Genomic DNA, 72,089 nt, shown 5'->3' on the forward strand with positions numbered 1-72,089 from the left:
GTAACACTGTACTCCGTATGCTTCACCCCGTGACAATGTCTATGTATTTACATTGTGTATTTATCGTATGTTTTTGTACATGCGTGGAACGATCTGCCTGGACTGTATACAGAACAATACTTTTCAGTGTACCTTGGTAGATGGGACAATAAATCTAAATCTAAATCAGTTTAATTAGCAGATTGTACTCCTTTGTTTGGGGGTCCTGTCGCAAAGAAGGTGGCGTCCCTGCCTCTGAGCCAGAAGCTCTGAGTTCAAGTCCCACCCCAGGGCTTAATGGTCAAGGAAGGTATGTTCATAATACGGTCAATCAGGTTGAATAACAATCAGCAAAATCCTTCTAACAGGCCAATAACTGGTGACAAAGGTTGGAGAAACTCGTGGTCAGCCATGCTTGATGTCGATTGGCGCCTCTCAAGCTATAAGCCTCTGGTGGCAGACTTGCGATCTGTCCCAATAAAAACCTCGCAATGGGAATGGACAAGTATGCCTGGTACACCACTAGATGCAGGAAGAACATCATCTCCTGTGATTGTGCTGCACATCTGAAAAGTTCGTAGTGTCTGCTGAAATGGTTCACGTTGCTCACTTGATAGTGCTCCTAACGTATCCTCTTAACAGCCATTGATCATTTCGAAAAAGAATTAGTCTTTGGTTTAATTTGTTCATTATTTATTAGATTTCATTAACCTATCCCTCACAGCTTTTTTGACCTGCACTTGTAACTTGAATAGGAAGCAGTAACTTCAACAAAATTCTTTTCCTTGCCATGGTCAAACATGTTCACACTTAATGCTCTGAGCCGTTCTGTGCAAGCATCCTGACAACTGCACAGTAAACCTGGCATTTCCTATTAATACGCCGCTGCCTCTTTCTGTACCACGGCTGAGCTCAGTCCTGCAGTAAATGGCCAGCTGCCGCTCCCTATCTCCTCACCATGGTTCCTATACATTTCTGTCCAATGATTCACCATCTGAACACCCCCCTCCTCTAGCCTATCCTGTAGAAACAATGCTTGGCATTCGGCCCACAGCTGGTGATTTGAGGGTCAGATCACGCTGCATCTCCCGCAATACTGTCACTCACCACGGCTATGATGACTCATTCCCTGTCCATGATGGCGCTCATGTTTTCCTTCAGTACCAAAAGGTGTTGTGGTGGACTCCTCATTCTCTGCTCGCCAAGTCCTTCCTTGCATTCTATGCAACATTGTCCTGCAAGAATGAAAGGAGTTTATTGGAGAGCTTCAAATCATGGTGGAATTGTGTAGCTACTGTGTGCCAGGTGTCGGCTACTGAGAGTGGCGGTGGTCGTGTGAGTAGGGGATGCAGAGTATGTCAGTAGGGGAAGTAAGTGGGTGAAGTGTGGTGCGGAGATTGCAAGAGGATGAAGGGATGTGAGGAGTGTGGTTTCACCTTCAGAAGGATATACTGGCCTTGGAGGGAGCAATGTAGGTTTACAAAAAATAATACCTGGACTACAGGGGTTAAGATATGAGGAGAGATTACGCAAAGTATGCCTGTTTTCGCTAGAATTTAACAATAATAATAATCTGTATTATTGTCACAAGTAGGCTTACATTAACACTGCAATTAAGTTACTGTGAAAAGCCCCTCAAATAATATAATATATAATATATAATCGCCACACTCCGGTGCCTGTTCGGGTTCACAGAGGGAGAATTCAGTCTGTCCAATTCACCTAACAGCACGTCTTTCGGGACTTGTGGGAGGAAACCGGAGCACCCGGGGGAAACCCACGCAGACACTAGGAGAAAGTGCAAGCTCCACACAGACAGTGACCCAAGCGGGAATCGAACCTGGGACTCTAGCGCTGTGAAGCAACAATGCTAACCACTGTGCTTAGATGGTTAAGGGGTGATCTGATTGAAGTCTTCAAGATATTAACAGGAAAAGACAGGGTAGATAAAAAAATAAACCATTTCCACTGGTTGGAGATTCTAGAACCAGGGGGCATAGTCTAAAAATTAGGGCCAGGCCGTTCAGGAGAGATGTTAGGAAGACATTCTTCAGGCAAAGGATGGTAGAGGTTTGGAACTCTCTCCTGCAAACACCAGTTGAAGCGAGAACGGTTGGTAATTTTAAATCTGAGGCAGATAGATTTTTGTTTTGCAAAGATATTAAGGGCCATATATCAGCCATGACCTCTTTGAATGGCGTGGATAGGCTCGAGGGCTGAATGGCCTACTCCTGTTCCTATGTGCCTAGGTGGCATAGATGTGAGGGTAGAGGTAATATTCTTACCTTGACAACTTTTGCAAAGGATACTAAACATGTTCCAAAATTGAAGCTAAATCCTTTGACTTAAGCTTATGTATTGATCACCTTAACAATTTTTTCCCACTGCAGTTAGAAAGTCTCCCTTCTCCTGTTCACTGCCTGCACAGGGCTTTTAATGCTCCATCAGGGGAGTTGACTACCCTTTTTGGAACCCAAGCTACTAAATTTCCTCTTCCAAATTTGTCCTGACCTTTTCCTGCTGTCTGCAGTTACAGTGCATCTCCCTAAAACTGACACACAGTCAATAGAAGTGTGAAGAATGTTGTCTACTTGCTCATTATGGCCAGTTTCCAGCATCAATTTCACATAGGGCGGCATGGTATCACAGTGGTTAGCACTGTTGCTTCACAGCGCCAAGGCCCCTGGTTCGATTCCTGCTTGGATCACTGTCTGTGCGGAGTCTGCATGTTTTCCCTGTGTCTAGGTGGGTTTCCTCCAGGTGCTCTGATTCCTAGACCATTAATATATGTCAGGAAGAGTAGGTGTCCTAACAATGACTTCTGGGGAACTCGACTGTAATAACCATCCTCCATTCTAAAAAAAGCAACCAGTTGTCACAGCTCTTTATTTCCTGTCATTCAATCAATTTTGTATCCATGTTGTTACTTTCCCTTTTATTCCATGAGCTATAACTTTGCTCACTAGTCTGTTGTGTGGCACTCGAATAAATGCCTTTTAGAAGTTCAGGTACATTGCATCAACAGCATTACCCTCATCAACGCTCTGTCACCACTTGAAAAAGCCTCAGCAAGTTAGTTGAACATTATTTTCCCTAAGTATGCTGAATTTCGTTAATCAACCCGCATTTTCCCAAGTGACGATTACTTTTGGCTTGAATTATCGTTTTGAGAAGCTTCCCCGTCATCAAAGTTAAATTGAACAATGGTGTAACATTTGCAATTCCCCAATTCTCTAGCGCTATCCCTGAATCTAAAGGAAACAGAACAATTATGACCAGGGCCTCTGCAATTTCCACTCCCATTTCTTTCAGTATTCTTTGATGCATCTAATTTAATCTTTGTATCATGTTAAAGTACTTATTTAAGTGCAGTCATTGAAGTGTGCTGGGCAAGCCAGGAGCAGCACCAATTCTACCTAAAAATGAGGTATCAACCTAGTGAAGCTATGGCACAGGACCACTTGTATGTCAAACAGCATAAGCAGCAAGTGATAGACAAAGCTAAGCGATCCCACAACCAATGGATCAGATCTAAGTTCTGCAGTCCTGCCAAACCCAGCCGTGAATGGTGGTAAACAGTTAAACAACTGGCAGGTGATGGAGGCTTCACAATTATCCCCATATTCAAAGATGGAGGAGCCCAGCACATGAGTGCAAAATATAAGGCTGAAGCATTTGTTACAAACTTCAGGCAGAAGTGCCGATTGGATGATTCAACTCGGACTCCTCCAATACAAAAGAAGCTCAACACCATCCAGGGCAAAGCAGCCCACTTGGTTGGCATCTCTTCTACAAACATTCACTCCCTCCATCACTGACACACAGGAACAGCAGTTTATACCACCTACAACATGCACTGCAACAACTCACCAAGGCTCGCTAAACAGCACCTGCCAATACCACGACCGCTACCATCTTGAAGGACAAGGGCAGCAGGTACATTGGAATACCTAGAAGTACATAGAAGTAACCCTCCAAGTCACTCACCATCCTGACTTGGATATATATCACCCTTCCTTCACTGTCACTGGGTCAAAACTGTGGAACTCACTCCCTAACAGCACTGTAGGTATACCTACACCACATGGATTGCAGCATGGTTCAAGAAGGCAGCTCACCACCACCTTCACAAGGGCAATTAGGGATGGGCAATAAATGCTTGCCTAGCTAGCGACACCCTCATCATATATACAGATAGGAAACACATTCAAGCCAATATCTCCTCCTTAACAATTTAAAACCCTTTTAGTGTTTGAACGACTTCTTATTTCACCATGGCCTGGGTAGCATGGTAACAAATCTGAATCCTTCTGGGGATAGAATGTCTTTGACTATCATCATGCCCAGAGTAGCACTTACGCCCTTGGTAAAGACAGATGCTGAGTATTCATTTGATACCCTAGTTGTGCCTCCTACTTTCATGCGGAAACCCCCTTTTTAGGCTCGGAATCATCCCACCTTTTCCTCTTACCACCCTTTTACTATTTATGTACCTATGGAAGATTTTTAGCTTCCTTTCTTTGTTAGCTGCCAACCTTTTTTCATTCTCTCTCTTTTACATTTTCAAATCCTTTCTAAACCTTCTATATTCAGTCCTGTTCTCGGCTGTAATATTCACCTGTCCCCGGCCATAGACACACGTTTTCTAATTCAACTTAATCATCGCATCTAATAATAATAATCGCTTCTTGTCACGAGTAGGCTTCAATGAAGTTGCTGTGAAAAGCCCCTAGTCTCCACATTCCGGCGCCTTTTCGGAGAGGCTGGTGCGGGAATATAAACCCGCGCTGCTGGCCTTGTTCTGCATTACAGGCCAGCTGTTTAGCCCACTGTGTTAAACCAGCCCCTCCACCCATGAGACTAACAGATGGAGAAACAGAAGGATGATGAATCAGAGTGGGTGCAGTCAATGCCAATCAGGTACAGAAATCAAAATGACAGAAGAGGGGGGGGGGGGGGGGGGGAGAGGGTTGGATTAAGAGACAGAGGAGAATAAAGAGACAGAAAGGAAAAGTTATGTGGACACAATGACAAGATAAGGCAGATTCCTGAGGAGTAATACTTGTCATATTCTACAAATTAGAAATTAATCTTTTATCCCTGTGCTTTGTCTTCTGCCAAATATTAACCAATATCACAAGGTTACTCCAATTCTGTGTGCAGTCATGCCATTTCACAATGTACAGGATTACACAGGAACATTTCAATCACTTAGCTCAATTGCCTGCAATTAAATGCAAACATCCTTGCCTCACCGTATTACTGAGCTATAAATTAATCACCAGTCAGTATTTTCATACCTGCTGAGCAAATATTAGCATATATATATGTATTCAAATTCACCTTCCTTCTCTGTCCTTTTAAAATGAGTTAATGCCCCATTGAACACTGTACAAAGACATTTCGCAGGAACTCAGCAAGTACCTTCACAGAGTGCAACTTCAAGACCTTGATCTCTTCGCCCCATCCAAACACGGAAACTTTCTGAATTCAAAATCCAAATATTGCAAATATTGGAAATCTGAAAACAAACAGAAAATGCCTGAAACACACAACGGGGCAGTATCTGTGTGGAGAGCGGTGGCACGGCGACTGCTAGCGGAATTAAATGAGTCGAGTTCTGCAGACCGTATGAAACTTTAACAAAATAGCTTTATTTGCCACATGCATGCGGAAGAGCTAAAACTCAGCTGGCTTAACTACAGCTCAGCCCAAGTCGCTCTGGCCCATAAAGCTGTCTCACACATCTTATACAGCTATGGATAGTCCAGACTAATTCAAAGGAATACAAAGTGATTCCAAGTACTACAATACAATCGATTATCGATACCGGCAGTTTAATGAGGTTACAGTCACTTCCCTGATTAGATGACATGGACACATTGTCTGACATATGTTTTGTTATGCTCTTGACTTAGCATAAGCTGCTTCCTTGATGCACTCCGACAAAGGAAGGTTCAGACTTGGAGATAGCTTTAACACGTTTATTAAACTAATAATAATTCTCCTGCTTGGATTTAACGTTACTGTTAATCCTGCTATAGCTACTCAGACTGACTAGCCAGTCTGCTACAATCCATGTGGTGGGTGTGACATTCAATCAACCCTGTGTCTGTGCTCACTGAGAGTCTCCACTGGAAAGAGGAAGATCATGTGTGCAGTGTCCTTATATATGGGTTGGTGTAATGCCCTCCTCTGGTAGTGTCACCTCTGTGTATATCGTGACTGCCCATTGGTCGTGTCCTGTCTTACTGACCTATTGGTTGACTATCTGTGTGTCATGTCTCGGGTGTTCCCTCTAGCATCTAGCGAGGTGTAGTGTATGTACATTAACCCTTTGTGTACTTACAGTGATGTATATCACCACATCCCCCTTTTTTTCATGTTACATATTTTCTGTACATATTTTAAAGAAAATTGAACAAACTAGGTAGATGAGTGATACTCTGTACAAGTTATGATAACAGTGATCATTAAACAATAAGTCCAAATCATATGCCTGAGTCCAAAGTTCATTAATTATTATGGTCGAGTGGCTTTCTTGTTTGGTTGGTGAGTTGGTGATGTTGATAGTGACATTGCATTGTAAACACCATCAGTGTCCCTGTGCTGAAGGAACCAAGAAGTGGTCAAATCACTCGTTGATGGTTTTGGACTCTTTTTTTTTTCTTTCGATGCTTGTGGTGGTAATTCTTGATGGCATCTGTCCTGAAAGCCAGGTTGCCTGTTGGGAGTGCAACAAACGTGAATTGGTAAAATGCATCGTCCTGCCATGGTTTGCCATTGTACTGAGCTGAGCAGTAACAGTGTCCCTCATTTGCAGAGTTGTACCATGTCGTACCAGTCATAGTTCCATTGGTGTTGTTTTTTGTCGTGCTTGTTGTCGATGTTGTTGCCTTTGGTACGCTTCTTGTTATTGTCTTTGATGTTGTTGTTGTGGTGGTTGGTTTTGTTGCCGTGTTTGCTGCGCGCAAGGACCACACTCTGTGGATAATACGAGTCCTTCACACAGTTAATTGTGTTAGCATCCTTCGTGGCATCTACTGTCTCCTTGAGCATGCCGTCACTGAGTTTGCAGCGCTCCCCGTCTGGAGTCATGTCCGGCTTACATGAATCAGCTTTGGCTTATGGATGCTCCCCGTCTGGAGTCTGGGTTGTTTCACCTGAGTCAGTTTTGGCTTCTTGATGCTCCCCGTCCGGAGTCCTTTCAGGTTCACTTGCATCTTCTGAGGTCTCTTGATGCTCCATGTCCGGAATCATTTTAGGTTCACTTGAATCGTCTGAAGTTTCGTGATGCTCCGCGTCCGGGGTCAAAACAATCAGGAATGCATTTGCTTGCGGTGAGGCTTGAGCGAGTGAGGATTGAAGTAACGTGGTGTCACCGGAGTCACCAGTAGTCTCACTGTGATTGTCGAGTGCCTCTGTACATTCTAGCTGAGGTCTGTCACGTTGCACATCTGGTATGGGAAGTGGGATGCCGTTGTCACTGGTCGCACATACAGTGGGTAGAACCTCAGAGTCTTCTTGTCGTTCACTTGAGCTGGGTAGACCGTCAGAGTCTTCTTCTGATGGCTCAAATAATCTGGGTGGACTGTCATAGTCTGCTTGCTGTACACTTGAGCGTGGCAGACTTTCATTGTCTGCTGCTGGTTGCTTAGAAACCCTGAGAAAAGGTAGGTCCACTCCCAATACCGTGACACTCCTGCAATAATAGCTCCAGATCAGCATCAAAGCAGCCAGGTGACAGTGACTCCCTATGCTTCAAAAGAAAAATACAGTTTGTGAAGACATGGTTTTCCCAACAGTACGGATGATAGGAAGAGAATTGACACAAGGCGCGAAGCTGGCATTCCGCAGGAGGAAGTGAAGGAGTTAGTGCTTATATTCAGGTTAGAACTTTGGAATTGCATCCTGAATCAGTTCCACAAAACCAGCAAGGCCCTGTAGGATTCAAGATAGCCCTTAGCACACGTGCAAAACTTTACACAAAACTCACTCACTTCTTGAAATAAACCCCCGAAGATTTTGACGAGGTCAAAGCAAATGAAAACCGGCCTGATGTAGACTACAAGTGTAAATAAACAGAAAAGAATTATGAAAGAAAGAAGTCAATGATGGCGATGCACCTAATTCTGGCTTTCTCAAAGAGGCAGATTTCAGGTGAAATCCTTTATGTCTATAATGGATGCACACTGTTAGGGCACCAGACCAGACCCCGAAATATTGATTGGATACTGGACAAAAAACCCAAACAATTGTTCCACTTGTAAAACTGTGAGGAAAGGAGTGACGATTCTGACCAATTGATACCTTTTTATGTTAATACAAACTTTAATTTAAACACAGAATTAACCGCATCAACATCAACAAAATAACTTTACAATTCTTAAATAAAAGGGAAAACTTGAACTTACTACTGACACCTATTAATTCAAGATGAGCAACACAATACAGTTCAAATGCCACTTATAAATAAAGTTAACAAAACAGGTTAGTTGCTTATCTGTGCAGATACTTTTAGAGAGAGACCCTTTCAAGAGCAGGTTCAGTACACTTCTGCCTTGTCAGACTCAAATCTTATGGCAAACTGCTTTTCAACTTAAAAGCTTATAAAAACTACCAAAGTACTGACAAACCTGGCTCCTCTATTAATTACATTGTCTGTAACCCACTAAGTTCCATGATCTGCTTAGCTTGGAATAAATACAATCCCCATAAATTATCAACACTCCAGGGAACCATCCAAAATATAAACACTATTACATTCGTCCTTGATCTGTAATCAGGCAAGTGGCTGGAATGAATGATTATCTCACTCTTTTATGACACCTTAATTACAGCTTTAGCTGACAACTGCTTGTATGTATTTTTAACCAGGGTTTTAATAGAATTATTGCCACAAATATGAATTATAATATATATAAATTCCTCACATTCATCACAACAAGGAACCAACTTGAAGAAAAGAGCAAGCATATCTGAAAATGTTTCAGCAACTATTCATTTTTGGTTGAGTTACGTGCTTTGGAAAAACAACAATGTGAAAGTGTAAAACTTGTGAAGAAAGATTATCCAGAAATTATCATTGGTAAATAAAGCACTTCCCTTTTTATATTCCAGAACATTCTGCAGATAAAGGACATTTAAGCCAGCAGAACATATGTCAAGTCATCATCCAAGATAAGATTCAGTTGGTATTCCCAAAATTAGAATCAACATTGAGGCTATTTATGAGTCTAATGATAACAAATTGCTCAGGGGAAAGGTCATTTTCATGACTGACATCCATCAAGAATGAACTGCTATGATAACAATGCTGCAAGAAATTTTATCTGCCCTGAGCACGACGTGAATCGAAAGTGCGAAACTTTGTAGCTTACCATTTAAGGACATTATCGAGGACTTTACTCTCAAAAAGCATGGAAGAAAATGTCTTAAAATATTTTACTTAATGAGATGTGCAAACAGACAAAGTGCAGGTTGGATTGGATTGGATTTGTTTATGAAAGAAAGAAAGAATCGCTTATTGTCACGTGTACCGAGGTACAGTGAAAATTATTTGTGTTCCTGCTTCCAGTTCGAAAGCTGTTGCTCTGTGGAACAGCTTTCTCTTGGTGTTAATACAATAATTGTGAAATTACAAATTAATTTGAACGTATTGTATAATGCACACAGGTGCTTTGTAAGACATGTTTCAGTTAGATTATAATTTTTCTTCATTCCTTCATCTCCGTATATGTACTAATCTAAAGCTTTCATATCTTCTATTTTCAATGCCCTTTCTGTAAGAATAATGAAGGATTGTTTTTCTTGTACGGATCCCCGCTGGGGATAGGATGCATCTCTCCTGCTCTGCAACCCCTTGACCAAGTCCTCCAATGCAGCATTGGAAAATCTCAAAGCATGGCTGCTCCCGTGTTGTGCCATCCTTCTGTTGTTTCCCAGGCAGAATCAGATATGGACTGTCTTCCAGCCCCAGCTCCACCTCCGGAATGCACATCCCCTTTAAGTAACACAGGTTAACTTCAGCTGGTGCTAGCTTCTTATGATGTGGGCCCTCTGCTGAGGTGCGCAGCCACTCAACAATTCAATTAACGCCGGCTACACACTGCAATCATGTTAATTATGAGGCAGCATGAATTTGGCATGCTGCCTGCATTAGAAATGAGCGACACGAATTAATTTAATTTCTGGGGGGCTGGTTAGAACAGTTAGCTAGTCAGTTAGCATATGGTTCAGCACAACATCAAGATTGCTGGGTTCAATTCCAGTTCTGGTTGCATAGACGTGGGGCCAACCTCCTCACCCTGTGCTATAGCAAAACCATGGCATGAGCCCTGGTTTTGTGGCTCTTGAATAATCGACGATGCTACCTGGAGAAGGTGAAGAATCTGTTGTGGAAAGGTGGAAGCTAAAGATATGGGGAAAAAAATTATAATAGAAGCACTTACGGAGCAGGACCATAGATTGTTCTCTACATTTGGATGCCCATTCAACAGGATTCACTGGCAAAGATAGTCTTAACTTTCTCCGTGTGCTGGACACAATGGTGGCGCAGTGGTTAGCACTACTGGTCCGATGTTGGCCCTGGGTCACTGTCCGTGTGCAGTTTGCACATTCTCCGCGTGTCTACGTGCGTCTCATCCCCACAACCCAAAGAGGTGCAGAGTTGGTGAATTGGCCTTGCTAAATTAAGTTGAAAAAAAATAGTTGGAGCGGAATCCTCCGCTTTGCCGGTAGTGCACTCTTACCCGCGGATTTCCCGATGGCGTACGGGTGCTCACAATGGGAAACCCCATTGGCTGGCTGCCGGGACGGATGGTCCCACTGCCGGCGGGGGTGCGCCGCACCCGTTTTCGGGATGGAGAACCCCGCCCATGAATACTTTCAATTTGATTTTTAAAAAAAAAACTTTCTCCATGTGTGAATGCCTCCGAACGCTGTGTCTCCGCTGAGGTCTTACAATGTAATATCGTGTAAATCAGGACATTATTCACGAGGTAAACTGGTGCATTGTGATATTAATGCATTAACACATTATAATGAAGTGATGCATTATCCACTATATTAACAAAGGAATAAATCTGGTTATTTGAAATCAATTAGCATATTCTTTAGTACAATCGATAAATGATTGGCCTTCAAATAAGTTAAGATTCTTTGTATTTCTGTTATTGCAATTTAATTCTACCTATCAGTGTTGTAAAGTACAGAGAGGTACATGTAATTAAATGTCAGCTGGATTATGTATGTAAAAATTAGAATGGATTAAGAGTTATTATTCAGCATGGGTGAGGAAGTCAGATGAAAAAGAAAATAGGCTCCTCCAGGACATCAAGATGCAGTCAGGCTCTGTGACTAATTGACAGCAGGAAGCACACTTGCTGTGAGTAGACGCAGCCACATTTATGTCTCAAGACATAAATATCTGAAATTAGACCTTAAGATGCTGGATAAACTCAGCAGGCCTGGCAGCATCTGTGGAGAGAGAAAGAGAGTTTACGTTTCGAGTCCGTATGACTCTTGTTCAGAACTGAAGAGGGGGTAGAAGTGTGATTAATTATATCGTTTGACAGGGGAGTGGAAGAGGTGGGGCCGAATAGAAGGTCAGGGATAGGTCGGGGCTAAGGAGAGAATGACAAAAATGTCATGGACCCAAGACAAATGGTGGCATTAAGGAGAAAAAAGTGCTGAAAGTGTCATAAAGGTAAGGTGACAGAATGTGTGAATAGGAGAACAAAAATCAGTGCTCAGTGAAAGTAAACTGAAGAACAAGTAACAGATGGACCTGTGGAGGGGTGTGGGGATATTTGCATTGAAACAAACCAAGGGAACAAAAATAAAAGGTGGAGTTCAAAGTTGTTGAATTCAATGTTGAGTCCAGAAGGCTGCAATTTGCCTAATTAGAAGATCAGGGTGGAAACTTTCCGACCATTTCTGCCGGTCGGAGTTTCTGGTCAGGTTGACGGCAACCCCCTCTCCGGCATGGGTTCTGCGACAGCGGAGGGCGTGAACAATGGGGAAAACAGTTGACAGCATCGGGACTGAACGGTCCTGCCACCGGCCAATGGCGAGACGTCGCTGCCGCTGCCAAACAGTTCGCGTAGGGGGCAGAAAATCCCGCTCGAGGTGCTGTTCCTCCTAATTGCGTTGGGCTCCACTGGTACTGCCTCCCGGTACAAAGAGCCAAGGCACTTTCCCCCTCCCTGATGCATTGCAGCGTCCACAGCTCGGCCTCCAGCACAATACATTTGAGCCAAAGCTTCTAGAGCTGCAAGCACTTAATACGGACGCGTTTGCCCTGGATCACACTGGCATCAATGATCTCATCCATGCTGCAGATGTCACACATCACCTCTCCTGCCATTCCTGATGTGTTGTAATGGAAGAATTAATTATTTTATTCAGTTAATTATTTTTCCTTTTTTTCTACTATGTTTATCAACATTTCCACCAGTTTTATACTATTTTAAACATCAGGGGCAGGATTCTCTTCACTGCTGACAGAATCGGGAAGCTTGGTTCTGACGTCGAAATCGCAGCGGACACTGATTTCACGCCAAATAGCAATTCTCCATCGCCTCTGTAGGAGCGTTTTCAGGGACTGAGTATTGAGCTGGCTTTTACGTGGCGATGGGTCAGCTAAACACAAAGACCCGCGGAGACAGCAACTCTGGTTATGACGGCTTTATTTTCCAAGCTTGGTCAACGTACGAGGGACAGTGATTCGGGTAAACGCCAAAACCACGCTGTTTTACATTGCTTCATGTTCAACAGTTATACAATTTCCAAAAATCAGTAGCCCACCAGTTGGACTTGATCCAATCTCTGCAACTGTTGATTTTACCTTGACCAATGAATTTTACTTGAAGCAGCATGGCGTCTGCGTGATCCACTCATGATTTAGCCCTATCCTGATCCCTGGTCACCTGTTGTTTTTCACGAACCTTGCATCTGCTATCTCTTGCTTTCCCCTACTCCCATTTCTCTTATCACAGTTGGTTCCTGCCTGTACCATGGTCTGTCTGATACTGTCTGTCGTAGGAATGTGGTCAAGTTAGCTAGCTTAAATCCCATCATACATTACCGCCACTACTGTTAGCTAGAGTTTAAATACTTATTATTGCTTTGTTCTAAGAATACATTTTTAATGGTTAATAATGATTGCTGAGTACACTTTCTGTGATTGGTTTCAATCCTCAATAAACTAACTTATGTAGAGCAATTTTAGTGTTATCCTAGCTATCCAGTTTTAAGGGGCCTCATCTCAGGACCCCCCCCCCCCCCTCCCCTTCAGCCTCGACAGTGGCACCAATGCGGTTTGGAATGCACATACAGTAAATGCCATTTGCATATCATTGGCGGGCCTGACCTGGTATTCTCCAAGGCCTTAGCGATTCTCCGCCTCTAATGGGCTGAATTCCCGATGGCGCGGTTCACTTGTATTAAAAAATTTGTGAACCCAGTGTTGTGCACGATGGCTCCCGGGCTACTCCATGGGCTGCGAGCGGAGATATCCCCTGAGGATCCCCCACCACCTGGCGCTGCCAGTCCTGGAGGCCCGCTCTGGTCTCGACCAGGGTCTGCACACTCGCGGCCATGGAGTACATGGAGTGGACTATCACTGTCTGGGACTGCGCCACATCACCTATTGACTGTGACACCACCTTCTGGATCTGTGTCACGTCAGCCAGTGACTGTGCAACCTACATCTGGGACTAGGCCACCTCCTTCTGTGTCTGCGCCACGCGGCCAGCACCTGGGCAATGCTGCCACCGTTCTCCGCCATGGCCTGCAGTGACTGGGCCACACTCAGAAGTTCCACTGCAATTTACAGGTGGGCCTGCCTTGGGCTTCTGTCATCGTCTGCACAGAATGCCCCAGGCCTTAGACATGCTGATCCATAGCCAAAACCCTCGCGCCCAAGGCTTCCAACGTGGAAGCCACCCATGCGATGTTGACCTGGGTGGCATGCATGGTCGGCACCACTACCTGTTGGACCACTCCAACTACACCTGCAGGTACTGGATACTTGCTGATAACCCCTCATGTAGTCCCCGGCTCTGCAACTGGATCTCCACGATCAATGGGACTGTCAGTTCCAGAAGCCCAAAACCAATCTGGACGGCAACGAGTTCCTGGGGTCGGCCCACCCTCCAACCGACCGTCCCCTTGGGCATTCCTACCTCCACTGGTTGTACCGGAGCAGCTGTGTGGTGCGTGCCCGATAGTGTCCCAGGAGCTTCTTCACCAAAGTGCCCAACCGCGGTGAGTGTCTCTGGGATGGTGGAGGGTGTTGGAGACAGCTGTAACGATGAATCTGTGTGATCCCCAGACTTGAGCTCCGGGATATCCTGGGTCTCACATGGCAATCTGCCATCCAAGCTGCAAATCTCATTGCGGCTCGACTGCCCCCTTGGGTATTCCCGTACCAGCCTCCCCGAACAGGCGCCGAATGTGCCGACTGGGGGCTTTTCACAGTAACTTCATTTGAAGCCTACTTGTGACAATAAGCAATTTTCATTTAATTTCATGGGAGGGCTCCGGCTTTGGCAATGGGTGGGGGCAGGGGACCCGCCCCCTCACCAGCAGGTCCTACAAGGCACAAGCCATGACACATGATTAGATAGTGGGCCGGAGGGTAGTGGGGTTGAGGGTGATGGTGAGGGTAGGCTCAGGGTGGTGGTGAGGGTGGTGGTGAGGGGGTGTGAGGGTGGTGGTGGTGAGGGTGGGGATCGTGTTGGAGGGTTGTCACGGGGAACCGCAACTAAGCGGGGTGACAATTCCTTGCCCGTGGCCAACTTTCCCCCCCTCCCCGGCCAATTCCCTTTCTTCAGGCCCGTCAACCGCATTCAGGGCCCTCTGCTCAGCCACAGTGAGGGGCCGCAGGTCCAGTGGTCCCCCTCCTGTCTTCTTCCACTCTTGGCGGTTTGGGCAGCCTTCTCCAGAGGGGGGGGGGGGGGGGGGAGGAAAGAAAACAACAGTGCTAAACAGTCCAACGCATGCAGCCCAAGTAGCTGGTGGCCTCAGTGGCCAGGCACCCAGCCATGGCAGTCGGTATGGGTGCCGGCATGTAGTGAGGGTGGGTGTTCGGCTGTACTCCTGGTTGCTGGGGGGTGGGGTTACAGGTTTGTGGCACCGGGGTTGGTACCTGGGGCAAAATGCTGCCTCCTCATCCTGGCTGCCCTGAGGAGATCGTTCAGTCTTTTACGGCACTGCTGGCCGGTCCGGACGATGTTACTGGTGATGCTCACCTCCTCTGCCACCTGCGTCTAGGCACAGCCAAGGGCGGCATCTGGCAACCTTCTTCCCGGGCCGGGGTACAGGGCCGCCCACCTCTCCTTTGACATGTCCAGGAGGGTCTCCAGCTTGCCATTGATGAAGCTGGGGGCGGTTCTCCTCACTGCCATCTTGTTGACTGGTACGGTGTGTGTGGGCAATGAAATGTGTATGTTCGGCTGCAGCTTGTCAGCTTCCTGAGTGTCGATCAAAACCAGTGAATCCGGCGCCTTGTTTCATTAGAGTCGCTTGTGTTCCACATGGTGCAAGTGCTGGCCCCTGAGCAGTCGCTGAGTCAGTGCAGTTACGCGGTCAGTTTTGCTGTCGTGAAAGTCCATCCATCCTACCCTGATTCTGCGGTTACGTACGCAAGATCCAAACGGCTGCACTGCCCCCGCACTGATGCTCCACCCGTTGCAGCCGCACCACATAAAGCCCCCGGCTTTATCTGTCGATACGGATGCAGTATGGGCGGGTCCGTGGTCACGCATGTGCACGCTGGCGGCCTGTGGCGGCCGCGCCAAGTTATACATCGTGGCCGCCACAGGCCGCCGGCGTGCACATGCGTGCACGCGGACCTGGCCTGCCAAATACTGCCCCCTTGTAACCCCCCTCGCCACTCCCGGACCACCCCCCACCAGTCCCCCCAGCCCAGGCCAAAGGCCCCCCTGCCAGCTGAACAGCTCCCCGCCCCGTCTACGACGACGCTGGACACAGTCCGCAGCCGACATGCGAGGTCCCCAAAAGGTGACAGGATACGTGTCCCACGCGTTGGGGACTCGGCCCATCGGGGGCGGAGCATCGGGAAAGGGCCTCAGGATACGTCCTGAGGATGTCTTGAGGAGTATGCCGTTTTTGAGGGGGCGAAGCAGCGCAAAAACAGCGGCGCCCCCGATTTCGGCGTAAAAATGGATGCTCCGGCCGATCCGCGAACGTGATTTCGGGATAGCGGACCGTAGAATCCAGCCCTCAGTCTCAGGAACGGAGAAGCTAGTCGAAGGAAGAGAATATATCTTTATTTACCAGATGCTCACCACATACTCTGAGGGATTTTCCTGTTGATTCCCTCAGTTCCTATTTCCTTAACATTTTATGTCCATTGTCTACACCATGGTGTTGACACCCTCAGCGATCGTCCTTGGTGACTGAACCACACAATGTTTACCTATGTCCGCCAGTGACTGGGACATGCTGTCGAGGCCCTCAGCCATGGTCATCACAGACTGAGCAAGACCTTGGACATCATCACTAACTGCTCAGACATTGTTCTACAGATTTTCCACTGCGGTTACCACTCCAGCAGCGTTGGCACGCCATCTCCTGCACCCGAAGGCTTTGGGACGCCCATAATCCGCCTTGTAGTGACGGGAATGTTGCTGACACCCCCTCTTGAATCTGCATCGGCTCTGGTAAAACCTTGTCCAGAGGCTTGCCAACCGTCTGGACCCAGTGACGGCTTGAAATGTGTTTCCCCTTATTAGTGGCCAGAAGCTGAGGCTGGGAACTCAGACAAAGGTGAGTTTCATGTGGGGGCTTATTTTTGGCACTAAGTGTGGGTGAATACAGATTGCGATCGCGCTTTAACAGATGACGCATAACACCCTGCCAAACTCACCCAAAATTACACATTGCCATTTTTTGGTGAATAGCGGCCTCCATCACACACACAACTCCCAGTACTCTTTTGCAAAGTCGCACTCCAGTCAAACAATGCAAAAACAAACATTTTTGGATGAAATATTTCAAAAACGGCATGCACAGAATGATATCGTAACCGGCGATTGGGCGCAGAATCCCTTTTTGAGTTGGAATCGGGGGCGGTGCCTGTTTTCGGATGCTCCGCCCCCTCTAAAAAGCATCATCGAGGAGCGCGCCGCACGCCATTGGGTCGGCCTCAGGACATCACCTGAAGGCCTTCTCCCGATGCTCCGCCCCCGATGGGCTGAGTTCCTGACTGCGTGGGGGGGCGTGTGGTCTCAGCGGTCGGGAACACGGCATGGCGGCTGCGGACTGTTAGCAGCGCTGCCACAGTCGGGCGGGAGCCATTCTGCTGGCGGGGATTCCTTCGGCGAGGGCTTGGGGGACTGGTGGGGGATGGCCCGGGGGTGGCGAGGGGTGCCCTATCTGGCAGCTCGGGGCCGCGCACGGCCAGCGCCATGCCATACAGCGCGACCACTGCGCGTCGTCGCCATATGTATGCATGGCCACGGACCCGGCAGTTCACGACTTTTATATCGTGAAGGCCGGGCGGTTTACGTGGCGCGGCTGCCAGCCCCTTGCCGGTCAGACGATCGGTGCTGGGGCAGCGCCGGCTTTTCCCACATAAAACGCCATGGATCCTCTGGGCATAGCCTGAAAATCGGAGAATCTAGCCCATAGTTTCCCAAATGGAGAATTTTGGTCATTATTTAATTTGTCTAAGTTCAGAACTGGAAAAAAATATTTGGACGTGATCCATAATCTAATTCTGAAAATGTGTAAACCTTTATATATCTCTCTTGAGTTGGATTTTCAATAGAATTATCAAACGTTCTGAGTACTATGAACACCCAACTCAGTAAAATGGGACAGTGAGCCCTACAATCTGACTGAAAACCATACTGGAAAATTTCTCCGAAAGGTCTGTTCTTTTCCCATTCGCAGTGTGTGCATGACCAAAGTTCTCAATGCATTTTATTAAACCTCTGTCCCAAATCTGACACAAATTGATGTTGCTGCACTTCAAGTGGCGATGCTAACAGTGGTCGGGTAACAGGAGCAAGGTGACCATTTTTCTCATTGGTGCTGCAGGGCTTGTGTTATTTTGAATTAATTTTTGTTCTAACCATTTCATGTTCTGAACAGTCAGTCAATTCTTTGCCATATTTAGCTAGCTCTGTAGAAGGTACAGTTTAGGCTTTGGGGGAGTTCGGGGGTCGGGGGGGGGGGGGGGGGCGGTGGGGGCGGTGGCAGAGGGAGTCGCATTGATTTCCCTGTGGGAATCCTTACATTTCGAATGGTATGTGAGGAGTAGTATGACTTACAGGATTCTTGGACACCTTCCTGAGGTAAATTGCAACTTGTTACAGAGGGATTGACTTCCTGCAGCCTTTGTCTTGCAACGTCAAGAGGTGCCAGGACAATGTTTGAAGCTTTCTTGTGTGCAGGGCGTGGAGGTGACCTTGATGATACAAATCCATTCCCATTTGTAGGAAAGAGATCACCAGCGATCATTCTTTGTAGCCTATTGGAGCAGACCACAGGGTCAGACCACAAATAGTCAATGTTGTTACAGGCTATATGTACATATATATGTAAACACATATATTCAGGAATAGGCCATTTCATCCCCCCTCCCCGAGCTTGCTCTGCTACTCAGTAAGGTCATTGCAAATCTTGGGGGTGGATTCTCCATTGCCCGATGCCACGATCAGGATTCCAGATTGGCCGGAGAATCACATAATCACAAAATCACAGAATACTACAGCGCAGAAGAGGCCTTTCGGTCCATCGAGTCTGCATCGATGCATGAAAGGCCCTGACCTGTCTACCTAATCCCACTTGCCAGCACTTCACCCATAGCCTTGAATGTTAAGACGTGCCAAGTACTCATCCAGGAACTTTTTAAAGGATCTTGCCTCTACCACCCTCTCAGCAGTGCATTCCAGACGGTCACCACTCTCCGGGTAAAAATGTTTTTCCTCAAATCCCCCCTAAACCTACCAGCACTCACCTTGAACTTGTGTCACCCTCACAACTGCCCCTTCAACTAAGGTGAACAGCTGCTCCCTACCCACCCTGTCCATGCCCCTCATAATCTTGTCCACCTCAATCAGGTCACCCCCTCAGTCTTCTCTGCTCCAAACGAAACCAACCCAAGCCTATCCAATATCTCTTTATAACTTTAATGTTCCATCCCCGGCAACATCCTGGTGAACCTTCTCTGCACCCTCTCCAGTTCAATCACATCCTTCCTATAATGTGGCGACGAGAATTGCACACTGTACTGCAGCTGTTGCCTCACCAAACTGCTATTCAACCCCGTCATGACCTCCCAGCTTTTGTAATCTATGCCCCGATTGATAAAAGCAAGTGTCCGGTATGGCTTTTTCACCACCCCTATTAACCTGCCCTTCTGCCTTCAGAGATCTACGGACAAACACGCCAAGGTCCCTGTAGAGTGAAAATATTCACACGCTGGCCTTTGAATAAGTAAAGAAGCAGTTTATTATATCAGAGCTCTGGGAGAAAGGCCTGAGATGCCGCAGTCTTAGTCAGCACACTTTCTCGCTTGAGCTAAGGTTCACATTGGGTTAATATAAAGATTTAAAGGGCGGAGTTAGCTCATACTGGTATTTACATACAACAATCAGCTTTATTCGTGTTATAATTCATTATAAATGCAGTCAATCAATTTTCTTGGTATCCAGTATGAGCCATATATGGTTAAAGTGGGTTGGTGTCAGACCAGCCCCTAACTTCAAGCAGTAGTCACTCAAAACCAACATAAAGCTATGTCTCCTGCCTGCATCTGGAGACCTTGAGCTATTGAGGACACATTTTGCTTGTTGTCCTGTGAAGCTGTTGTCAGTGGCTGTTAAAATACTCCCTAGAAACAACCACGTCTGGTTCCCATTCAATGAGGTTGTTTATCCAGTTTGTAACTTAACACAGCTAATAATTGTTCAGGAATGTGGCTAGTTCAGCTAAAAGCCATTTTGTGTCTTTAGTGTTGCGAGCTTAGCTAACAGCCATTTTGTGTCCTTTCTAATATTAGTAATTCTTAGGTTACTGTGGTAGTCGGTATTAGGGGTATTACGGTACCCTGAATAATGCTGTAAGACCATTGGTGTGGGAGGTACCTGAGACTGCTATTTTCATTGGTGAAGCCTGCCTGCTGGTTCCGCCCAGTAAGGCAGAGTATAAGAGCTTGTGTCTCCCCAGCAGCCGCATTCTGTGCCTGCGCTGCTGGGGGAAACATCTAGTGCAATAAAGCCTTCAATTGTCTCCAATCTCGTCTCAGGAGTTATTGATCGAGCATCAGTTACAAAATCACAAGCATTGTGTATACACTATCTATTCCTACAAGTTGCCTCTTACATAATTAATTATCCGGTATACATTGTAAAACACAACATTTTCCTACAACAGCCCTTTGTTCTTCGGAATGTCCCAATGTCAGACCGTTCACAGTATACTTCCTTGTTAAATTGATATGTCAGCAATAAACACACAACGAGTGATGAACGTAACTGGGGCTTTAATACACTAAACACTAAACTGGATCGGAGGCGGAGACTTGCCACCTTTATACAGGAGCCCGAGGGGAGGAGCCACAGGTGGAGCCAGCCGGGACAAGCCCAGGTATGCAACAACACAATACAATGCAATACAGTGGTTTACCACAATCACTCCTTCCAAAGTGTATCACCTCACACTTTTCAGGGTTCAATTCCACCTGTCACTTATCCTCCATTCTGACCATCCCGTCTATATCTTCCTGTAACCCAAGACACTCAATGGTTCTTTTTTTAATAAACATTTTATTGAGGTATTTTTGGTTTTACAACAACGACAAAATATAAACATAGTGCAAAAAAAAAAGCCTGCTACCTACCTTTCAGGTCGCACCTTTATTAACCCCCTACTCTAAACTAAACTGCCCCCCTCCCCCTTCTACTGACGATTAATTTTCTGCAAAGAAGTCGACGAACGGTTGCCACCTCCAGGTGAACCCTAACAGTGACCCTCTCAAGGCGAACTTAATTTTCTCCAGACAGTGAACACTAGCCATGTCAGTAATCCAGGTCTGTGACTTCGGAGGCTTTGAGCCCCTCCAAGCTAATAGTATCCGTCTCCGGGCTACCAGGGAAGCAAAGTCCAGAACGTTTGCCCCTTTCTCCTCCTGGATTCCCGGATCTTCCGACACCCTGAAAATCGCCACCTCTGGACTCAGTGCCACCCTTGTTTTTAACACCATGGACATGACGTCTGCAAACCCCTGCCAGACTCCCCTGAGCTTTGGGCATGTCCAGAGCATATGGACATGGTTCGCTGGCCCCCCCCGCATACCTTGCACACCTGTCTTCTACATCAAAGAACCTGCTCATCCGGGCCACTGTCATGTAAGCCCGGTGAATGACCTTAAACTGTATCAGGCTGAGCCTGGCACATGTTGTGGACGCGTTGATCCTACTCAACGCATCCACAACGGGAAGGTTGAGACCTGTTTACACAGGAGGTCCAGCACCTGCAGGTACCTAAATTTGTTTCCGCTTGCCAATCCGAATTTCTCCTCCAGCTCCCTCAAGCTAGGAAAGCTCCCTTCTATAAACATATCCCCCAGCCTCTCAATTCCTGCCGTCTGCCATCTCTGAAACCCCCCGTCCATCCTTCCGGGGGCAAACTGGTGGTTATTGCAGATTGGGGACCAGACCGATGCTCCCTCCGCTCCCACATGCTTCCTCCATTGCCCCCAGACTCTCAAGGCTGTCACCACCACGGGACTGGTGGAGTACCGTGCTGGCGGGAACGGCAGACGCACCATTATCAGCACCCCCCCAAGCTGGTGCCCTTACATGAAGCCGCTTCCATACGCTCCCATGCCGACCCGCCCCCTCCCCCGCCCCACCCGCCCCCTAGTCGCCACATTCCGGCGCCTGTTCGGGGAGGCTGGTACGGGAATCTGCCTTGGTCTGCTTTAAAAGCCAGCGATTTAGCCAAGTTTGCTAAACCAGCCCCTGAATAAAAATGGGGAGACACTGGAACACAAACAGGAACCTCGAAAAGACCATCATCATCACCGTCTGGACCCTCCCAGCTAGTGACAGCGGGAGCGCGTCCCACCTCTGAAAATCGTCCTTCATTTGGTCCACCAGATGGGCCAGATTAAGTTTGTGTAACCGTTCCCATTCCCGCCCCACTTGGATGCCTAGATACCTAAAACTTTCCCCAACCACTCTAAACGGCAGTTCCCCCAATCGTCTCTCCTGTCCCCTTGCCTGGATCACAAACATCTCGCTTTTCCCCATATTTAGTTTGTACCCCAAAAACTGGCCAAACTCCCCCAGAATCCTCATGATTTCTTCCATCCCCCCCCGCTGGGTCCGACACATACAGGAGCAGGTCGTCTGCATAAAGTGAGAATCTGTGTTCCACTCCCCCCCGGACCAACCCCTTCCAGCCCCTTGAGGCTCTCAGCGCAATTGCCAGCGGCTCTATAGCTAGCGCGAACAACAGTGGGGAGAGGGGCCACCCCTGCCTCGTCCCCCGGTGTAGCCTAAAATAGTTCGGTGTCGTCCTATTTGTCCGTACGCTCGCCACAGGAGCCTGGTACAGCTGCCTGCCCAAGTCAATAAAGCCCCGTCCAAATCCGAACCGTCCCAGCACCTCCCACAAATATTCCCATTCGACTCGATCAAAAACCTTCTCTGCGTCCATTGCGACCATTTCCTCCACCTCTCTACATTCTGGGGCATCATGATCGCATTTAGCAACCTTCTTACATTGGACACCAACTGCCTGCCCTGAACGAACCCCGTCTGGTCCCCCCCAATCATGTCCGGAACACAATCTTCAATCCTAGAGGACAAAGTTTTGGCCAGCAGTTTGGCGTTCACATTCAATAGGGATATCGGCCTGTAGGACCCACACAGCTCCGGGTCCTTATCCCGCTTCAGAATCAGCGAGATCATGGCCTGTGACATCGTTGGGGGAAGCACCCCTCTCTCCCTTGCCTCATTGAATGTCCTCATCAACAGCGGCCCCAATATCCCAGAGAACGTTTTATAGAACTCCGTTGGGTACCCGTCCGGCCCAAGGGCTTTACCCGTCTGCATGGCCTTCAGACCCTCCACTATCTCTTCCATCCCAATCAGGGCCCCCAGCCCTTCTGCCATTCCCCGTCCACCTTTGGGAAATTCAGCCCCCTTAGAAAGTGCCTCATCCCCTCTGGCCCCTCTGGTGGGGGTTCCGACCCATACAGCCTACTATAAAAATCCTTAAACGCCTTATTCACCCCTGCGGAGTCTCCCACCAGGTTCCCGTCTCCATCCTTTACTTTCCCTATCTCCCTGGCTGCCTCCATCTTTCTAAGCTGCTGTGCAAGCATTCTGCTGGCCTTCTATCCGTGCTCATAGATCGCCCCCTTGCTTTTCTCAGCTGCTCCACCACCCTCCCTGTGGTTAACAAGCCGAACTCCGCCTGTAGCCTCCGCCGTTCCCTTAGAAGCCCTGCCTCTGTGGTCTCTGCATACCTCCTATAGATCTGTATCTCCTTCACCAGTCGGTCCGTCTCTGTCCTGTCTACTTTCTCCCTGTGGGCCGTATCGAGATCAGCTCCCCTCTAATCACCTCCTTCAATGCCTCCCAGACCACCGCTGCTGAAATTTCCCCCGTGTCATTGACCTCCAGGTAACTCTGAATACATTTCCTCAACGGCCCGCACACCTCCTCGTCTGCTAAAAGTCTAACCTCCAGTGCGGGCGCTGATTACTGTCTTTACTAACCTGTAGGTCAACCCAGTGCGGAGCATAGTCTGAGATTGTGATCGCCGAGTACCCCATGTCCACCACCCCCGTCAGTAAAGCCCTGCTCAGAATGAAGAAATCAATCCGGGAGTACACTTTATGCACATGTGAGTAGAAGGAGAACTCCTTTACTCTTGGCTGCCCAAATCTCCATGGATCCACCCCCTCCCCCCATCTGCTCCATGAACCCTTTTAGCTCCTTAGCCATTGCTGGCAGCCTGCCCATTTTTGAGCTTGACCGGTCTAGACCAGGGTCAATAACTGTATTGAAGTCCCCTCCCATGACCAGCTTATGCGAATCCAGATCCGGTATCTTCCCCAGTATCCTCTTTATAAACTCCACATCGTCCCAGTTTGGCATGTATACATTTACTAATACCACCTGCACCCCCTCCAATTTCCCACTGACCATAATGTACCAGCCTCCCCCATCTGTAACTATTCTACCCGCCTCAAACACCACTCGCTTGTTGATCAGGATCGCGACCCCTCATCTTTGAGTCCAGTCCCGAGTGGAAAACCTGTCCGACCCAACCTTTCCTTAACCTAATCTGATCAGCTACTCTAAGGTGGATCTCCTGCAGCATTACCATGTCCTCCTTCAGTTCCCTCAGATGCGCGAACACGCGTACCCTCTTGACCGGCCCATTGAGCCCTCTTGCATTCCAGGTGATCAGTCCAGTTGGGGGGGCTCATCGCCCCACCCTCCCTTCGCCAATCAGCCATCCCCTCTCTTGGGCCAGTCACCAGCTCGCGCCCCGTGCCTCCATTGGCCCGCCCCCAGGCAGCCTCCGCCCCTGACCTCCTCTCTGTCCCTCAGCAAGAGTCCCTCCCTCGTCAGCAGAACATTTCCACCCCCCCCTAGTAAAAGCACTAAATAAATCAACCCCTTTGATAAGCATAGCATCTGTTCACCCCCCACTACGTTTCCGTGAGCTAGCCCGCCCAGCTAGCTTGCTGGCCCTCGCCCCTGGTGCCAGACAATCTCCCACCTATTGTCCCTTTCTCCCCCCCCCCCTCATACATACATATTCAAATGGAAAACAATCCCAATACAATTGTCCGAGAGAGATGAAAAAGAAAACCCTAGTTGAACTCAAACAGAAGAAATGGTCAAACAAAAGATCCAGCATCTGAACAAACACACCTCCATCCCCCAACAGTGCAAATACAAACTTTTACCTCATTCAGCTCTGCAGCTGCTGCCAGCAGGCATTACAAATAATGACCGAAAAAAAACAAGAAACAAGAAACTTTTTCTTTGCAAAACATAAATGTTACAGCCAAATTCAAAGTTCAAAGTTCTCAGCCTGACACCAGTCCTTTCCTTTTCGCGAAGTCCAGCGCTTCCTCAGGCGACTCGAAATAGAAATGTTGTTCCTCGTATGTGACCCAGAGGTGGGCCGGGTACAACAGCCCGAACTTCACCTTTTTCTTGAAAAGGGTCGAGCTGATCTAGTTAAACCCCGCTCTTCTCCTGGCCACCTCCGCGCTCAGGTCTTGATAGAACCGCAGGATACTGTTGCCCTCGGGGGGTCTCCCATTCGTGGCTTCCTCGCAAGCACTCTGTGAGCCCCTCCAAGGGCCGAGGGAATGCCCCACTCCCCCAGCAGCTTCTCGAACATGGCCGCTATATATGCCCTAACCTGTTCTCTAGGTCCTCCACCTTCTCCAGGAGCCTTTTCTGCTAGTCTCTTAGCATCCCCACCTCCAACTCTACCGCTGTTTGATGTTCCTCCTGGTCAGCCAGCGCCTTCTCTACTTTCTGGATCACCCTATCTTGGGCATCCAATCTAAGTTCCAGTCGCGAAATTGCCTCTTTAATCTGGTCCAAGCAGTCCTGCTTCTGCTTGGCGAAGCCCTCTTGGATAACTTGCAGCAACTGCACCGTTGACGGCTGGGTCGACAAGCCAGAGGTCCGGTCCTCCGCCATACTTACTCCCGGTGCAGCTTCAGCCCAAGCCTTCTCTGTCTTTCTGTTTCTACCTTTGCGAGCACTCCTAGTCCTCCTCTCCATGTACCGATGTGGGAATTCAGTTCACAATTGCCTCTGTCATCAATTTTTCAAATCAAGTCCGGTAAAAAATCGGGGGAAAAGGTCCAAAAGTCCGAACCGAGCGGGAGCCACCAAATGTGCAACTTACTCCTTCACAGCTGCCACCGGAAGTCCAAGATTCTCACTGTTAACCACCCGGCCAATCTTTGTGTCATCCGCAAACTTACTGATCCGACCCCCCATATAGTCATCTATATCATTTATTTCAATGACAAACAATAGGGGGGCCAGCATGGATCCCTGTGGTCAGCCACTGGACACTGGCTTCCAGTCACTAAAGCAGCCGATTGTCTTTGCTATTTGTCTCCTACAGCTAAGCCAATTTTGAATCCACCTTATCAAATCACCCTGTATCCCATGTGAATTAACCTTCTTAATAAGTCTCCCATGTGGGACCTTGCCAAAGGTTTTGCTGAAATCCATGTAATCTACATCAACTACACTACCCTTATCTCTACACTTGATACAGGCTCAAAATATTCAATCAAATTTGTTAGGCATGGCCTCCCTCTGACAAAGTCATGCTGACTATCTCTTATCACACCTTGCTCTCCAGGTGGAGATAGATTCTCTCCTTCAGAATCTTCACCAGTAGTTTCCCAATCACTGACATGAGACTTACTGATCTGCAGTTCCCTGGCTTGTCTCTACAACATTTCTTAAATAGTGGGACCACATTAGCTGTACTTCAGTCCTCTGGAACCTCCCCCGTGGCCGGAGAAGAATTAAAAATTTGGGTCAGAGCCCGGGTAATCTCCCCCCTCGCCTCCCATAGCAGCCTGGGACACAATTTCACCCGGACCTGGAGATTTGACCACTTTTAAGCGCACCAATACTTCCAATACCTTGTCACTCCCTATGACAATTTGTTCAGGAACCTCACAATCTCTTCCATAATTGCCTCCTCATTCCGTTGGGTGAAAACAGATCTGAAATATTCATTCAACACCATACCAATGTCCTCTGGCTCCATCCACAGATTTCCCTCTTGCTCCTTAATGGGCTCTACCCTTTCCCTGGTTATCCTCTTCCCATTTAAATACTTATAGTCCTTCTTGGGATTTTCTCTTACCTACTTTTACCAGGTAGAGCTTTCTCATTCTCTTTGCTCTCCGAATTGATTCCTTAAACTCCATCCTGCACTTTCTGCACGCCACAAATGCCTCTGCAGACTTGCTCCCTTTATCTTTATTAAAAGCCAACTCTTTTTCTTCTCATCGTATCCTGAATGTCTCTGGCCATCCATGGTTCTCTGGGTTTGTTACACCTTTCTATTACCCTAGAGGGAACATATTGGGCCTGTACCCTGCCCATTTCATCTTTCAATGCCTCCCCACTGCTTTTCTGTAGGTTTCCCCACAAGTAACTCTTTCCAGTCCACCTTGGCCAGTTTCTGCCTTCTTTTGTTAAAATCTACTCTCCCCCAATCCAAAACATTTTTTTGCAACTTGTCTAATTCTTTGTCCATAACAAACTTAAATTGAACCATGCTGTGGTCGCTATCACTAAAATGTTCCCTCATCAACTCATCAATCACCTGTCTGGCTACATTCCCCAGAAGTAGGTCCAGCACTGTACCATCAATTGTTGAATCCTCTACATATTGAGCTAAAAGGTTCTCATGTATACATTCAAGAACTCTACTGCATCTAAGCCCTTAACATGATAACTATTTCAATTAATTTTGAGAAAGTTGAAATCACCTAATATAATTACCCTCTCATTTTTCCAGGTCTCCGTGAATTGCGCACAGATTTGCTCCTCAATTTTTCGCTGTCTATCTGGGGATCTATAATAAACACCCAGCAACGTAGCTGTCCCTTTTTTATTCCTAAGCTCTACCCCCAAAGCTTCATTTGATGCCCCCTTCAAGATTTCATCTTTCCTTACTGCAGTAACTGCCTCCTGAACTAATAATAACAATGCAATGCCTCCTCCTCTTGTATCCCCTCCTCTATCTTGCCGGAAGACTCTATATGCTGGGATGTTGAGCTGTCAATCCTGCCCCTCGCACAACGTTGTCTCTGTGATAGCTATTACGTCATAATTACACGCATCAATCATCACCCTTAACTCATCCATTTTACCTTTAATACTCCTGGCATTAAATTAGAGGCCATCCAGCCTTGTCTTACTCTCTTGAAACTTATGATTGCTGTATTCCCTCTGACTTGATTGCTTTTCTATGTTATACTGTGTCCCTATTCTGCTATCAGTCTGCATATTCTCCCCCTGCCAAACTAGTTTAAACTCTTCCCAGCAGCACTAGCAAACCCACTAGCGAGGATGTTAGTCCCACTCTGGTTCCGACCGTCCCACTTGCACAGGTCCCACCTTCCCCAGAAACGCACCAATGGTCCAGGAATCTAAAACCCTCCCTCCTGCACCAACTCGTAAGCCAAACATTCATCTGTGCTATTCTCCTATTCCTGTACTTACTAGTGTGTGGTACTGAGATTAATCCATAGATTGCAACCTGAGAAGTCCTGCTCTTTAGTCTATTGCCTAACTCCCTGAATTCTTGATGCAAGACTCATCCCTCTTTCTACCTATGTAATTGGTATCAACATGTACCATGACCTCTGCCTTTTCGCCTTCAGGATGCCCTGCAGCCGTTCAGCGCCATCCCAGGCGCTGGCATCAGGGAGGCAACACACGATCCTGGTGCCTTTATCATGATCGCAGAAGCACCTATCTGTGCCCCTGACTATGGAGTCCCCTATGACTATTGCACTTCTGCGCTTTGACCCTCGCTGCTGAACAACAGAGCCAGCTGTGGTGCCACTGCTCAGGCCGCTGCTGTTGTTTTCCCCCAATGAGCCATTCCCCACAACAGTATCCAAAATGGTATACTTGTTAAAGAGGGGGACAGCCACGTGGGGATTCCTGCACTGACTGCCTAATCTTTCTCGCAGCCACCCAATAATGGTTTACCATTATTAACCTTTAAACTGGATAACTGAACTTATAGAAAATAAAACTGATAGAAAATGAAACTTATAGAAAATAAAAAAGAGTAGACTTACCAATTCAATCACTGCTCTGCTTCAAATTCCAGCTTAAAACTTAAAGCTTAAAACTCTCTCTGCCTGTGGCCTCATGCCGGATGTGTCCTCTCTCCCACTGCTTGTATGCAAAGCTCACAAGCACTGAGAATGGAGTCTCAGAAAAATGGGTATGGCGCTGTTGCGATTCTCCGATCCCATGCCGACGGCCTCAGATTTGAGTTGCATGCTCCTCAAGTATATTCAATTTTTGCAATGCATAACAGAAGACTACCTCTACTGTTTATGAGATTGATGTTCAATACTGAGGTTCCATATATGATTAACAATTTTAAATATATATTGTATTATATGTATCTAGTGCAGTCATGGTTAAAAATCTGGATTAATGTGTGCATGTATTTGCGGAAATAAGTGTTCTAAAATTCCTGCTTTAAAGGATAGACAGACACTGGGGCTACAGAAGAGATAATTGAATCATAATAAAAGCAAGATCATCAATAATTCCAAACATGTAAAGTGTTTACCTAAATAGAGAAAACGGAATTTTGTTTATAGAGAAAAGGATCTCTGAGGTTTAGATACTTGAGGAGTTGTGGGTAGCCTTAGTAAGATGGTCACAACCCAGTTAGTGAGATAATCATGATGTAGTTCATGGGGGGAGCAAGGGGCTGAAGCAGCCAGGTGTTGAATTTCAGTTTAGATTGGGGATGAGAACAGAAGTGAAGCTTTTTGCCAAATGCTGGGAAGTTAAACAATAGTTTGACAGTGGCAAGAATCTGCAGGCTGTTTACTGAAGGATCTCTCTCTCTCTCACAGTAGTCTATCCAATTCATCTCTATACAGCAAATATTCCTGGATTTGTTGACTGTATTTAAAAGTGGATTTTGACCTGAGATGGATTTTGCTTGTTAGGGGATAAAAAGATATCAGTTAGGAGTTAAAGTGATTCATTTTATTGTTAAGCATTCTTTAATTAGTAATTCTAAGCTATTTCTTGTAAGATGTCAAAGTTAGTTTAATACTGCGTTAATAATAAAGTTTGCTTTAATATACCATATCCCTATTTATACATGGAGTCACTACTGGAGCAAACTATCCTTTCCTCACAGTCTTACAAATTAAATTAAATATTGGGATTTCTGTCCAGTATCCTAGCAACGGTTGGAGTCTGGTCCGAAATTGTAATATGTAGCCGAGGAGTCATCTTTCCACTCCCTGGACAGCATGGTGGTGCAGTGGTTAGTGCTGCAACCTCATGGCGCCGAGGTCCCAAGTTCAATCCCGGTTCTGGGTCACTGTCCATGTGGAGTTTGTACATTGTCCTCGTGTTTGCGTGGGTATCACCCCCACAACCCCAAAGATGTGCAGGGTAGGTGGATTGGCCATGCAAAATTGCCTTTTAAATGGAAAAATGAATTCGGTACTCTAAACTTATTTTTTAAATCTTTCCACTTACTATTAAGGAACTGCACTGTACCCCTTTCCAACTCCGAGATCCTCGTGCTCACTACTACCTGGTACACAAGCCACTGAAAGCCCTTCTTGATAATTGTTTCTTCCCAAATGGGTATGTTTTTACTGGTTCCACAGTAAATCAAATGCCATGACAGGGATGCGGAGAATGTTCCAGAAGCTGTGGACATGGATGTGACAGTAGCAGCAAATCTGGCAGCACTAGGATAGTCACTTGGGGCGGGATTCTCCGCAATCGGCGCGATGTCCGCCGACCGGCGCCACAAACGGCGCGAATCAGTCCGGCATCGCGCCGCTCCAAAGGTGCGGAATTCTCCGCATCTTGGGGGGCCGAGCCCTCACCTTGAGGGGCTAGGCCTGCGCCGGACTGATTTCCACCCCGCCAGCTGGCGGGAAAGGCCTTTGGTGCCCCGTCAGCTGGCGTGGAAATGACTTTGCCTTGCGGCGCATGCGCGGGAGCGTCAGCGGCCGCTCACAGCATCCCCGCGCATGCGCAGTGGAGGGGGTCTCTTCCGCCTCCGCCATAATGGAGACCATGGCAAAGGCGGAAGGAAAAGAGTGCCCCCACGGCACAGGCCCGCCCGCGGAACGGTGGGCCCCGATTGTGGGCCAGGCCACCGTGGGGGCACCCCCTGGGGCCAGATCGCCCCGTGCCCCCCCCAGGACTCCGGAGCCCGCCCGCACCGCCTTGTCCCGCCGGTAAGAGAGGTGGTTTGATTCTCGTCGGCGGGACAGGCATTCCAGCAGATTCGTTTGGTTGCATACATAATGGTATTTGTTTCAAATAAATAGTGGTTTAAATAGGATGGCGCTTGAAGAGCTTTTTGTCAGTCTCTCAGTTTCTTCCATCGCACAGGTGACAAAGCAGAAAGGCTTTGAGAAGTGGAAGAGGCACTGGAGTCTCTACCGTTTGTTCAAGATGTGCATCAGAACAATTATTTTAGGTGACCTTGGCAGCATTTGTGAGGCCATTGACGTGCTCCCTGAGTGTATGGCTGTTCTTAGTGTGATAGAGGTTACATTATTGCTTTAGAAACTGCCTTCCATAGAAACTGACAGACCGTCTTAATGGGTTTCCTGCCCTTACTCTCCAATAGCTCTTCCTATCCAACCTTTATTGTAGCCATTAAAATACCTACTGGTAGATCAGTGAGGACTGGAGCCCTCCTGCAGCTGACCTCAAGGCTGCTGCTGCCCTCCAAAAATGCAGCCACTTCCCCCTTTAATTAGCCAGAATACTTTGTATACTACAGCACCACTATTTCCCTCCCTTCCATCAGCGATCATGGAATGAGGAAAGATGGTATTGCTTCGAACATGCCCTATGTCTGCAATTGGGGGAAACTCGGTGTACAGTCAGAGGAAGAAGTCATGCCCTGCTATGTAACCAGCTAATTGAAGGAAATCCCAGACCTTCCATGGAATCCCTGCAATGCAGAAGGAGGCCATTCAACCCATCGAGTCTGCACTAACCCCCCCACCCCATCCCCGCAATCCCACCTAACCTGCACATCGCTGGGAACTAAGAGGCAATTGTAGCATGGTCAATCCACTTAAACTGCACATCTTTGGAGCTTTGTGTGAAATAATGCATTTTCTTTTGTTTGTGCTGTTTAGAAATGTGTGCATATTATCTGCGTTTTCAATGGGGGCAGCATTCTACATTTTGCAACTTACCTTGTCCTCTTCCTATTCTCTGGATCCAAACATGTTTCCCTTTTCTCAAAAACACCTTTTTGTAATTGTTGCATCCATTAAGAAAGCCGGCATTTCTGCTATGATGAATTAATCTCAACGCACTGATGTTGCTAAAGGTGGGCATGTTCTGCCTTCGCCACATTAGCAACCTGTATGAAATAGAAAATGATTTTGCTGTTTAGCAATGTCACCTTTCACACTGATGACCATTAAATTAAGACAGAAAATTAGAGAGACAGATGGAGAGGGATAATGGAATTAAAGCATTCTCTCTCACTCTCTCTGAACTTTAATACACCCATATTGCAATCTATTCTCTAATTATCTCATCCTAATCATTGTCTTCTGAAATGTGTTTAAACTCTACTGGGGTAATGTATGGTCTGATGGTCCTGATTTAGATTCAAGGGCACAGGCAAACAGCTTCTTCAGCATAAGGAAAGTTTACTTAATTTGTCTGGACAAGTAGATTGTTGGAAAGAAGCACAATAGTTTTGTAAAAATAAATATTATAAATGGAGTGAAAAATAACAAAAATAAAGGGAAAATAATTAATTTATAGAGGAATTCATCATCATGGATTTTTGTTTAATTTAAAATGCCCGATTCATTTTTTTCCCAAAAAGGAGACAATTTAACGTGGTCAAACCACCTACCCTGCATGTCTTTGGGTTGTGGGGGTGAGACCCACGCAGACACGGGGAGAATGTGCAAACTTCACACGTACAGCGACCCGGGGCCAGGATCGAACCCAGGTCCTCAGCGCCGTGAGGCAGCAGTGCTAACTATTGCACTACCATGCCGCCCAACATGGAATGTTTAAATAGAGCAGCAAGCTGATAATTTTCCTAGATTACAATGCACAAAAAATAATGAATGCCTCAGATAAGAGATTCATTTTCAACTGTGACCCTGGTAAATTTTTACAGCTCCATTTTCTTTGCATTTTTTAATTTGTGCTCTGTACAGTTGGAGGTTTTCTAAGTCACCATTCACACTGAGTGCTACCTTCCAGCTGTTGCATTTGTTAATGCTATAAAGGCACCGGTCACTCACAAATATTCATACAAACATGTTGCGGGTTTATTTATGAATTCTGGGCACATGTGAACAGGTATACATGGTCATAAAGTTTAAGGACATCAGCACCACAGAGCTGTGTATGTGTTCTCCTCCAGGCCGAAGTGAAATAGAGGCTGGAACACGTGACACATGTCCCTTAAAATGATGACATGCTGCTATTCTTAAAGGCATATTACAACACGGGGTATACTGAGATGGCTTATCTTAAAGAAAATCCAAATTGTGCAGGTTAGATGGATTAGCCATTCTACATTGCACTTTCGTGTTCAAAGGTTATGTGGATTATGGGGTTACAGGGGAGTGGGCCTAGGTGTGTTGATGTAGACCCGGTGGGCTGAATGGACTCTTTGTGCACTGTAGGGATTCTATGATTCTATTCAATATTAAATCCCTGTTAAATCATTAATATGCTGGGACTATCTATCACAGTATAGAATGTTCCAAAGGAACTTCACAGAATGCTTACATTTTCCTTCTCTACATTGCTGCCAGGGGGCTCTCCATATGCCACAGCATGCCTGCTTAGGAGGACACACAGCAAATACTATAGGGTGGCTACTAGGGTTCACCAGGTGGTCTCCTCATTTGGCAAAGGGCTCCCTAACTGCAGGTAAAATGCCAGCGGTGGCAGGAAGAGGCGCATAATTGTGCACTTAAGTGGCCCAACTGGCCTTTGGGTAAAATGGCTGACTTCTAACTTCCCCAGTGATGGTAAAATGCCCTGATAGTGGGAGGGTAACAGGCACTCCAACACCCACCTTCTCTTGTGATTTTATTGCATTATCCCTCCCCAGTTTCCGCTCTCCCAGACCATCCCTGGCGGGGCGATAAAATCCTATTGGGTGACAGCAACCATAACAAGTTTAAATTTGACATGATCAAGAACAAATATATCCAGGTACCTAGAAGGTAATGAGAGAAGAGCTGAAACAAATTTACTAACACTCAAGGCGACATTAACTGAAGACACCTTTCAGGATATATTATTCACCCGGGCAGATCGGTTAGCTTAGTTGGCTGGATAGTTGGTCATGATGCACAACAATACCAACAGAGGTCAATTCCCATACTGGCTAAAGCTATCATGAAGACCCTACCATCTCAACCTTGTTCCTTGCCTGGGGTGTGGTGGCCAGTCAGCTCTCTCTCTAAAAGGTGAAAGCAGCCAATGGTTTGTGATGACTTTCATTCATCATAGAATCATAGATGATCATAGAATTTACAGTGCAGAAGGAGGCCAGTTCGCCCATCAAGTCTGCACCAGCCCTTGGAAAGAGCACCCTACCTAAGCCCACACCTCCACCCGATCCCAGTAACCCCACCTGACCTTTTTGGACACTGAGGGAAATTTAGCATGGCCAATCCACCGAACCTGCACATCTTTGGACTGAGGGTGGAAACCGGAGCAGACATGGGGAGAGAGTGCAAAATCCGGACAGGCAGTGACCCAAGCCGGGAATAGAACCTGGGACCCTCAAGCTGTGAAGCAACTGTGCTAACCACTGTGCTGCCATGCCTCCCTACTGTGTAAAAACAGATCAGGTGCTTTTAAACACAAATTAAATGGGCATGACCTATAAATTTGATAGTCAAGCACCTATTTACTCTCATCATCTATGTATATAATGGAGAGCAGACAGGCAGTGATTGACACACAGGATGACCAGTAAGCACACAGAATAGAGCAGCCAATCACCAGGCAGGACAAGACCACTATAAAGCCAGAGGGCACCAGTTTTCCCGCTCTCTCAGGACCCAGCCTCTGGGACAGTCAGAGTTAGTAAGCTGGCCAGTACAAACACCATGTGGTAGCTAGTAAGTCTGGTTAGGCTAGTATCAGGTCTCCAGTCAAGTCAGCATAGTGTCAACCCACAGTTGAACATGTATAATAGTTTAGATGTTAAATAAAATTGTGTTGCATCTTATCAAGTGTTGGAGGTCTGTCTCTCGCTACACTGCATCAAGTGCAGTCCACATCGACCCAGCCTACCCAACACATCATTTACAATCTTTGTAAATTAGAAATTCAATATTTGTCAAATTGATGAAGGCCAAGAAAAGTGGTAAGATGTGCATATATCTGAAAGAAGAATATGAAAATAAGGGAAAAACACTTATTTCAGGTTCCCACTGAAAGATTGATGTGTCCTGAGACGGTAGGCCATGGTCCTTTATCCCCCACCAATTATCATGTCTTCCGTCCCTCTGCCCACCACGACACCTTGTTCCCTTCTCAGCCACCCACTTACCAGTCCATCTATTCCTCCCGCCCCCCTGCCAACAATTCCCGGTCTGCCTTATTCATTCATCTGAGAACTACTGAGCTGGCCTTCACTGGCGTGTTGCTTGGTACAATTTGCAAGTTGATGGCAATGAGGCTTAAGACCCAATATTGGGTCCACCAAAGGCCTGACCATCTAGGTACAGAGATAACTGCCTACATCTCCTGTGATTGAATCTCGAAGACGGTGACTCTACAAAGATTAATAAGATAACACGATAAGAAATAAACAAAATAAAACAAACTTCAAATTCTGTGAGGAGAAATATGAGGAAAATAAATAAAGACTGAAAAGTGAGTCCAACCCCGTACAGAAATCTCAAAAGGTAGTCCTGTTTAACCTGCAATACTATTATTTTCAGGTCACTGTGCTCTCTGTCCTATGGTTGGGTTGCTTTATTCATTTAATGCCCCTCAAGGGACGCATGGGGTTAACCCAACTGATCTCCCCATGGGGCTTGTGGAATGCAGGCCTCCCCGCTGAGGGGGGGAGGCCTAGTAGCTGGGGCTTGTGAATCAGGTACTTAAAAGCTGGCCTGGATTGGGACCAGCCTGATTAGTAGTCCCGGCTGGGACTTAAGCGCTGCAAGCCATGTTGCGGCCTTTACTTTTGTTTGCCGAAATAAAGCTTTGTCGTCAGATCTTTCTGAAGATATTATAGTTAGCGTTCTGAAAAAGGGGAAGCTGTATTGTATAAACATCCAAGGGTGACCAAGACTGTTTAGCATCTCCTCAGTTTAAGGATGCTAAGGGAGGTTTCCCAGAGATATTTCAACCACATCCTCGTTGTGGGGTAGATTCAGCAACAGGAGCAAAATTAAACCTGACAGTTATGTGTTCCAAATTGCCCATATAAAAAGGGCAGTTAAAAGATACAGGCCGAAATTCTCCATCCTCGTTTTCATCTGGGGTTTTCCGGTGCCATTGAATGTGATTGGAGTTTTGGCAGGAACCCCAAATCTTTCATTCTCGCTCACAACGGGCCACGCCACGGGCGTGACGGGAGAATCCAGCCCTCGGCTTCTCCGACAGCGCACCCACGCCCACGGGTTTCCCGACGGGATGGGGGTGGCCACAATGGGAATCCCCATTGGCCGGCTGCGGGAACGGAGAATCCCACTGCCGGCGGGGGCACACTGCGCCGGAAATCGGGCTGCCAGGATGGAGAATCCCGCCTGGTGAATTTGCATGCGGAACCTGGATCCATTAGGTTTCCGTCCTTCCAAAGTGGCTCCTGAAATGCTGAACACGGACTGGCAGATCATTTTGTCCACCTCATTTACATGGAACTGGCAATTTGGAAGCACATTACAAGGATGTCCCTGTAATTCTCTCAGTTAAGCCCGATATGCTCAGTAGAGCATCGGTCTGCTGAGTACTATTACCATTTCCAAAGTGGGCCTTCTGAAGGTCCCATACAGCAAAAACAAAGTAATTTATTACACAGTAATTAATTATCTTATGCAAGTTGAGTTTGTCAACATTGAGTGGAAGGAAGTTTATTTCCTGGCCATCTTTAACTGACTTTATTGGGTCTTGGGATCTGATTCTTGAAATGGAAGAGTATTATCCACAGCCTCTTAATTCATCTATGCATGAAGACAGTTATACACATTTTGAAACAAAGACAGAAACAGCCCCCCCCCCCCCCCCCGCCCCCCCCCCCCCCCCCCCCCCCCGCATCCCCGGTAACTGAGAATGCCAATGTTTAAACAGCTGCAGTCATTAATTGATTTTACATAAGGCCACTTAGTCTATATTTAATAGCAATTAAAGATTGTGTGCTTCGCAGAAATAACAATTGCGCCTCGTGCAATGTGGGATTTAAGCATACGGATTACACAAAGGTAAACAAAACAACGCTCTTTTCATTCCATTGGCATCAAAATTGTTTCATCTCTCAAGTGAAAGTGTCACTTCAAGAAACAAGCTATTTACAGAAGATATTCACCACTGATGCTCTGGGCCCCTGTCCAATTTGGGGCCTCAGCCTCTCAACACAGTGACACACACAAGCTTAAACCGCTGCTCCAGCTCCTGGCTGTTGTCCTGTTCCTTTTCTCTTTATGACTCAGAGATGCTGCCAGCCAATCTGACTAAGTCTGCAATTTCCCTACCCGGCTCTATAGCTATCCTCAGGCCACCCTGTTCATGGCCGTGGCTCCTGCCACTCCCAAGTCCTCTACTTGCCCTTGCTGCTTTCTCCCTCACATCAGGGCATCTGGATTTGCCTCTCAGATTGTCAGAGGCACTGCTCCCTGCAGGGAGGGGCAGTTCCCCTGCTCCATGTTCGGCCCCATGGTCACCACCGGCTGCCAGAGGCCCCACTACAGATTCCCCTGCTTGACAGTCGCTGTTGCAGAAACCAGACCTGACAGGTTGACAATTTACTAAGCTATCACATGATCAGTGGATTCGACGGAGCTATGATCATTAGCCTATTCCAGTCCACGTTGGTAGCAGCTTTCCCTTAATGCATTACCGATCTGGGCAAATAGTATGGTCTGTGAAAGATTCCTCTCATCTCTTGCTCAGGATAAGTCACTCAGTCCAGTTGAAGAGGTGTATGAAACACTCTTTATTTTTCAAAGAATTCACTTGGTACATTTGCACAAAATGAAATCGACAAACTTGACAGCCCATTGAAAAGTCCTCGAGACACTGAAGGGTGAAAGAAACAAACCTTCAAGATAAAAATAACTCCAGTTTTACAAAATAGAAGTCATTTCAACAAAAGGCCTTTTTAAAAATAATTTTCACGAATGCTTCAAGGATCTTGGAAGGCTAAAATTCTTGTCTCCAATCAGTCATACAGATTACATTCTCAAGGGAATCCTTATATGGGTTTAGCCCCTTCCTAACTTTTGTTGGTTCTAATTCTCAGCTGAGGCCCCCTTGATTCGTTCAGGAAAATGTCAGTCATTTAACAGGCGATTGGTTAATTAGACATTACTCAATGACTCCAAATTAATTATCCTTCCCACAGCTCTTGTCCCACGTTCAAACTTCCTACGTCATGTCTGGTCTTAGTTACAAGATTGTTTCAAATTTGTTGAATGTACCCTCATAGCACTTTCCTACAGTACATCTTCTGCTACGTTTGCGACAGTCATAGTCAGGAATCAAAGGTTTAGCCAATTTTATAACTTCATCATATTTCTACAAGAATCATTTTATTTTCCAGTATATTTTAGCTAATATTTTAAAGGACCCCCTCTGTAATTGTTCAATCCAACAGGCTGAATCCATCTTTTGGTTGAGATTACCTTCTCGGGCCTCTCTTCTGAACTGGAACTCTCAATAGCACCCAGGCTCTGTGATTGGTCAGCCACATGGGGATCCAGACCGCTCATGTCTCCAGGATCCATATTATCAGTGGCATTGGTCACTCCAGTTTTATCCTCACAGCAGACATCTCTGCATTGCCTTCCAGCACTGGATGTGGCCTCCTCACATAGGATGCACCCCCGGAATCCCTAACACACCCATTCCAGGATTCCCCATCACTATCCGATCCCTCTTCACTCAGGCTACCGCCTACTGCTGCTCTAGGTTCCGCTGGGCTTGTGAGTGGGCTGCTCGGCCCACGGTCATCCACCAGACTTTCAGCATCGAGCAACTGCCCTCTGGGAACTTCTTCCGAGGTTGTCCTCCAGCTACTGGCCAGACATCATGGGCATAACCACCGGTGTCAAGCCACAACACAGCTCTGGAAACTGTAACCTCTCACGGCTGCGGCTGTCGTTCACAATATCGCAACCATCCCTGCTCTGTAACACCACCTTCTTGTTGGTAGAGCTGTCTGCTCTGACAGTTGGTGTCCTGTCTGATCACGAACCATGGTCAACACCTGACCCTTGAGACTACCAGACAGGGTGAGTCGCTTCATCTCCCTCCCATTGTCGTGAACCAACCTATAAAAAACCCTACCCTCCTCCTTGATCCTCTTCCAGTACCTCATCAATGTATATACCTGTTTGGGCTCCTTCATTAGGCAATGTCTGGTCACTGGTCATTTAGTTTTCCAGTAAGACAGAAATGAAATCCCCTGATGTCTTCAGGGGAATAGTTGAAACTACTTGAGGCTTGATTTTGAGATCAATGGCAAAGGTGACATTGTCCAGATCAGGTTTAGATCTCTTTCATAAGCACATTGGTGGTACTTTGATGACTCCCTGCCGGATTATCTAGGGGATTGGATTGTGAATGCCGTTTTCTTGAGGCATGGGTATGGTGTCAGCCATAATCCTCTCTGAACTGGCAGAGTGGGATACCATCCATGTTCAGACTTCTGGCTGAGGTCCTCGGTATTTCCATTTCCTTACTTGGCCAATATCTTCTCTTGTGAGGGAACAGGAATGGAGTTGCACTGGTCAGTATTGTCATTCCTCATGTCTGTGGTGTCTGTCTCTGTTGAGGGCCCAACCCGGTTACAATCCCAGCACCATTTTCGAGCATCTCATGGGTGCTACAGTTACTGTAGAGAGTATTACGATCCCAGACCATACCCCAACAGTGGCTAGGATAGCATGGTGGCACAGTGGATTAGCCCTGCCGCCTCACGACGCTGAGGTCCCAGGTTTGGTCCCGGCTCTCGGTCACTGTCCGTGTGGAGTTTGCATATTCTCCCCGTGTTTGCGTGGGTTTCACCCCCACAACCTAAAGATGTGCAGGATAGGTGGCTTGGCCAAGCTAAATTGCCCCTTAATTGGAAAAAATTAATTTAAAAAAAAAAAAACAGTGGCTAGGATACTGGACAGGAAAGCTATCAATTTAATTTTATTTTGTAAGACTATGAGGAAAGGATACCTCGCTTCAGGACTGATTTCACAAAGAAATAAGGATATAAAACTTTATGACTAACATAGTATTAAAATATCGTTAACATCATACCAGGAATGAGCTTACACTTACCCCTTAAACAATACTGATTAATATAGTGAAGACAGTAACCCCCAACTGCTATCTTTATTCCCACTCAAACAACCAATAAAAAACATCTCAACTCTCAATCCACTGTTAAATACATTTAGCACCACAAACACCTGCTTCATAGAGATGCCTCGATACTCAGCTTTGAGAAAGAGAGATCTTTTGACACAGTCTTAAATAAAGGACCTGACTCCTGTCAGAATCATGCAGAAACTCTGGCTGTATTCTTTCATAAGATATTACTCAGCTTGAGTCAGTTCACCTTTTCACCAAACAAGTCTGAACTGCTTGGAAAGTAACTGCTAACATGTCTACAGAAAGATATTCAGCTGAACTGCAATGCGATCAAAATTCTTCACTTCTGCTCACAACTTAATTTAAAATTCAACTGAACTGCTTTCCTGCAAAATTCCTGATAATGTATCTCCACCCCTTAACTACATCATCTTACCAAGCTGAAATCTAATTAACTACACAAGGAACCCCCTTAATCTAACCAAAACTGCATTAGCTCAAGCTTTTTATGATGCCTTAATTGCACCCCTGGTTCCCAACCTTTCAAACCAGGATTTTTTTAAAAACATAATTGCAACAGTCAGACACACTAAACTACTTAACCCTTATTGCAGCAAATACCTATAATACAATACATCTGAAATACCTACATTCATCACACCTCCCCCTTAAAGAAAAGAACCAGAAATATAAAAAGATGGCTTCATTTTCCTAAAACCTTTCAATTCAAAACATTTCTCATTACGAAACACAACTAATTCTCGATAAGATACACATCATATTACTTTTAAACATACAAATTTAAATGCAAATATAGTCCATTTCAGTTTCTCGTTTCCCCCTTCAAATGTTCCAGACTTCTCACATTTCAAAGTCACGATAAAGCATCATCCAACTCTTCCTGCTACGTGAATAATTTTTAAGTTAAATGGTTGGAAGAATAAACTCCATCTAAACAGTCTTGCATTTCGATCCTTAAACTTTTCCAAAAATTTTAACGGCTTATGATCTGTGCATACAATTGTCTCTGATAAGGGCGTTAGCATTGCTGCCTCACAGCACCGAGGACCCAGATTCAATCCAGGCCCAAGGCCACTGTCCGTGTGGAGTTTGCACATTCTCCCCATGTCTACGTATGCCTCACCTCCACAAACCCAAAGATGTGCAGGGTAGGTGGATTGGCCACGGAAAATCTCTCCTTAATTGGAGAAAAATGAATTGGGTACTCTAAATTTATTTTTTTTAAAAGAGAAAAAAAACAATTATCTCTGATGAATTATTAGCAACATAAATGTCAAAATGTTGTAATGTCAATACCAAGCTCAATGACTCCTTCTCCACACAGACAGTCACCCGAGGCTGGAATTGAACCCAGGAACCAATTGCCACCTTAAATTGCTTGGTATAATTAGGTGCCTCCAAAACTGACTTGGTGGTGAACACAATTTTCAGATTATCAAAGGTCTCCTGACATCCTGATGTCCACTGAAATTTCCCTTGCTTTTTCAGAAGTTCAGTCAGTGGAGCAAATATTTGGCACAATTTCCCAGTAAAAAGCACCCATGCCCAGAAATCTTAGCACTTATCTCCTCGTTGACTGTATTGGAAACTCTCCAATAGCTTTCGTTTTCACATTCCATAGGATCAACCGACCATGTCCAATAGTATGGCCTTATGTGACTTGAGTTTTCCAAATTCACTTTTCACCAAGTTTGTCAAAAATCCAGACTCCTGTAGTCGATTGAATAATTCCTTTAAATATTGCAAATGTTCCTTCCACATAACAGCCTTCCCAAACAGGCGCTGGAATGTGGTGACTAGGGGCTTTTCACAGTAACTTCATTTGAAGCCTACTTGTGACAATAAGCGATTTTCATTTCATTTCATTTGACTAAACACCACCACCAATGTACGCTGCACAATTGTGTGATCTGGAAATGACCTCATTGGTTAATGTTTTCAATGTTGCTGGTGCATTGTTCATTCCAAATGGCATAACTTTCAACAGGTGCAGACCGTTTGGCGTCACAAAAGCTGAAACTTCCATTGCCCTGTCTGATAAAGGTACTTCCTGATGTTCTTTACAATAGTCATGTTTGTCCCACCTACATAGCTCATTCTTCCAAATGAGGAATTGGATACGAATCTGACTTTGTGACTGTGTTGGCATTTCTATAGTCCACCCCCAATCGTTGGCTTGTATCTGGTTTTGGTACCATCACAATAGGTGTGCTCCAATCGCTGCAACTCACTTCGATGATATAATTCTTAAACATGCTTTAAATCTCCTTTTGTACCTGTGCTATCTTTAGTGGATTGAACATGTACGGAAGTTGTTTAATTGGAGTATCATTTTCTACATCTAGATCATGTATAATTATTTTTGTAGTTCACAATTTATTCCCACCTGACACTCTATGTGACTGTAATAACATTTTAGGTCGTTTTGGTTTTCCTCCGAAGGTAACTCTATAATTTATTCCAATTTCTTATTAGTCCCTCATTGTCCAATTGAATTTGAGGGATGTGAAATTCAGAATCATCTGGATTTACCTCTTCTCCCTGAATTGCAATGACTATCGCCTCCTCCTTCTTTCCTTCTCTCTCTAAATACCTTTTGAGTATCTGTGAGATTTCCCCCTATCTGCTGTTCCGATCAAATAATTCGCCTCACTCAATTTCCCTTCAATTTGATAAGGCCCACTAAATCTTGCTTTGAATGGTTCATTTACCATTAGTAAGAATACTAATACTTTCTCCCCATTAACAAAACTAAACTTTTGATTTCTTACCTGCCTTTTTTTTTCTCACATGTTGTGACAATTTTAAATACTTTCTAGCATTTTGAATACTTTCTCGCCAGCTCACCAACCCTAGTTAATCTCTCCCTAAAGTTTGACACATAGTCCAACAGCATAGTCTCCAAACACCAATTTCTCTTTAATCAATTTACTTGATCCTCTTCTCTCATGACCAAAAATTAATTCTAATGGACTTAATTTGGTTGATTCATTCAGTGCACCTCTAATTGAAAATTGTACCAAATTCCTTTATCCCAATCCTTTGAAAACTCCTGATTATAAGCCTTCAACATGGCCTTTAAAGTTTGATGCCACTTTTCTAATGCCCCTGTGATTCTGGATGATACACAGTTGAGTTAAATTGCTTTATTCCTGGCCTATCCATAACTTCCTTGAATAACATCGACATTAAATTGGATCCTTGATCTTATTAAATTTCTTTTGGTCATCCATATCCAGTAGAAAATTGTTTTAACTCCTCTACAACCCTCTTCACAGTAATGTTTCTTAATGGAATGGCCTCCGGAAATCTAGTTTACACATCTATTATGGTCAGCAAATACTGATTCACACTTTTCGATTTAGGCAGGAGCCCCACACAATTAATTTAGACCCCAGTAAAAGGTTCCTCAAATACTGGAATGGGTATTGAGGATGCTGGTTTGATAACCACTTGAGGTTTCTCTATTACCTGACATGTGTGACATGTACCGTAAAATTCCACTACCTCCTTATGCAGTCCAGGTCAATATAAAGGTCTTTGTATTTTTACTTGAATTTTCCGTACTCATAAATGACCCCTACTGGTATCTCATGCTCTCCCGGTAAAACCTCCTTTCTATAACCCACTGGTAATAGCACGTGATGAACCTCTGTCCATTTCTCATCTGCTTAAATATGTAATGGTCTCAATTATCTCACTGATTCATTATTCCTAATGTAATGACACTCTGGTACACACTCAGATTCTATTTCTGCGCATGCTTTCTGATACAACTGCTTTATCTCGCTGGCTTTTAAAGCAGACCAAGGCAGGCCAGCAGCACGGCTCAATTCCCATACCAGCCTCCCCAAACAGGTGCCGGAATGTGGTGACTAGGGGCTTTTCACACTAGCTTCATTTGAAGCCTACTTGTGACAATAAGCGATTTTCATTTTCATTTCATTTTATCTCGGAATCAGCTGTAATTCAACCAACTTCCTTGAACTGAAGCTGTCCGCTTCATCCATTACCAGCTCTTGTTCCTTCTGATCAACCTTCTGATCAAACGTAGTTTCTGACAACTAGACCTCAACCACTTTATCCGCAGTGCTCTAGTTCTCTTCCTCCTGTCTCAACCTGTGGCTTTGTGATTTTGCCCCACACAATCAGGAAATAGCCCAGGATATACTTCTTGCAATGCCTCAGTTGTTTGTCATTCCACTATTTTTTCAACCACACCAGGTATCAATCCCACCTATGATCCATCTATATCATTACCCAGGATAAATTGTACCTCTGAAAAAGATAATTCTCTATTACTCCTACCACTACTTCCCCACTTTACATTGGACTCTCTTACCTTATCTTACATTTTGCACACTACTCCTTTCACCGTTAATTCCACATATTGCACCTTTTCTGGTAATACTCCTCCCAAACTACATATCTCCTTATCTTTCACCATTAAAGACTGACTTGTTGATGTATCCCTTAGGATCTTGATCTCCTTACCCACTCCACTTTGTACACTGAGTAAACCCTACCCTCACAAATAAAATATTTAAAAAGATCTGTCAACTGCTTATCCTCCAACCTCAGAACAGGCCGTATACTCTGTTGCACCTCTTCCACTGGAACAATAGTTCTTCCCACTTTAATAAACCCCATTTGCTTATCTTGTTTTAATGCATACTTTTATTAAGTACTTTTATTAAGCCACCTACACTGCAGCTTCATGTGTCCAATTTCATTGCAATGAAAATACTTAAGTTTTATTATCTCTCTTCCACTATCATAGGTTTGCTTTTTAATCTGAAGCAAACTCTCATTAATATCATCAACAAGACCTCCTTTTCCTTGACTACCTGTGATGGCTCATTTCCCCAGTTGCTATCTTTCACAGATTGAAATTGATGTTGAAAACCAGTTTTGTGCTTTATGAACGAATTCAAAATCATCTGTCACTCCTGATGCCAGTCTAGCAGTTTTAAATTTTGCCCTTTCACATGAGTTCTCACTACTGCAGGAAGTGAATCTTTAAATTCTTCCAAAATAATAATTTATTAAAAGCATCATACATTTGGTCTAGTTTTGATGCTCTTATCCACCAATCAAAATTATTTTGGTTAATTCTTTAAAATTCTATATATGTCTGACCTGATTCTTTCCTTAGATGTCTAAACTTCTGGCTTTAGGCTTCACCAGCTCCTGGATGCAGAGATGGGGTCCTCTAATTCAGCTTGCTTGTACTAATATAACCTCAGCTGCAGCTACTGCTGTTCCCACAAACACATGTCAGGAACTCAAAGGTCCACCACAGGCTTCTTTGAACATCTGCACCTCTTCCCAGTATTTCTCAGTCAGTTTTTCACCATGGATGTTGCATTACAACTGCTGCTTTTTCACTTCCATTGAGGCCCTGGATGCCACGGCCATCTGTGTGTCCTCGATCTAGTCTTCGGCTGCCAGGTCATTGGGCATCGCTGAGGCTCCCCCAAATCTGTCCAGCTGCCTACCTGTCAGCAGGTAGAATATCATGATGGGATACTCCATCCTTCCCTTTGCTTTGTTGAAGGAGGTCGTGCTGGAAACCCCTTTCTGGTCACTGCATTAACTCTCAGGTTCATCCTGTGAGCCTGTGTTTTTTCTAGAACAGCATCTATTTTGGCCTCCCGCGCTGACAGCACCAATTTCAGTTCTTTCACCCATCCACTTCCTCTCAGTCACGCTCCTTTCTATTTCAGCTGCCATGACTTGAAGCCTGAATTGTGGCATCCCACACCTGACACCAATACGTGGGATTTAAGCACATAGACTGCATTAAGGTTAATAATAACATTTCTTTATTCCACTGGCATGAAAGCGGAATAGACTCTCAAGGGAAAGCTTAACAAAGAACAAACAATTGAAGAGAATATTTCCAGCTGGTAGTCCAGACCTGTTTTATTTGTGGCCTCATTTCCTCACCATTCTTCAATCCCAGCTCCTGGCTGCAGCGCTGCTCTCCCCTCTCTCCCAGAGGCATCTCAGGAGGTCTCAGTTTCACATATTGTCTGAAAGACTGCACATTCTACAATGCAGCACTCACTCAGTAATCAATGGTGCTAAAGGTTGACATGCTTTGTTTTCGTGTTTTACATTTCATGACTTGTCAAAACATACAATTTCTCCAGCCAGCTAAAGGAATATTGTACGGGGAAATCAATAATATCTTGAAAGTTTTCTTGAAGAATTTTGACATTTTGCTTTCATATTGTTCTAGCACTCAGCAAAGTAAAGCATGCATAAATAACCAGTTAGTGCTTTTTTATCTATTACAGATTCAAATTACTTCCAGAAATAGTTGCTGTTATTTACATAAAAACTATTAAAGCACCTAACATCTCTTGCTAATAAAGCACTAATACCCATATCACTGTGAATGTTCAGCAATTGAGTATAATTGTTAAACAGTTGAGTACTAAAGGAATTAAAGGACGAGGGATTGCAGGGGTGGGTGGAATTTCGGTTAAAGAATAGTCCTGATCTTGTTGAATTTTAGAGCAGAATCCTAGTACCAAATAACCTACTTTATGATCGCAGACCAGACCCCAACAGTAGCTACGATACTGGCCCTAAATCCTAATATTTTAGTTTAGTTTGTAAGACTGTGTGGAAAGAATGGTTCGCTCCAGGAGTGATTGCATGCAAAAGATTGGTATTTCGTATTTTAAATCAAAACTTTATTTTGAATACAATATTAAACTCTTTAACTGCACACCCGAAAAGTACAGCTTACAAATACCCCTTAAACACTATTACTTAATTCCCCATTAAACTGCAAGCAAATAAACAAAGAGCTCTCAATCCAGCTTAAAATCAGCATGGCATAGAGTAGAGCTCGCTTCGCGATTAGGGCTCTGGTTAGAACCTCTTCTGACTCTGACTGAATGTCTTCAAATAGCTGCTTTGACTGGGTTACTTCAGCCTCTTCTTTGTCTTCAGATAAGACTGCTCTGCTTTAACTATTATTACTCTTTTTTAAACTATCCTAACGGGAGAAAATGGTGCTTTTAGTTATGGTCAAAACAGGAGTTACCAGATCTCAACTCTTCTCCAAAAGCTTTCTCAGAATCTCTCTCTCTCTCTTAGCACCACCCAGCAATGGCATCATCTCCCCAAGCTGAAAAACAAAATCAATTTCCATCTAAATGCACAAAACACCTCACGGCCAGTGCTCAGTTAAATCACAGTGCATTAACCCAGACTGAAAAACACATTCCTCTGGTTAATTTTACCTTCTGGCTGTTAAAATCTCCCAGACCCTGCAAACCCAAATTAATTTTAAAAAATATGACCACTACAGTCAAACACACTCTCACCCCAGGAGTTTAACCCTTGAATTGCCCAATATAGATCATTTTAAAATCTTGCATTCGCCGCACTGCTCTTAAATTTTGATTACAGATGCAGAAATTCATAATTACAGGAAGAGAGTGACAGGCAACCCCCTCAGAGAAAGGGATTACTTACTTTCCGATGTTTCTGAAATTACAGTGGCAAATTACATATGACTATATCTAAAAATCCAAAAGTGCATTAAAAAAAATCAACATTGCATTTATATTGCATCTTTCATGACCTCAAGATGTCGCAAAGAACTCTCCGGCCAGTAGGACCACTTTCCTGGATTTTCACAATGCTGCCTGTCACTGTTCTGCGATATTGGGCGAGTTTCTCCACTCCCCCCAGCTGTGTGTTTCTCAGTCACATGCCGTTCGCCAGTCAATGGTATTTCCCATTGTAACCACCCCACACCGCCGTTAAACCCATTGGCGGGGCTGCGCTGTTGGCAGGAAAAATGAATCGCAACGATCAGAAAATTTTGGCCATTGGCTATCACTCTGTACGGAAGAAACCTATTTTTATAATAATCTTTATTGTCACAAGTAGACTTACATTAGGGTGAAAATACAGGTAGGCTACCTGTAATATACGACATGAGCCGAGATGACTCAGTAATGCCAACAGTCTGTGCGAGAAGAGTACCCTTAGCTATGGAGCAGAAGATAGTCAGTCAATGATTTGGGCTGAATGACAACATTGGGTGCCAGAGCCCCCATAGATGAGGCCACAGAGTGGGTTTCAGTAATGGCAGCTGCAATGAAGAAAAAGGCACGGTCAGGATTTGCATCGACCCAGTCCACTTAAACAAGGTGCTGCTCAGACCTCATCACCCTATGATTCCAGTTGAACAGGTTATAGCAGACTTGGCCAATACCAAGGTGCTCAGCATCCTGGATGTGAAGTGTGGGTTCTGGCAAATCCAGCTGGGTGAAGAATCCTTGAAACTCAACACATCTGTGTCTCCAGTAGATAGCTGCCATTTTCTCCGTCCGTCTTATGGAATCACCACTAGCAGTGAAGTTTTCCAATGTTGCATGGAGCAATCCTGCAGGACAAACCTGCAAAATCACTGTTGCTGGCGTCTTGGTCAGCGGTGGTAAAGCACAAGAACATGATGCATGTCTTTGTCTGGTGCTCAACAGAATAAAAACCATACAGTTAAAGCTCAACCCTGCTAAATGCAGATTCTGGGTCTAACAGGTTCCCGACATGGGTCATTTACTCACCACCAATGGTGTGAATCCTGATCCAGACAAGAAAATGGCTACACGACAGATGTCCATTTCAGTGAATAAACATGCTTGCAGCGTTTCCTTTGTCTGATGTATTATCTTTCCAAGATCACTCCCTGCTACAGTGAGGTCACCAGAACCCTTGTCAGCTCCTCCACCAAAGTGTTAAATAGTGTTGGCAGGAGAATCATACTGCTACTTTCAACAAACTCAAGCAGGCACTCTCAGCCCCGCCAGTGCTAAAATACTTTATATTTGAGCACCTGTACTCCTATTAGCAGGTGCCTCCCAGCACAGACTTGGTTCAGACTAGTCCATGACATAGTCCTCTAAACTTGTATTCGGTTCAGTCACAGGCTCTGAGTATGTGATTGTGCCAGTTGGCTGTGCTGGAGATGCTATTGGGTTGATGTCCTCAGTGTGGATGGCATCAGGCATCCTCGCGGTGTTCCCAGTGGCTGCGGGGCTTGCTGTATGGGCCTCTGGGGGAGCCTCCATTTCCATTGGTGTCGAGGGCCTGGATTGCAGGCTGGATGCATGGGGTCCGGTGGTGGTTGATGGTGCTGGTTCAGATGCCTGCAGTAGGTGACGTCATTTCTGAACGTGATGAGCACTTCCAAAGATACCACATAGACGTCTGGCTATGGAGAATGGCTGTGTACCGCTGCCAGTTTGTCGTGGGTGTGTGTGGTCTTGATCCTTACCATTTAGCCAGGTTCTAAAGGGCAGAGTTTGCAAACATGTTGATCATAATGGCTCTTTCCCCTAAGCCGGCAGTACGAGCAGGAGCTGCCCGAGGGGGACTCTTCAGAGGAGGAGCCTGCCTCAGAGGAACAGAAGTCAGCTGGTGGGGATGGAGAGATTGGCTGTATCAACTCCTTCTTGCACTGGCTCAGGTTGGCCAGCATCCGAGCAATGCTGCCGCCGACCTCAGCAATGACCCGTTGTGACTGGGCCAATCTCTGGTGGGGTCGAACGTGTCGGGGGGGGGAGGTGCTGGGGGGAGGTGGAGTACAGGGAGGGGTCTAGGTGAGGGGTCTAGCCTGACTGGGAGCGAGGCTGATTAGGTGGGACGGAACGTTTGGTCTGCAGGTGGCCAGGCTGCCTTGTCGGTGAACTTGGAGGCTGGAGGCGATTAGCCCCATGCGCAGTGGACCTGCATATTGTGGCTGCGCAACCCCATACCTGCCTCCCAGCCCTCCTCCACATCCTTCTCACAGACGAGGCCTGGCGCTCATCTTCCTCCTCCAGAACGTCACCCCTCTGCTTATTGATGTTGTGGAGGATGCAGCAGGCCACTATGATGTGGGAGACCCTCTTGGGGCTATACTGGAGGGTCCTTCGAGATCGGTCCAGGCACCTGAACCGCATCTTGAGCATGCCAATGCACCATTCGATGACGCTCCTGGCTGCTGCATGGGTGTCGTTATAGCAGTTCTCCACGTCAATCTCAGGCACCCCGATAGGTGTCATCAGTCATGAGTTCAGTTAATAACCCCTGTTGCTCAAGAGCCAACCACTGACCTGGGGAACACCTCGAATGTGTCGAGAACCATCGTGTGTGCCAGGATGAAGATGTTGTGCACGCTGCTTGGATATCGTACGCAGACACGCATGATGTGCAGCTGATGGTCACACACCAACTGCACATTGAGGGAGGGGATTCCCTTCCGGTTTGTGAAGGACGTCCTCATGCGGCAGTGCTCGTAGGGGGACATGTGCCCCATCGATCACCCCCTGGACCTGGGGTATCCCAGCGATGACAGTGAAGCCCGCTGCCCAGCCAACCTGGTGAGCTCGGTCTATATTCAGGTTGATGCATTGCGTTGCCCAGACATATAGGGCCTCCGTTACAATGCGGATGCACCTGTACATCGAAGTCTGGGAGATTTCAGACAGGTCCCCTGGAAGAACCCCGTGCCTTAAAAGTTCAGGGCGGCCATCACTTTGGCGGCCACTGGGATTGGGTGTCCTCTCCCATACTTCAGCAGGTCCCAGATGCACCATGATCCGTAGATATGCAGTACGGCCTGCCTAGTTACTCGGCTCTTCGGCGACACGCTTGTTCCTGCAGGTTCTCGAATGACAGATGCTGATGGCATACATGAAATGAAATGAAAATCGCATATTGTCACAAGTAGGCTTCAAATGAAGTTACTGTGAAAATCCCCTAGTCGCCACATTCCGGCGCCTGTTGAGGAAGGCTGGTACGGGAATTGAACCGTGCTGCTGGCCTGCCTTGGTCTGCTTTCAAAGCCAGCGATTTATCCCTGTGCTAAACCAACATGATGCCTGATGCAATGCCACCTTCCCACCTCCTCCTTGGCCTGTTGGACGGCCGACTCTCCATCCTCACGGGCTGGTCCTTGCTCCACTGGGGCAAGCTCCTAACCTGCAGGGTACTCCCTGAGTAACTCCCACTCGTGCAGCCTCAATGTGCCACAAGGGCTGCGGCGGCCAGGCAGATGCCAACCATTACTGATTGAATACCGAACTCCATTGTCTGCAGGAGGGAATGGGCAGTTAGCATGGTCCACACTTCTGGGCTGCCGGACTGCTCTTGCATGTCCTGTCCTCCCCCACCCCTATTCCCACCCCTACCCTCGGCCGTCCCCGCTGACACTTTGCCCTCCACACCACACCCCTTGCCCCATCAGTGCCTGCAGCCCCTGGCCTGTTCCCTCCCATGGGGTCTAATGAAGGGGTCCACTTTGGGTGGGCCACGTGATACCCCGCCAGCAGGGTGGAACCAGGTTGTGGGGAGGTGGGCTCATTGTGCCACTGACTGCTGCCATGTTTGGTGGCATGTGTGCAGTCAGGTGTGCCAATACCTGGTCGGCCACGGGCTGGGCGGGGCCACGGGCTGGGCAGGACCACGCCCATTCCGTGAATGGGCCGGCTGGGGTCTGTGGGCTCCTAGGAGGGTGGCCTGAGGCCACTGGTGGGGCACACAGTCAGTGGGGTGCAGAATCAGATGGCTGCCTTGCAGGCTTTGTAGGCCGCAGCAATGGCGGTCTGTGCCTGGATACCCTGACCCCAGGGGGGCACCCCAATTCCAAGGCCCATCTCCTGGTCACCCGCGCTACTCCCCCCAGTACTGACAAATGCCCCACAGCCAACGCCACAACTGTTAGCCCACTGTTGCGCTGTCAAGGACATTACCTACCTCTTCTCTCTCCCTTCACAGCAATGGAACCTCTTTCCCAATTTGAAGTACCACAAGTGAACCATGCCATCGTCACTTCTACCTGCCGGAGGTAGAACATCACGTGAGGCCAGAGAGTACTGGATCGGGTCCATTAATGAGGTGTAAATTAAATTTAGCATGTCCGCACCGCCGTGCGGCATGGACTGCATTCATACCACTATCGAGGTGGCGGAGCATGGCGTTCCGTTGTGCGCCTGGTGCCAGCCTCGATTTCCGGCTCATGCTGAACTCTCAGCCCCATCGCGATTCACGATTCCGACGTCGGCCACGTCAGAGTCCCGCCCCTCGTAAACGAACATCTCAATTTGTCAAAGCCGCTAACACACAGGTGTGGCACCAACTAGTGCCTTTAATGTTTTATTGGAGATAACAAAAGGTTTGATATTCCAGCTGTTTCTAAAGAGACATGGAATTGGGCTATCATTTCTAAGTCATGTTGTAAACTCAAACCACTTCACATTCATCTCCAAGGGAATAATAGAGGTCTTGTTCTCTATTAGCACATTTAAAAATGGGACCCATGGAGCGAGTTCCATCTTACTGGGTTAATATTGTAGCTTATTTTCCCAGTCCATTAAATCAATCGGAATCCCAAAGAGAGTGCATCACACATGGAAAACACTGCAAAAACGTGACCAACTGATTCCATCATAAGCTGCTAGATGTGGCTTGCATTTCCATGCCCAGATGTCAGAGTCTTGACAGGGGTCAGGTTCATTCTGCAGTCTATTTTCTAATATATTTGAGAGATCTCTTTATCTCCTTAGCGTGGCACTGCCTTGCTAGAAAAAGGTTCTCTCACTTAACCCTGACAGGCAGTTGCAGCAGAAACTGCTAGTGTATTAAATTGCTTTTCCTCTGTCATTTTCTTATACAGAAAAAACTTTTCCACCCTTCGAATTCAGTTCAACTCGGCTGAGATAAGACAAGCCTTTCCAACTTTAACAAAATGTACATTTATCTGCATCCATGTATCAAACACAGTCATATTTTAAACTTAAATATTGGCAAACCACATTACACTTCCTTGTGAACCTCCTGTTGTAAATTACGTGTGTCCTCTGGTATCAGCTGATAATCTTTATTTGTAATGCGATTGCAGTATTAGTGTGAGCCATAGCTGGCCTCCGCAGCATTAGTGTTTCAATTAAGAAACTACTGCAGGCATTCAAACTCGAAAAGGATGATCACATGTATGAAAGATTTTGGATGCACGAGGAGCCCAGCTATTGTACGTAAACTTGTTTTCAGTCCCATAAATCTAGCTCTTTCCCTTTAACCATTCAACGTTGGGTTTTAAGAACAGTAATTTCAGATAAGACACAAAGCCAAAACGTCTACTGCCCATGCTGCCTTTGAATAAAATGTGGCACTCACCACAAGACCAAACGATATAGGAGCAAAATGAGGCCATGTGCCCATTGAGTCTGTTCCCGCCATTCGATCATGGCTGATGTGTTCCAAATCCCCATTCACCTGCCTTCTCCCCATAACCCCTGGTCCCCTTATTAATCAAGAAATTTCCTGATTGATCAAGAACACCAGATTTGTGCTTGAGGTGCTGTCACCTACAGGGCTACAGATCAAGAGCTGGATGGTGGAATTGGACAGAATAGTTATTTCTTAGACCATAAGAACTAGGAGCGGGAGCAGGCAATTTAGACTCTTGAACATTCATGGCGTGCAAATTAATCTGAGAAGCAGTCACTGGAACATCATTGGCTGCAAGGCACCCTGGGACATCCTGAAGGTGTGCAAGGTGTTGTGTCTTTCTGCTGATGATGAACGGCTTTGATTGTATAAATAGAGAAAACATATTTTCACAGATATTACAAGGCCTGGGAACAAAGTTAGGGAATGGAATTTTACGGATAACTCTATTATGTGAGAAAAATAAGTCACGGAGTCCCCCATTTGATTTCACACAAACGTGTCAAAGTGGGGACTCATGAACCAGGAGAGGTGTGCTACATTTAAACCCAGGGCAGACAAGTGCAGAGTTAGCAGTAAAAAACAGGTTTCAACAGTGCCAGTCCTCTGCCAACAGCTGGCATTGAGCTCTAAGTCCAGGCTGAGGAGTGTGTCTGATAAGCAGAGTCCCTCTATTGAGATGGCCAGTATGGTTGGTGATCTTTTGAGGGCTTGATACGGTAATAAATTAAATAGACTGTAAACCTGAGAAGATCAGAGCATCATTAATCCACATTAATTGCTTCTATCACGAGATAATAGCTAGGCAATAAAACTTCTGTTTCTCCATCTAACTGATGGCCTCAGAGATGAACAGGAAATCAGATGCATCCTATTTACATAGTTATGAAGTAGGAATTTGCATATTCTAATTAGCCAGTCCATTCCCACCCAGACTAGTAATTAAAGTTTGGAATGACTGTAATAATTGCAAAAAAAGAAATGTCAAAACGTAAAGAGTAACGTCATAAGTCACTGCTACTGGTGGGAAGTAGGTCGCATCTGATGTCCTGCCAGTTACTGCTGGTCTAATAAATTCAACAAAGTGCAAGATGGTGCAGGGCACAGTCCTATTATGAGCTGCCATTGGGTGAGGCTTCTTGCCAGCAGCACAGCTTGTAAAGTCGCTACTGAGGGCATTTGGAATTTTTGATGTGAATTTCTAATACCTGCTTTTGAGGAAAAGAGTAGATTTGAAACCCTGCGTTACTTAGTAAAATTAGTTTATTTTTCCCGGATGTTCGGAACATTAAGTATGTGTCAGCAAGATTAAGTGGAGTTTTTGCTCAACAGTTTTTTGGGAACCTGATAAGAAAGAGAGCCGATAGTTTGCAGTGATAGGAAACAAGGGCTGATGAACTGATAAGAATATCTTCAGTTAAATCTGAGAACAAGCAAAATATGGTATGTTCAACGGCAGTCTTGAAAGAAACATAACACGGCCCATTTTTCACGCATGTTCAGAAGAACAGTAGACATATAGCTTTGCTCTTGTGAATCTGTGCTAAGCAGTTCCTGCATAGAATTTTTAAAATAGCAAACTCCAGAGCACATCATGTGTGTGCACATCACAAAGAGATAGTATGCATCCCCGTCATAAAAGTATTTTAAAGCTTTAAGTGAGTTTGTTGCCTTCTGTAGGTCCTCTTTGATTGAAGCGTTCATGTGGACATGGATGTCCACAGAACTGGCAGTCATGTTGTTGTTAGTGTGGTGATGTGCATCACTGTAAATACATGTAAGCTAGACAGACACTAGAGGGAGCACCAGAAACATCACACACACACTCAACCAATAGATAAGCTACATGGGAGGCGACCAATGGACATTCACGATACACAAAGAGGTGACACGACCACAGGGGGGCATTACACCAACCGATACATAAAGGACACCACACACATGATCAGCCCTTTCGGCGAGTGGAGACGGTCAGTGAGGAGAGGCACAGGGTTGATCCATTATTACACCCACCACGTGGAAGACAGCAGCTGGTCAGTCAGTTCAGGTAGCTACAATAGGATTAGCAGTAGTGTCGAACTCAAGTTATAAAAGTGTACATAGTGTAAATAAATGAGTTGAAGTTATTTACAAGTCTCGACCTTCCTTGACAAATGCAACACAAGGAAGCCGCTTATGTTACGAAGGAAACATAACAAAACATGGTACCAGGTTTGGAAATAACACAACCTGAATTATATCTACAGTAGGGACAACTGTCTCCCTTCAACACAAAACCACAAAGCCCCAACTTCAGAGACCATCAGCTAGTCAGTAATGACTCTTCAACCCCTGATGGGAATATTAATTGCATTAACCTCTGCACACTCCACTGATAAATGAGCAGAACATTGGAGCAAGAATCCCGAGGACACCGACATCGAGTAGCCAGATAAAGCACTTAAAACCCGCAGCAGTTTCAAGTGAACCAATTGTGCTTTCCAGTGATGGTGAAGATGCAGATAAGGTCGACTCGATTATCCATTGTACCACATTAACTCCAGAGATTAAGCATTTATGTCTGGGGAGTAGAATGTGGGCAATTGAGAACAGTAAAAGAAAGACTGTGACTATGCCAGTCCCAACAAAATCAGACCCAGAGACTATGAAGGCATGTACATTAGAAAAGGATACATATGAAGTAACTGAGAAGAAAATTGAAATGGACTGTTCTTTGGAAACTAGTACAATGATGAAAGAAACATTGGATCTAACATTTGATGCCCTACATATGGGAGAAATTGAGGGAAATGAACAAGGTTCTGTAATGTCTGGGGAAAGATTTAAAATTCCAAAGAAGAAAAGCCCAAATGAAGGACAACGGCAAGACAATGACAGTCCACCCACATGGTTTGCACCACCAGATGAAAACTCTGACAATTTACCCAACCCTAGTGAGCAGCAAGCAGCTACCGAGGACCTACCCACGGTATGTGAAACGAGTGACAACAGCATCCCACTTCCCATGCAAAAGGTGCAAAGTGACAGACCTCAGCTAGTGCGTACAGAGGCACTCGACGATCACGGTGAGACCACTGGTGACTCCGGTGACACCACACGACTTCTACCCTCAATTGCTCGAACCTCTCCACTAGTCAATGCATTCCTGCATGTTCCGACTCCAGGGGTGCAGCTTCAAGAAATCTCAGCTGACTCCAGTGAACCTGCTAAGACTCCGGACGGGGAGCATCAACAAAAAACAGACCAGACTCCAGATGGGGAGCAACCAAACGCCGACTCTGATTCACGTAAGCCAGACTTTACTCCAGACAGGCAGTGTTGCAACCTCAGTGATGGCACGCTCAGGGTGACAGCAAATGCCACAACGACAGGAGATGGATCACGTGACAATCACACTGGGTCAGCAATAACAAGCAGCAGCTACAGTCCAAGAGGAATACACCAATTTTCACCACAGCTATGTCCACACATTTGTTCCACACCGACAGTGCGGCCAATGACAGCTCATGCTGGACAAACCCAGTATTCAAGCCTGCAGCAGCCAGCAGTCTATGCAGCATATTCTCAAACAGGCCAGTTTTCCCATCTAAGTTGAATTTTCTGCACTATAGTCCAGCACAATGAAGGACTTCATTGTAAATGTATCCTGCCATTGATCTTGCATGATGTTCCTCAGGATAGTGTCCTAGGCCCAACTATCTTCAGCTGCTTCATCAATGACCTCCCTTCCATCATAAGGACAGGAGGGGATGTTGCTGATGATTGCACGATGTTCAGCACCATTCGCGACTCCTCGGATAATGAAGCAGTCCATGTCCAAATGCAGCAAAACCTGGACAATATCCAGGCTTGGGTTGACAAGTGGCAAATTACATTTGCGCCACACAAGTGCCAGGCAATGACCATCTCCTGCAAAAGAGGATCTAACCATCAGCCCTTGACATTCAATGGCATTACCATCGCTGAATCCCCCACCATCAACATTCGGGGGTTACCATTGATCAGAAACTGAACTGGACTACCCATATTAATACTGTGGCTACGATAGCAGGTCAAAGGCGAGGAATCACACGGTGAGTAACTCACCTCCTGACCCTCCCAAAGCCTGTCGACCATCTACAAGGCACAAGTCAGGAGTATGATGGAATACTCTCCACTTGCCTAGATGAATGCAGCTCCAACAACACTCAAGAAGCTCAACACCATCCAGGACAAAGAAACCCGTTTGATTTCTACCCCTTCCATAAACATTCACTCCCTCTCCCACCAACGAAGTGTCAGCCGTGTGTACCATCTATAAGATGCACTGCAGTAACTTGCCAAGGTTTCTTAAGGCAGCACCTTCCAAACCCATGATCACTCTGATCTAGAAAACAAGAGCAGCAGATACCTTGGAACACCACCACCTGGAGGTTTTCCTCCAAGTCACTCACCACCCTGACTTGGAAATATATCGCCGTACCTTCACTGTCGCTGAGGTAAAATCCGAGAACTCCCTACATAACAGCACTGTGGATGTACCTACATCTCAGCGTCTGCAGGGGTTCAAAAAGGCAACTCACCACCACCTTCTGAAGGGCAACTAGGGAGGGGCAAGAAGTGCTGGCCTAACCAGCGACACCCACATCCCGTAAATGAAAGAAAAGGTGAGTTTGGAGGAAACGTTCTAGAGCTTTGATGTGGTGCCAGTAGCAGACCCAAGATTCTGTGCCATACAGCAGGGTGATTAAGGCAATGGCCTGGTCGAGTTTGATCTTCGTATCTACGGCAATATGTCCACCAGTGTAATCAGTGGTGTAAAGCAAGAAAGGGTCAGGGCTCCCCAAATTTTCAGTCACCTCTTTGTGACAATGCTTAATAAAACCCCCAGAGACCTACTTGATGGCATCCATTATAGGTTCCATTCAGAGAAGCTCTTCAATCTTCCCAGACCACATGCCTCCGCCAAAGTCACAGAGACAGTAATTAGAGAGCTTCTATTTGTAGATAGCTGTATGCAGCTGCCACAACAAGGAAGACATCCAAACTATGAGAAACAAATTCTCAATTGCTGCCAGAAAACTTGGCCTCCAAAGCACTGCCTCCAGACTGATGTAATGTTTCAGTCAGCACCAAGCGCCTGCCATGGATTGTGGAAAAACTCTCATATCTTTGTAGCACGTGCTCTGGAGATACCACGATTGATGCACAGATCCAGAAAGCATGTTCCGCCCATAGCTGACTCCAGGATTGTATCTGGAACCAGCATGGCATTAACCATTCTGGAACAAGAAAGCAGAGGAGACAAAACTTCTTATTATCTAAGGTCAAAGCGTTGGTCCAACCCTTCAGTCTTGCGTTCTGATCCCTATAATGATTACCTGAGAAGCTATTATTTCTTCTGATAAAGACTCTGATGCCTGTGTGTCAAATAAAATATTTAATGTTTGAAAATAACGACAATATCTCAGTTGATCCCGCGACTCCTGTACTTTAATTGAGAGAGGAGAAACCATACACTCCTATGATTTAAAACCTGACATTTCTTTTGCCGGAGTGCATGAATGAAGTTTCATTAAATTATCCAATGAATTTGATTGGGTATGATTTTTTCATTTTGAAATGTTCTGGGCATAGTTGAGTTGGTCATCATTGGAAATATAGCAGTCAATACTTTTGCCATTTAAAAAAATTCATTCATGGGTCGTGGGCGTCGCTGATAGGGGCAGCATTTATTGCCTGAATTGGCCTTGGCCTGAATGGCCCGCTGGGCCATTTCAGAGGGCAGTTAAGAATTGCCGTGGATCTGGAGCTACTTGTAGGCCAGACCAGGTAAGGATGAAGATCAAAACATGCTTATGAAAAATAACGCACAGCTGGGATTTGAGTGAGTTTGTATTCCTCCTGTTGCTTCTTATCTTGTCCTTAATTGGTCTGTGTTCGTTCGCTCCCACATGATAGGTCCCAAGTCAGTCATGTGGACTGTGAGGGCACACCCCTTAAAGGGGCCATGCTACAAATCCCTACCTCCTTAAGTCCCTAAATGACACATGCACAGATAAGTTATATGTTATAACTGGATACAAGATAAGGCTGAGGAGCAAAAGGGAAAAGAGTCCAAAACAGCCCATCACAGCGTTAACCTATTGGGAGGTTTCCTGGGTCTCATGGACAGCCTTAATCTCCCAACTGGCTCCACCAACTTGAAGGTAGCGACATTGTAAACGTTAGCAGAACCTTCCTAAGAACTCTGCAGGGTTATTCCCTTCTGTCCCTCATTCCTGGATCATCGATGGGGCCTCCTCAAGGTCCTTTGTTCCTGCTCCACCACAGGAATACTGGTGCTGTCTGCCAGCTCCAACTGTTCCGAGATTGGTGTTGTTTTGCTCACTCTCACCATTTTGAATCTGCATGCTGCAGATTTTATGGGCAAGGGTTTAGAGAACCCCAAAGTGTATCATGGAGTTCACCTGACCAACAATTTTTAATAGATTGTGTTATGGGGAGCTCACTGCCCACTCTACAGGTGTGTTACAGCAGAAATAGACAAGTAATTTTTAAAGCAAAACAATGTGTATTCTATGAACTCAAGTTGACCTTTTTGAAACATACAGTGAACATCTCAGCAACCATTAATTCAAATACAATCCCCAAAGAATACAACACTAAGTAATGCTTAATAACTTCCCAAACAACATCCAGAAGACAGAAGTAACACCTTTTAACAGAAGCATATCAGGTTAACATTCACGACTGAAAACATTTATAATTCTGAATTCATCAAATGATCAAGAGATAGTCTTTTGATGGCAGAGAAAACAGCAGTACACCTGCTTGGTCTGGCTTCAGCTCCAACACTGAAAATGAAACTAAAACACACCCTGCAGCAAACAGCCTAAAACGAAAGTAAAAAGCTGACAGACAACCCATCTCCACCCACACGCTGACATCACTAATACATACCCATTTCTTACAGGTACACTTCTTAAACACCCATTTCTTAAAGGTACTCTCACTTGACACATCCGCTCACCAAAAAAATAAACCATCAACTTCAAGATCGTTTCATTTTTCACCATCCTTTAAGAAATGCACACAGCAAATATACTTTATCATTTCAAAAAAACAACACATGCAAACAGGTATAATAATATAGTCTTTTTTTTTCGTTCTTCTTCTTCCAACTGAAATCCTTCTCGATTGACAGTCTCTTTGAACAAGAAGGTCTCTGCACGATCCATCCATTTCTCTACGCCTCGGCATTTCTCTTTAAAGTCAGATACTTTAGTTCAATCTGATCACAGAGTCCCTTGTAATTCTCCAATACAGGAACATTGGTTATCACAGCTTTCAGGCAGTCAAATGCCTGTTGAAAGTCCGATGTCCATTGAAATCTTTGACGTTTCTTCAGCAAGTCCATCAATGGAGCAATCACGCGACAAAACATTTGACAAATGTTTGATCAAATCCACTCATACCAAGAAATCACATTATTTACCTTCGTCTTGAGGGTATTGAAACTCCCCAATAACTATTGGTTTCACATCCCATGTGACCATTCGACCCTGTCCGACTGTATGGCCAAGGAAAGTGACTTGGGCTTTTCCAAATTCACTTTTGGCGAGGTTTATCACCAAACCCGCCTCCTGAAGTCGATTGAATAACTCCATCAGATGTTTTAAAATGTTCTTTCCATGTCTGGCTGAAAATTACCAGATCGTCGATGTATATCGCACAATTGGGTAATCCTGAAACAACCTTGTTAGTTAACCATTGAAATGTGGCTGGTGCGTTTTTCATGCCAAATGGCATAACTTTGAATTGGTATATACCATCTGGAGTCAATAAAGCTGAAATCTCCTTCGCCCTTTTGGATAAAGGTACCTGCCAGTAACCTTTAAGTAAATCCAGTTTGGAAATAAAAGCTGATTGTCCCACTTTCTCAATGCAATTCTCCAAACGTGGGATAGGATAAGAGTCCGTTCTTGTAACTGCATTAACCTTTCTATAGTCCACACACAACCGCTGGGTACCATCTGGATTTGGTACCATCACTATGGGTCAGCTCCATTGGCTGCAACTCACTTCAATTATGCCATTTTCAAGCATACTCTCAATCTCTGTCAACCTGAACCAATTTAAAAGGGTTAAGTCTATATGGATGTTGTCTGATTGGAACAGCATTTCCCACATCTACATCATGTATAGCCATTTTAGTACTTCCCAATTTATCTCCACAAATATGCCCATGTGATATCAATAAATCTTTCAGGTCAGTTCGTTTTTCCTCTGGAACGCAACTCAACAATTTATCCCAATTTTTAAGAACATCCTCGTTTTGCAAATTAATTTGAGGTATGTCAAATTCACAGATATCTGGATTTGGTTCGTCACTTCATTAAAACATCCTCCTTTTTCTCTCCTTCCCTTTCAAAGTACCTTTTAAGCATATTCACATGACACACTCCTTCTATCTCCAAGTCTTCCGTCTATCTGGTGTTTTTACCACATAATTTACCTCACTTAATTTCCTTTCTATCTGAGAAGGTCCACAAAACCTTGCTTTTAAAGGTTCACCTACCGCTGGTAACAATACTAAACTTTATCTCCAATGGCAAATCTACGAACTTTGGATTTCTTGTCCGCTACCCGTTTCATCACATTTTGTGCAATTTTTAAATGTTGTCCAGCCAATTCACCTGCTCTATTTAATTGTTCCCTAAAATTTGACACGTAATCCAATAATGAAATTTCCTATTTTATCACTCACCACTTTTTCCTTCATCAATTTAAGTGGTCCTCTTACCTCTTGACCAAAAAGTAGTTCAAAAGGAGTAAATTTGGTTGACTTGTTAGGCGCATCCCTAATTGCAAACAGTGCGAATGGAATTCCTTTATCCCAATCCTCTGGATAATCATGACAATAAACCCTCAACATTGTCTTTAATGTCTGATGCCACCTTTCTAACGCTCCCTGCAATTCTGGGTGGTACGCAGTTGATTTTAATTGTTTTATTCCTAAGCTAACCATAACTTCTTTGAATAACCTTGAGGTAAAATTTGATCCTCGATCCGATTGTATTTCTGTGGTTAGTCCGTATCTAGCAAAGAATTGAAGTAACTCCTCCACAATCTGTTTAGCTGTAATATTACGTACTGGAATAGCCTCTCGAAACCTAGTAGACACATCCATTATCATCAAAAGGTATTGATTCCCACTTTTCATTTTCGGATGCGGTCCTACGCAATCAATTAGGACCCTTGTAAAAGGTTCCTCAAATGCTGGAATGGGTATTAAGGGCACTGGTTTTATCACTGCTTGAGGTTTCCCTATCACTTGACATGTGTGACATGATTGACAAAATTTAACTACATCTTTATGGAGTCCAAGCCAATAAAAATGATTTTGGATTTTAGCTTGAGTTTTCCCTATTCCACAAATGACTTCCCAAATGACTTCTCATGTGCAACTCGCAACACCTCCTTTCTATACCCTACCGGCAACGGCAATACTACTTGATGAACTTCTGCCCACTTTTCATCCGCCTGCATATGTAAAGGTCTCTATTTTCTCTTCAAGACATTACTTTTACGTAATAACACTCTTGTATACACTCAGATTCCTCTTCCGTGTATGCTTTCTGATACATCCGTTTTATTTCTACATCTTTTTGTTGTAACTCCAACAATTTTCCTGAACTAAAAATATCCGCCTCGTCCTCCATCTGTTCTTGTTCTTTTTCAACCATCTGGTCAAAAAATCGTTTCTGATAATTGAACTTCCACTTCATCTTCCACTCTTTGATTTCTCCTCTTGTCTCAACCTATGACTTTGCAACCTTGTTACTACACAATCTGGAAAAATCCCAGGATATTTGTCCTTCAACGCTTCAGTTGTCCGATTTTCCACTGGCTTATCAACTACAGTAGGCATCACTCCCACCTGCGACCCAGCTATATCACTACCCAAGTTAAACTGTATTCCTGGACAAGATAGTTTCTCTGTTACTCCTACTACCGCTTCACCACTCTTAACTGGACTATCCAACCTTTCCTTATATAATGGAACACTAATACTCTCACCCTGAATTCCACATATTACCACCTTTTCTGGCAACATTCTTCCCAAACTACATAACTCCTCATCTCTTACCATTAAAGATTGACTAGCTTCCGTATCTCTTAAAATTGTGACTTCTTTACCTGCTCGTCCTGATACACATGGTTAAACTTTACCCACACAGGTAAATTATTTAAAGAGATCTGGCACCTTCTTATCAATCACCTCTTGATCAGGCTGTACAATCTTTTGCACCTCATTCGCTTCACTTGGGCTTTCCTTTACCACTTTAACAAACCCCACTGTCTTATCCTGTTTTCCCACATCAGCCTTCCCAGTGCTTTTCTTCAACCACCAACACTGTGACTTTACATGGCCTAGTTTATTACAGTGACAACATTTGAAACTTTTCATGTCTCTTCCACCCTCCTGGATTTCTTTTTTAATCTGAGGTACACTCCCCTTATTATCTCCCATCAGATCACCTTTACCACTTGAGTATTTCTCATGTCCCCAGTTTCTATCCCTCACAGGCTGAAGCTGATGTTGGAAACCAAGCTTTGATTTATGAGCTAATTCATAATCATCTGCCATTTCTGCTGCTGATCTCGCAGTTTTACACCTCTGTTCTTCGACATGAGTTCTCACTACATCAGGAATTGAATTTTTAAACTCCTCCAAAAGCATAATTTCTCTGAGAGCTTCATACGTTTGGTCTATTTTCAAAGCCCATATCCACCTATCAAAATTACTCTGTTTGAGCCTTTCAAACTCCATGTATGTTTGACCAAATTCTTTCCTTACATTTCTAAACCTTTGTCTGTAGGCTTCAGGCACCTGTTCATATGCACCTAAAATGGATTTTATCACCTCCTCATATGTCCCAGATACCTCCTCCAGTAGTGATGCAAACACTTCACCAGCCCTGACTACCAGCTTTGTTTGAATCTGTAGTACCCACATGTCCTGTGGCCATTTCATTTGTTTAGCCACCTTCTCAAATAAAATGAAAAAGGCTTCTACATCCTTCTCGTCAAACCTTGGCAATGCTTGGACATATTTAAATAGATTCCCACCAAGCCTTCGACTATGATGCTCTTTCTCACTATCCTCATCACTATCATCCAACTGTACGTTTCCTTTACATCTGCCAATTTTAACTGACTGTCATGTTTCTTGGCCATTTTCTGAAGTTCAGACTCGCTCTCTTTATCTTTTTCCCTGATCTGTGTCTCCCTTTCTCGATCTTTTTGTTCTGCTAGGGCTATTCTTTCTTTTCTTCTTTCTTCGCTCTCTCTTTCTTTTTCCCCTCGCTCTCTTTCGTATTCAAGCTGCTTTAATTCTTTCTCATGTGCCATTTGTTTAAGATGTAACTGAATTTTTGCCATTTCCAATGAGTCAAACTGTATCTCAAGGAACTTTAAATGCTTAGCCACCGCCATAATTACCTCATCTTTTCGCATTTTGTAAGGTAATGTTAACTGCAATGTTTTTGCCAAATCTAACAGTCTGTTTTTAGTCTCTGTCCGTAAGGTACTGCGTGTGACCGTCTCCACCCCAAAAAACTTCAGAGCCTCTGAAAGAGCCATTGTCCACAACACACTCCCCACTTAAACTAGAATACCACACCTCAAAAGCACCCACAATATGCTCATCCCTCATTGTCTTTAAGTTCACTAAGCCAATCCAATAGATAGACTTTTATCCCCCTCGAGCCCCCAATTAGTTATGGGCCAGGTTTAAAGAATCCCAAAGTGTATCATGGAGTTCACCTGACCCACAACTTTTAATAGATTGTGGTATGGGGATCATACTCTACAGGTGTGGTACAGCATACACGGAAAAGTAATTTTTGAAGCAAAACAATATTTATTCTATGAACTCAAGTTAACCTTTTTGAAACATACACTGAACATCTTAGCAACCATCAATTCAAATATAACCCCCAAAGAATACAACACTACGTAATCCTTAATAACTTCCCAAACAGCATCCAGAAGACAGAAGAAACACCTTTTAACAGAAGCACATCAGGTTTCCATTCACTACTGAAATCATGTATAATTCTGAATTCACCAAATGATCAAGAGATAGTCTTTTGATGGCAGAGAGAACAGCAGTACACCTGCTTGGTCTGGCTTCAGCTCCAACACTGAAAACAAAACTAAAGCACATCCTTCAGCAAACAGCCTAAAACAAAAGTAAAAAGCTGAAAGACACCCCAGCTCCACCCACACTCTGACATCACTGACAAACACCCATTTCTTAAAGGTACATTTCTTAAACACCCATTTCTTAAAGGTACTCTGACATGACACAGGTTCTTCATCTGAATTCCTCTCCAGTTTGTTCGGCAATGTGTGTGGATTGGCCCTTTCTATGCACCGAAAACAAATAATCTCTGCAAGCGGCACGATTCCTAGGAGTGATCTCCCCCGCACTAATCACAATCATCTTGACCTCTTGGCTGACAGCTGAATTGTTTTCTGGCCACTGACTACAATGGATCATGGCTGAACTTCCCCTGTGCCTGTCGACTTGGCTGCGCACCTTACAGTCATACCACCCTATAACTGGTTCACCTCACCCACATGCGCGCTTTTGAAGTTCTGAGGTGCCCTTCACAGCACACCCAGTTGGCTAGGCAATCTCATCTGCCCTGTCCAGGTCAATCTTCATTTCAGCCAGAATACGTCTATTGTTAATACCGCATACTAAACGATCATGCAGCATATCACCGAATGCTGCACCGAACTTGCAATGTTCGGCCATTTGCCTGAGTCTGGTAACGAAGGTGGAGATTGTTTCTCCTGGGTCCTTGACAACCAAGTGGAACTTATATCGCTGTAGCATAATCAAGGGTCTGGGGCGAAATGCTCCCTGACCATTTTCACCAACTGGTTAAGTTACTTTGTGTCAGGAGTCTCCGAGGATGTTAAATCTCTCATAGGGTTGTAGGCTGTTGGCTCACCAACTATTAATAGGATAACATTTGGTTTTCCTCCCCCGTTTTCTAATTTGTTGTGAAGAAGTAACGGATCCGCTTAATATACTGTCTCCAGGTTTTGGCATCCTGGTAGAATGGGCTTAACTTTCTCATCATAGACATTTTCACTGATTGATGCTCCCTGACTCTGTGTTCGTATTGGAGGTTTCTCCTTCCCTCCTTGAATTCAATGACTGCGGATTGTGATTGATCCAATTTATACTCGTCGCCAATGTGGTGGCTCAGGACATAGTCGGTAGGTGGTAGCAATGAAGAACAAAGTATTTATAGGCAACTAACTTATGCAAGGGGAACTTGCATACAGGCACTGTCTTTATACAGGGGTTAACACTCTGGCTCCCGGGTTCACTCTGACCAGAACCCTGCTCCCCGGGCCCAGAGCCTTTCCTTCATTGGTTGGAGTTCGCACGGTCGCCCACAATAGGCCCAGAACCAGTCATGTGGACTGCGAGGGCATGCCCCAGAAACGAGCCATGCTACCAGAATATGGTTGGAGATGTCGGAGGAGCTTAGTAGCAGACGCTGTGGGCTGAGTTCTCCGGGATACTCCGTTCTGCCGACAGCCCGGGGGTTTCCCGACGGCATGGGGCTGCCCCACAATGGGAAACCCCATTGACCAACCGGCGAAATGGAGCAGCCCGCCGGTGTGCTGAACCAAAAATCTGGAGCAACGGGATGGAGAAATCTGCCCAGTGTGTTCAGGTTGTGCATGCAGTGTCAGGAGTGATTTAACGATCTACCAGATTACGAAAAATGAATGCTTTGTTGACTTCCCTGCATCCTATGTTTTAAATCCTTTCCCATCTCCTAAGCACTGGGACTTGCTAAGCACACTCCATTACGTCACTCCTCTCACCCACTTGCCTCTCAGCATCAACCGGCCTTTACTGTCATTGCACTTCCTCACCACCCCCACATGTATCCATCCACTGCAGCCAATCACCCTCACTGTGTACACTACACCCATTGATGAATGCATGAGCTTCAGGCCTTAAAAAGTCTGTTATTTTACCCCTTGTCAAAGAAGAGAGCACAAAAGGTAAGAGACTGCAAATGGTCTGTCTCAAAACGTGCTGCTCATAGATTCAAAGGAGGATTCATTGGGGGAAAAGAGGCACATCTGTGTCCCTCTGAATTGGAGATGCCCAGACAGGGAGCTCACAGATAGCTTGTGACAGAATTAAATACATCTATGACACAAATGGTAACTTTATTGAATCAATGACTGAGCTATGAGAAATTTGATAAGCATTCAGAGTCAGGATCTGAACAGCCTGTCTCCACCTCAGTTGAAGCCACAGTAGCTATACCACACAGAAACAGTGGAAGGCATAAATTAAAACAATTGTAATTCACTGAAGGTCCTTGGGTGGATGTCCATGTTCACAAAGATTGTTTTGTGAAAAGAGGGTGGGGTGGAGGGGAAAGGAAGGGGTTGGGATCGTTGGATTATATTTACTGCTGTCTCTCGTCTGACTAACTAACCAAACATATAGGGCGGGAATGTCCATTGGCTGGCGCCGAAATCGGGAAACGCGATTGGGCGGAGAAAAGATTCCGACACCAAAATCACGGCGGGCATCGATTTGGCACCAAATCGCAATTCTCCGTCACCTCAACAGCAGCATCAATGTAATCCGGAACGCAAGTATAGTAAACGCCATTTGTATATTATTAGCGGGTGTGACCCGGTATTCTCCGGGGCCTCCGTGACTTTCCTCCTCCGATGGGCTGAGTTCCCGATGGCGCGGTTCATTTGTGCTTTTACCAATCATTAAACCAGCATCGTGGCTGATGAGGGAGAGAGAGGAAGTAGGACACAGAGAAGCGTGACCATGGGCTGCCGGGCTGGGCACTGGCCTGGCTGGCTGAGGTGGGGTGGAGGAGGGTGGTGCCTACCAGGGCCGGGGAGGGAGGTGACAGCAGAACTGCGCGAGTGGCCGGGGTGACCCCCCGCAGGACTGGGGCGGCTGCCAGGCACGGACTGCCATTGGCGCAAGGCAGCCAGCTTGCTGCGCACCCCACTGATTACCCACCTTGGTCCATTGTTCTGCAGAAACGGAGAATCCAGCCCATAAGCTTTGCGGGCACCCATGCCAATCTGGGAAGCAAGGTACATGGCTGGCCTGGTGATGGCTGACCTACCTCTATATTGTTGCTCCTCCTTCTTCTCGCCTTTCTCCAACATTCTCGTCATTGCTTGATAAATGGTTTGATTACTGACTAGTTCTAACCTTCTATTCAACACAATGATGTGCAGGAGGAGGACCATCACTCAGTTATGAACACCTTTATTGGCGAGAAGTGAAGGGTGCCTCCAGCCGTATCAAAGCATCTGAAATGCATCTCCACTATGCCGATAACTCACTCCATTGCAGAATTGGACACACGGCTCTCATTATAGCCTTTCTGCACCTCTTCGGCCAACGAAGACAAGCAAACCGTATGCCTTCTTGACTACCTTCTCCACCTGTGTTGCCCCTTTCAGTGATCTGTGGACCTGTACACCTCGATCTCTCTGACTTTCAATACTCTTGAGGGTTCTACCATTCACTGTATATTCCCTACCTGCATTGACCTTCCAAAATGCATTACCTCACATTTGTCCGGATTAAACTCCATCTGCCGTTTCTCCGCCCAAGTCTCCAAACAACCTAAATCCTATTGTATCCTCTGACAGTCCTCATCGCTATCCGCAATTCCACCAAACTTTGTGTTGTCTGCAAACTTACTAATCAGACCAGTTACATTTTCTTCCAAATGATTTATATATACTACAAACAGCAAAGATCCCAGCACTGATCCCAGCACGGAACACCACTAGTCACAGCCCTCCAATTAGAAAAGCACCCTTCCATTGCTACTCTCTGCCTTCTATGACCTAGCCAGTTCTGTATCCACCTTGCCAGCTCACCCCTGATCCCGTGTGACTTCACCTTTTGTACCAGTCTACCAGGAGGGACCTTGTCAAAGGCCTTCCTGAAGTCCATATAGACAACATCCACTGCCCTACCTGCATCAATCACCTTTGTGACCTTTTCGAAAAACTCTCTCAAGTTAGTGAGACATGACCTCCCCTTCACAAAACCATGCTGCCTCTCACTAATACGCCCATTTGCTTCCAAATGGGAGTAGATCCTGTCTCGAAGAATTCGCTCCAGTAATTTACCTACCACTGACGTAAGGCTCACCGGCCTGTAGTTCCCTGGATTATCCTTGCTACCCTTCTTAAACAGAGGAACAACATTGGCTATTCTTCAGTCCTCCTGGACATCACCTGAAGACAGTGAGGAGCCAAAGAATTCTGTCAAGGCCTCAGCAATTTCCTCTCTAGCCTCCTTCCGTATTCTGGGGTAGATCCCATCAGGCCCTGGGGACTTATCGACATTAATATTTTTCAAGACGCCCAACACATCGTCTTTTTGGATCTCAATGTGACCCAGGCTATCTACACACCCTTCTCCAGACTCAACATCACCAATTCCTTCTCTTTGGTGAATACTGATGCAAAGTAATCATTTAGTACCTCACCCATTTCCTCTGGCTCCACACATAGATTCCCTTGCCTATCCTTCAGTGGGCCAACCCTTTCCCTGGCTACCCTCTTGCTTTTTATGTCCTTGTAAAAAGCCTTGGGATTTTCCTTAATCCTATTTGCCAATGACTTTTTGTGACCCCCTTCTAGCCCTCCTGACTCCTTGCTTAAGTTCCTTCCTACTTTCCTTATATTCCACATGGGCTTCGTCTGTTCCCAGCCTTCTAGCCCTGACAAATGCCTCCTTTTTCTTTTTGACGAGGCCTACAATATCTCTCGTTATCCAAGGTTCCCGAAATTTGCCGTATTTATCCTTCTTCCTCACAGGAACATGCCGGTCCTAAATTCCTTTCAACTGACACTTGAAAGTCTCCCACATGTCAGATGTTGATTTACCCTCAAACATCTGCCCCCAATCTAGGTTCTTAAGTTCCCACCTAATATTGTGATAATTAGCCTTCCCCCAATTTAGCACATTCACCCTAGGACCACTTTTATCCTTGTCCACCAGACATCTCCCTGTCTGCTCTGCCTCAGAGCCATACTGGCCCTATTCCCTAGTTCTCCTTCAATGCTTTCACCTTCTGACCTATTGCTCCGGTGCCCACCCCCCTGCCATTCTAGTTTAAACACTCCCATGTGACACTAGTAGACCTCGCGGCCAGGATATTTATGCCTCTCCAGTTTAGATGCAACCCGTCCTTGTACAGGTCACACCTGCCCCGGAAGAGCTCCCAGTGGTTCGGATAACGGATACCCTCCCTCCTACACCAGCTGTTTAGCCACATGTTTAGCTGTTCTATCTTCCTAATTCTAGCCTGACTGGCACGTGGCACAGGGAGTAATCCCGAGATTACAACCCTCGAGGTCCTGTCTTTTAACTTTCTGCCTGAACTCCTGCTGCAGGACCTCATGCCCTTCCTGCCTATGTTGTTAGTACCAATATGTACAGTGACCTCTGCCTGTTTGCCCTCCCCCTTCCGGATGCCCGATACCAGTTCGGAGACATCCTGGACCCTGGCACCAGGGAGGCAATATACCATCCTGGAGTCTCTTTTGCGTCCACAGAAGCGCCTATCTGTGCCCCTGCCTAGAGAGTCTCCTATTACTATTGCTCTTCTGCGCTTTGACACTCCTTTCTGAACATCAGAGCCAGCCATGGTGCCACTGCTCTGGCTGCTGCTGTTTTCCCCTGATAGGCTATCCCCCCCGACAGTATCCAAAGGGGTATGCCTGTTCAAGAGGGGGACAACCACAGGGGATTCCTGCACTGACTGCCTGCCCTTTCTGCTGGTCACCCATTTCTCTGCCTGCACCTTGGGTGTGACCACATTTATATAACTGCTATCTATGACGCTTTCCGCCACCTGATTGCTCCTATGTGCATCCAGCTGCTGCTGCAACCGAACCATGCGGTCTGTGAGGAGCTCCAGTTGGGTGCACTTTCTGCAGATGAAGCCACCCGGGACGCTGGAAGCCTCCCGGACCTGCCTCATCTCACAGTCAGAGCACTGCACCCCCCTAATTGACATTGCATCAATTAATTAGTAAATTAAATTTGAAAGTTTAAAAAAAAAGTTTCCTAGCACTAAATTTGTACTATAAATGTGAAAGCTAAATACAGTACTCTCCGATCTCTGGCTTAGATCCCCTTCTAAATTATAATTAAGTAATTATGTTCAATTAGTTTAACAATGCTTAATTTTTAAATTTAGTGTAGCTTTCCAACCAGCCAATCAGGTCACAGCTTTACTGTGATGTCACTTCAGTTCCCCCCCCACACACACAATTTGAAAAGGTAATAAAAAATAAATAAAAATCACTTACATTTCCAGGTTCTCAGATGCTCGCTGGTTCTCTCCCTGCAGATTAAAAGTTACAGGCCAGAAGAAAGAGAGAGAACAAAACAGTAGGGAAAAAGCACCTTCTCCCACTCTG

The 72,089-nt window shown here is 45.5% G+C and overlaps 1 long non-coding RNA gene across 1 annotated transcript; it reads right to left on the minus strand.

The window, feature by feature from the left end:
- Positions 1 to 7,578: 7,578 nt before the first annotated feature.
- On the minus strand, positions 7,579 to 32,139 carry LOC140384932 (uncharacterized). Its single transcript, XR_011933225.1, has 3 exons — positions 31,979 to 32,139; positions 18,282 to 18,481; positions 7,579 to 7,738 (listed from the first exon to the last, which is right to left on the minus strand). It is a non-coding gene; the product is annotated as an uncharacterized lncRNA (long non-coding RNA).
- Positions 32,140 to 72,089: the final 39,950 nt, after the last annotated feature.

Source organism: Scyliorhinus torazame, chromosome 10 (assembly GCF_047496885.1).
Source record: "Scyliorhinus torazame isolate Kashiwa2021f chromosome 10, sScyTor2.1, whole genome shotgun sequence".
Lineage (NCBI taxonomy): Eukaryota > Metazoa > Chordata > Chondrichthyes > Carcharhiniformes > Scyliorhinidae > Scyliorhinus > Scyliorhinus torazame.